We start from the raw sequence: 72,089 nt of genomic DNA, 5'->3' as shown, positions 1-72,089 counted from the left end.
CAATCCCTGCATGTTGATTTGTTCTCTAAAGAGTGCCAAACATGCAGGGCAGGACCAGAACTCCCGCCAAGCAACCCGGAAATATTCACCGAGTGCCGAGCATGTTAAGCACATCGATGCTAGGGCGAGTACCGAGTAGTGGCGAGCAGGCTCGTTCATCACTAATAATTACTACACCAAGTTTTCCTATTTATACATGAATTTAGAGTTTCTGTCCCTACCTCATGGTGCTGTCAAATTACATAGCAAAATCTTGCTGACAGATTCCTTTAAAATTCAGGAGTCAGATTTTGACAGCATTATCTAAATAGCTAACTACTTATCTGCGTCCATAGAGATGTAAACCGGCTATATAATATAGCAAGAATCAGTCATGTGTGGATATGCAACAGCTGCTAATCCCCCTCAACTCAAGCGGAACCCTTTCCAGTACATAATTCCCCATTGCATTGTGGGAAGAGGTAAAACATTTCCTTCATGATAGTCTACTACTAGCCACCCTGATGAGTAAACCATTTTGGGAACATTTATCTATCTTTCTGTTAATTTATGAATCTAGCTAGCCAACTAAAAACAGTAACTATATGGAGCTCACAGATGTACTAAATCTTAACATAACTAGTGATGTGTGCTATGCCAATACTGGAAAATGCCCACAATGCTTGTAACAAGTGGCCCAAAAGTCACTAGACCATTTTATAATATAATACATTTTTGCTATTAATTGTTTTCAAATTCTTTTCAGATAATTTGAATGTAATCCTTGGAACATAATTATGGAGAAATTCACGACATGGCAATGAATAAAAATAATTTTATCTATAAAATCAACGATCAATTGTGCTTGCATTCATCACTTTCAACATCAACCCGAAGGGAATTCCAGCAGCTGAACATATCCCATAGTTCACTGTAAAGGATTCAAAGGGTGCTGAATTTATTCCCGTATAAAATACAGGTAGTGCAGCATTTGAAGCCAACAGATCATTGGGTACAATTGGTGTATGTAACATCCCAGGCGGCGTGCTTGCATGGTGCACCACCTCCCACCATGCAAGACCGCAATCTTACCTGTCAGTCCATGCTGCCCTCTTTGCTCCAGTACCTGCTGTGTCCATATCTCTTGTCTGATTGCTTAGGGCGTCGGCGCAGCTTTCGGCTTCTTTCTTATAACTACTGTGTGCACAGTCCTAATGCGTCCCCAGCCTATTGCTATGAGTCACTGGATACTTAAACCCCCTCCACCCAGTAGGAGGTGCCTGAGTAACACTTTCACTCAGTTTGTCTTTTGCAACTAAGGTGCAGGTCCTGTCCTGACTCTAGTCTGTCCGCCACCCTGGGGGCTGAGTACCCAGGGCCTTTTCCTGTACCTGTGACTTCTAGTCTGTTTCCGCCACCCTGAGGACCGAGAACCCAGGGCTGCTACCTGTATCTCTGACTTCTAGTCTGTTTCCCCCACCCTGGGGGCTGAGTTCCCAGGCTCGTTTCTGTATCTTGTTCCCGGTTCAGTTCATGTCTGAACAGTGTCCTAGCCCGTTACTTGTTTCTATCTATGTCTGTATCTTCCCTTTGCCTGCAGTGTCTGAACCTGCACCTAACTCCAACTCATTGTCTCTGTACTTCTGTTTGTGAGTTTTGAGTCCGCTCGCTACTTCATTGTCAGTACCTTGTGTGTATCTGGTTCTGCTTGTCCCCTTTCCCTGCCTCCGTATCTACCTCCTGTGTTCTAACAATCTTCCTGTATTTTCCAGTCTGTTCCATGAGAACAGAGCACTGTCCTGTTTGTCTTCTCCTTCTGCTCTGTTCTGCTCTGCTTGTTCATCGCTCCGGCGGTTCCGCTCTGCTCTGCTTGTTTACTGCACCTGCGGTTCTGTTCTGCTCTGCTTGTTCACCGCTCCGGCGGTTTCGCTCTGCTTCACTTGTTTACCGCATCTGCGGTCCTGCTCCGCTCTGCTTATTCTCCGCATCTGCGGTTTTCCTCTGCTCTGCTTGTTCACCGCTCCTGTGGTTTTGCTCCGCTCTGCTTGTTCACCGCACCTGCGGCTTTGCTCCGCTCTGCTTGCTCACCGCATCTGCGATTTTGCTCCACTCTGCTTGCTCACCGCACCTGTGGTTTTGCTTCGCTCTGCTTTTTCTCCACACCTGCGGTTTTGCTCCGCTCTGCTTGTTCACCGCACCTGCAGTTTTGCTCCGCTCTGCTTGCTCACCGCACCTGCGGTTTTGCTCCGCTCTGCTTATTCACTGCTCCTGAGGTTTTCCTCTGCTAGTCCACCGCACCTGCGGCTCTGTTCCTGTATCCCAGTCTGTACTATCCAGCCTGCGTTCATGCCTGCCAGTATATGTCTGTCTGCATTCCAGCCGGGCCTGTCAGCACCCGCCTGTCTGCATACCAGCCGCGCCAGCGAGTACCCACCTGCCTACATACCAGCCGTGCCTGCTAAGTACCCACTTGTCATCATACCAGCCAGGCCTGCCAGTACCCACCTGTCTGCATACCAACTAACCTGTCTGTTCCTGCATTCCCCGGTGTGGGTCAACAGCTGTGACCGGAGTCTGACCTGGAGTAGCACCTGGTCCCTCTGCTCGGTTCCTCCCTGGTTCACGGAGTCGACTGAGCTGCCGTGCGACCTTGGTCGGACCGGGTTGATACTTAGTTACGCCCCTCCAGGCACTCCTCGGTTCATGGTACAGTGGGATCACTAATCACGCTCACGCCAGTCAGTCCGGGCGCGAGCGTAACAGTGTATACTGCCCAAATCCAAGATTTTGCAACACAAGAAGATAATGTCATTAATAGTGTTGAGCGAGCACTAAAATACTCGGGTGCTCGAAGCTAGGGCCGAGCTCGCCGTGATACTCGCGTGCTCGACCCAAGCAACGAGCCCAATGTTAGTCTATGGGAGACTCGAGCAATTTGGCGATGGCATCCCCGGCAGTCTTTTCAAAGCCTAAAAAGTGCCCAAAACGATAGTGACTGCTCAAATGACATGGGGACAACATGGGGATATCCCCAGGAAGCATTTATGACCCCCAGGTCACTGCTGTCAACAACGTGGTCAGAGGTATTAAGTCACTTTTACGGGCTCACAATAAAACGTTCAAAAACGAAAGTGAAACTTTTTTCCTGTAAAATATGTTAAGGAACATCCTTTCCACTGAAAAGAATTGTGTATAAGTTAAAATAAATGACCAAAAACAAAAATACTCCTCCACACCTTCGGCTATGTTCACAAGTAGCATTTTTTATGCGTTTTTGCACTTTTGTATTGCTTTCAACTATGACAAATGCATTCACCGGGAAATGTAATTTTAACATTTTACAACCTTATCTGGCCATGTGCTGTGTGACACATGCATAAAGTGCTGAAAAGACATGGGAACAGAATGGGGAAGACCCCTGGAAGCATCTCTGACTCCCAGGTAACTGTCTAAAAGTGTGCCAATCATAAGTGATCCTTGCCGCATCAGAAGATGCAGACTTGCAACTATCCCCATGCAAGTTCTAGTCCCAGGGCAGTGTTCAATTGTACCTTCCCCATTCCTTTCAATACAAGCGCAAGTATGCAGCCTGCCACCCACCCACCCCCAGGCTGCAATACCATGCTGCTTGCTTGCTTGAACTTGAAATTGGGCCTTTTAGGCATGTGGAGTAGAGATGAGCGGTGTTCGACTAGAACTGTTCGCCAATCTCAAATTCGAGCTGTTTTGGGCGGTGTTCGAGTTGTTCAACGAACCCGAACGATTTGCAAAAAATTCGGCTGTTCGAGGTTATGTTCGATAACTGTTCGTGCACCAAAAGCGTGTCCTGCATGTCTGGCGCTATTTAGAGCACCAATCATGCAGGGATTGTCTGCCACTCACTGTAATGCCACAGCCATGGTGGTTGTGGCATTACAGTGATTGCCCAAATCGATGGGAACAGTGCTCACAGTGAAACATGAAAAGCCGGCAATTCATCAGCGGCATACACCGGTACCCGACAATTTAGAACAGAAAGAATAGAGCTTCACACATAGATTAGATAGATAGAAACATGTCAGTCACATATATATGAAGTACAGTGACAGTGTTGCTTACTGTACTTGTCATTTAGTGTAAAGGATTTATCAAAAAAAATAATAGTGTTTTCATGCACCGTCTCTTTAAAAAAGCCGGCCGGCAATTCAGCTGCGGTACCCGACAATTTATAACAGACAGAATAGAGCTTCACACATAGATTAGATAGATAGAAACATGTCAGTCACATATATATGAAGTACAGTGACAGTGTTGATTACTGTACTTGTCATTTAGTGTAAAGGATTTATTAAAAAAAATAATAGTGTTTTCATGCACCGTCTCTTTAAAAAAGCCGGCCGGCAATTCAGCATCTGTACCCAACAATTTAGAATAGATGAAATAGATAATCACACATAGATTAGGTAGATAGAAACATGTCAGTCACATATATATGAAGTACAGTGACAGTGTTGCTTACTGTACTTGTCATTTAGTGTAAAGGATTTATTAAAAAAAAATAATAGTGTTTTCATGCACCGACTCTTTAAAAAAGCCGGCCGGCAATTCAGCATCTGTACCCGACAATTTAGAATAGAAGGAATAGAGAATCAGACATAGATTAGATAGATAGAAACAGGTCAGTCACATATATATGAAGTACAGTGACAGTGTTGCTTACTGTACTTGTCATTTAGTGTAAAGGATTTAATAAAAAAAAATAATAGTGTTTTCATGCACCGTCTCTTTAAAAAAGCCGGCCGGCAATTCAGCATCTGTACCCGACAATTTAGAATAGAAGGAATAGAGAATCACACATAGATTAGATAGATAGAAACATGTCAGTCACATATATATGAAGTACAGTGACAGTGTTGATTACTGTACTTGTCATTTAGTGTTAAAATAAAGGATTTATTTAAAAAAAAATTGGCGTGGGGTTCCCCTTAATTTTAGTCTCTAGCGGAGGTTAAGCAGACTGCTGGGGCAGATGTTTGAAGCCTGGGAAGGGGGTAATACCCACGGAGCTTCCCAGGCTACTAATATCAGCCCCCAGCGGAATACCTAGCCTTTACTAGCTATTAAAATGGGGGACCCCCCAAAAAAATGACGTGGGGTCCCCCTATTTTAATAGCTAGCAAAGGCTAGGCAGACAGCCGGGGGCTGATATTAATAGCCCAGGAAGGGTGCCATGAATATTGGCCCCCTCCCAGGCTAGAAACACCAGCCGTCAGCCGCCCCAGAAATGGCGCATCCTTAGAATGCACCAATTCTGGCACTTAGCCTCGCTCTTCCCACTGCCCTGTAGCGGTGGCAGTGGGGTAATAGGGTTGGGGTTGATGTCAGCTTATAATGCCAGCTGACATCAAGCCCAGGTTAGTAATGGAGAGGCGTCTATAAGACACCCCCATTACTAACCCCATAGTCAAAGTTAAAAGAAAACACAAACACCCAGAATAAAGTCCTTTAATTGAAATAAAGACACATTCCTTTATTGTTCTAAATTAAACCATACTTACCGTCACGCCCATTCCAGCTGAAGCCAACGATCTCCTGCAATAAAAGAAAAATAATAAAGCAACCTCATCCTTACCTTTCCATGGTTCCCACGACAGCTTCAGCTCTGCTACATCGAGATAACAGGCTGGACCGCAGCAGAACGCCGCCATCCAGCCTGTCATCCCGCAGACACTGAGAAGCGCAGGCATTCTTGCGCTCTGCAGTGTCTGGCTGTGACGGCATCCAGATGAGCCGAGGTCATGTCCAATGAACTCGGCGCACCTCATGCACGTCACTGACAGCGTGGGAGAATTCTCCTGCACTCAGCACTTCAGCGTGAGAATTCTCCCACGCTGTCAGTGACGTACATGAGGTCAGCTGAGTTCATTGGACATGAATGAGCTCACCTCATGCACGTCACTGACAGCGTGGGAAAATTCTCCTGCACTCAGCGCTTCAGCGTGAGAATTTTCCCACGCTGTCAGTGACGTGCATGAGGTGAGCTCATTCATGTCCAATGAACTCAGCTGACCTCATGTACGTCACTGACAGCGTGGGAGAATTCTCACGCTGAAGTGCTGAGTGCAGGAGAATTCTCCCACGCTGTCAGTGACGTGCATGAGGTGAGCCGAGTTCATTGGACATGAACTTGTCTCATCTTTATGCCGTTACAGCCAGACACTGCAGAGCGCAAGCAAGCCTGCGCTTCTCAGTGTCCGCGGGATGACAGGCTGGATGGCAGCTTTCTGCTGCGGTCCAGCCTGTCATCTCGATGTAGCAGAGCTGAAGCTGTCCTGGGAACCATGGAAAGGTAAGGATGATGTTGGTTTATTATTTTAATTTTATTGCAGAAGACATTGGCTTCAGCTGGAATGGGCGTGATGGTAAGTATGGTTTAATTTAGAACAATAAAGAATTGTGTGTTTATTTCAATTAAAGGACTTTATTCTGGGTGTTTGTGTTTTTTTAAATACTTTACTAGAAATTCATGGTGGTCATGTCTAATATTGGCGTGACCCCATCAATTTCGGGCTTAGGGCCAGCTGATAATGCCAAGCTGGCCTTAACCCCTTTATTACCCAGTGAGCCACCGCACCAGGGCCCTGGATGAGTTGGGTACAGCGCCAGAAGATGGCGCTTCTATGAACGCGCCATTTTCTGGGGCGGCTGCGGACTGCGATTTGCAGCGGGTGGGGCCCAGAAAGCTTGGGCCTCCCTGCGCTGCGGATTCCAGCTCCCAGCTGCCTAGTTGTACCTGGCTGGGCACAAAAATAGGGCGAAGCCCCACGCATTTTTTTTTTAAATTATTTCATGAAATTCATGGAATAATTAAGAAAAAAAGGGCTTCCCTATATTGTTGTGTCCAACCAGGTACAAATAGGCAGCTGGTGGTTGGGGGCAGCCCGTCCCTGCCTGCTGTACCTGGCTGGACACAAATATAGTGCGAAGCCCCACGTCAATTTTTTTTTAATTATTTCATGAAATAATTTTTTTAAAAAAGGGCTTCCCTATATTGTTGTGTCTGGCCAGGTACAAATGGGCAGCTGGTGGTTGGGGGCAGCCCGTTCCTGCCTGCTGTACCTGACTGGACACAAATATAGGGCGAAGCCAGACGTCAATTTTTTTTTAATTATTTCAGGAAATTCATGAAATAATGAAAAAAAAATTGATGTAGGGCTTCGCCCTATATTTGTGTCCAGTCAGGTACAGCAGGCAGGAACGGGCTGCTCCCAACCACCAGCTGCCTATTTGTACCTAGCCGGACACAACAATATAGGGAAGCCCTTTTTTTCTTAATTATTCCATGAATTTCATGAATCTAAAAAAAAAATGCGTGGAGCTACGCCCTATTTTTGTGTCCAGCCAGGTACAACTAGGCAGCTGGGGGCTGGAATCTGCAGCGCAGGGAGGCCCAAGCTTTCTGGGCCCCACCCGCTGCAAATTGCAGTCCGCAGCCGCCCCGGAAAATGGCGCGTTCATAGAAGCGCCATCTTCTGGCGCTGTACCCAACTCATCCAGGGCCCTGGTGTGGTGGCTCACTGGGTAATAAAGGGGTTAAGGCCAGCTTGGCATTATCAGCTGGCCCTAAGCCCGAAATTCATGGGGTCACGCCAATATTAGACATGACCACCATGAATTTCTAGTAAAGTATTTAAAAAAAACACAACACCCAGAAAAAAGACCTTTAATTGAAATAAACACACAATTCTTTATTGTTCTAAATTAAACCATACTTACCATCACGCCCATTCCAGCTGAAGCCAACGATCTCCTGCAATAAAAGAAAAATAATAAAGCAACATCATCCTTACCTTTCCATGGCTCCCACGACAGCTTCAGCTCTGCTACATCGAGATGACAGGCTGGACCGCAGCAGAACGCTGCCATCCAGCCTGTCATCCCGCAGACACTGAGAAGCGCAGGCTTGCTTGCGCTACTCAGTGTCTGGCTGTGACGGCATCCAGATGAGCCGAGGTCATGTCCAATGAACTCGGCGCACCTCATGCACGTCACTGACAGCGTGGGAAAATTCTCACGCTGAAGCGCTGAGTGCAGGAGAATTTTCCCACGCTGTCAGTGATGTACATGAGGTGAGCCGAGTTCATTGTCGGCTCATCTGGATGCCGTCACAGTCAGACACTGAGGAGCGCAAGCATGCCTGCGCTTCTCAGTGTCCGCGGGATGACAGGCTGGATGGCAGCGTTCTGCTGCGGTCCAGCCTGTCATCTCGATGTAGCAGAGCTGGAGCTGTCCTGGGAACCATGGAAAGGTAAGGATTAGGTTGCTTTATTATTTTTCTTTTATTGCAGGAGATCGTTGGCTTCACCTGGAATGGGCGTGATGGTAAGTATGGTTTAATTTAGAACAATAAAGAATTGTGTCTTTATTTCAATTAAAGGACTTTATTCTGGGTGTTTGTGTTTTTTTTTTAACTTTGACTATGGGGTTAGTAATGGGGGTGTCTTATAGACGCCTCTCCATTACTAACCTGGGCTTGATGTCAGCTGGCATTATAAGCTGACATCAACCCCAACCCTTTTACCCCCTGCCACCGCACCAGGGCAGCGTGGAAGAGCGAGGCTAAGTGCCAGAATTGGCGCATCCTATGGATGCGCCATTTCTGGGGCGGCTGACGGCTGGTGTTTCTAGCCTGGGAGGGGGCCAATATTCATGGCTCCCTTCCTGGGCTATTAATATCAGCCCCCAGCTGTCTGCCTAGCCTTTGCTAGCTATTAAATTAGGGGGGACCCCACGTCATTTTTTTGGGGGGGGTCCTCCATTTTAATAGCTAGTAAAGGCTAGGTATTCAGCTGGGGGCTGATATTAGTAGCCTGGGAAGCTCCGTGGGTATTACCCCCTTCCCAGGCTTCAAACATCTGCCCCAGCCGTCTGCTTAACCTCCGCTAGAGACTAAAATTACGGGGAATCCCACGCCAATTTTTTTTAATAATAAATCCTTTATTTTAATACTAAATGACAAGTACAGTAACCAACACTATCACTGTACTTATTATATATGTGACTGACATGTTTCTATCTATCTAATCTATGTGTGAAGCTCTATTCTGTCTGTTATAAATTGTCGGGTACAGATGCTGAATTGCCGGCCGGCTTTCTTAAAGAGACGGCGCATGAAAACACTATTATTTTTTTTGATAAATCCTTTACACTAAATGACAATTACAGTAAGCAACACTGTCACTGTACTTCATATATATGTGACTGACATGTTTCTATCTATCTAATCTATGTGTGAAGCTCTATTCCTTCTATTCTAAATTGTCCGGTACAGATGCTGAATTGCCGGCCGGCTTTTTTAAAGAGACGGTGCATGAAAACACTATTATTTTTTTTAATAAATCCTTTGCAGTAAATGACAAGTACAGTAAGCAACACTGTCACTGTACTTCATATATATGTGACTGACATGTTTCTATCTATCTAATCTATGTGTGAAGCTCTATTCTGTTTGTTATAAATTGTCGGGTACCGCTGCTGAATTGCCGGCCGGCTTTTTTAAAGAGACGGTGCACGAAAACACTATTATATTTTTTAATAAATCCTTTACACTAAATGACAAGTACAGTAAGCAACACTGTCACTGTACTTCATATATATGTGACTGACATGTTTCTATCTATCTAATCTATGTGTGATGCTCTATTCCTTCATGTCTAAATTGTCGGGTACCGGTGTATGCCGCTGCTGAATTGCCGGCCGGCTTTTTTAAAGAAAGCGTCTTCTGAGCAGTTTGTCAGCTTTTGGACACCTTTGAAGGTGTTTTCTATGTGTTCCTATGTGTTTTTGTTTGCCTGCCATTGGTTTTAACGGTGTTCGACGGTGTTCTAAGGTGTTCGACGAACAGTTCGACGAACAGTTCCTCGAACATCCCGGTGTTCGACGAACCGAACCGAACCCGAACACTACGGGGGTGGCTCAACACTAATGTGGAGGCGTAATCTGGCCACCACGTCATGGCTTTGTTGGCGGCCTGGAATCCATACTCAGTCCCCAGCCGCCCGGCGGCCGGGTGTCCTTACTCGGTCCCCAGCCGCGCCATGGCCGGGTGTCCACACACGGTCCCCAGCCGCCTGGGGGCAGCCGGGTGTCCATAAACGGTCCCCAGCTGCCCCTTTTTCTCCTTGCAACATCCCCCCACACACTTTTCTTAGCACGGCCTGCTTTAGGCAGCATTGGACGAGCCCACCGGAGAACCAGACTCCTCCGGTGGGCCCTGACTTCTCCATCAGTGGAGTTGAGAGTGCCAAGGTGAGGAGCATGATGATGATGACAGAAGTTAGCATCTGCTATGTTTTCTTTTAATGCAAGTGTAAGTGTGCAGCCTGCCACCCACCCACCCCCAGACTGCAATTCCATACTGCTAGCTTGCACTTGAAATCGGGTCTTTTAGTTTGGAGGAGGCCGAAGCTGGCCACTACCTCATGGCTGCTTCGGCAGCGAGGTATCCATACTCAGTCCCCAGCCGCCCCTATTTGTCCTGGTGTGCTTTATGCATAAGATTAAGCGTGTATACCAAAACATTACCTGTGCCCTCCCCAGTGCATTTAGTGGGAAGGAGAGCCGATTCCGCTGTAGTGTGTGCATGCCAAACCCCTTTTCATGGTACATGCGAAGATGCCTCCCACCTTGCACCTGTCATTGCAGACTTGCAACTATCCCCATTCAAGTCCTTGTCCCAGGGCAGTGTTCAATTGTACCTCTCCCATTCCTTGCAAAGCAAGCGCAAGTATTCAGCCTGCCACCCACCCACCCCCAGGCTGCAATACCATACTGCTTGCTTGCTTGCACTTTTAATTGGGCCTTTTAGGCATGTGGAGGCGGAATCTGGCCACCACGCCATGGCTGTGTCAGCTGCCTGGTATCCATACTCAGTCCCCTGCCGCCTGGTGGCCGGGTGTCCCCGCTTGCTACCCAGCCTCCAGGGGGTGGCCGGGTGTCCATACTCGGTCCCCAGCCACCCCTATTTGTCCCGGTAACCTTTCCCACACTTTTCTTAGCCTGGCCTGCTTTAGGGCAGCATTGGCCGAGCCCACCGGACTATCAGACTCCTCCGGTGGGCCCTGGCTTCTCCATCAGGGGAGTTGAGAGTGTCAAGGTGAGGAGCATGATGAGGATGATAGAAGTTAGCATCTGCTTTGTTTTGTTGTAATGCAAGCGCATGTATTTAGTAGCGGCAAGGCCTGAGGTGGTCAGCGTTTTGGCGCATATCCTACCTCCTCCGAGGATTGCTGGATGTTTTCCTGCTACTATCCAAGTTCTATGACTCCCGTTAAAACAAAGCTTCAGGTGATAAATGATGGATGAGGTAGTGGCAAAGGAGAAAGAGCAGGAGGAACAGGGACCATTCACATCAATATCAGGCCAGTCAACCAGATATGTCTTGTAGGATATGTTTCTGTAACAAAAGTGGTGGTTCGGCTACACAGTTATAGGGCATACAGTGAGTGCAATGCCTACCAAAAATTTCGAGGCACTCCAATGCCCCTTGGAAATGACATGGAGGTCAGAGGGCATTAACTAAACCTTTTTTTCCATTTAGAGCAACTGGGTCTCCTGTGCACTGTTGGCCTAAGCAGTGAATGGAAGGCTTTCCAAAAATTATGAGGAACTGCAATGCCCCTTACAATAGCCATATGTGGCACCCCAGTGGTCTGGTCACCACAGTAATAGAGATATTACGTCGGAGAGCGAGTGGGAGGTTTCCTGGTCAGGATCCCTTAAACATGCAACATCCTCCTGCCCCAGTCCTGGGAGGGGAGAATTCTGCCCTTATAAACTGGATCTGGGGCGGGGTTGAGTGAGTCAGAGAACAGAGAACATGTAAAGAGAGGAGAGAACAAGGCGCAATGGGTGACTCAGTATTGCAATTGTTAGAGGGGTGTGAGGATGGCTACTAACCTTATGAAGTTGTGCACCTCTGCACAACCCCAGTGTAAAGCTCCACAAGCTCCGCTCTGTTGGTGGCTGTCATCTATTTCCAGCGGCGTTCACAGATCCTGATCTCTCGGTGGTGGATCACGTGGTCAGGTTAGTTGCATGTAACGCCGAGATGGACGCCCAGCTTCACCAACACCCCCGGCAGCGTTCCAGAGGGGTTAGGGCAGCGCAGCTTTGAAAACCAGGGTAGTGATTCTAATTAAATTCCTCCCACAGGTGAAAGAACAATAAGTTAAAGGCAGCTCTACCGCACCCCAACAGGGGGAAAGGGACAATAAATGGATATGAATAGCGGTACCAGAGCGCCAATAACAGGGCAAAAATATTAAAAGGACTGATTTATTAATATACACACAACGCGTTTCGGTGGACACAGCCACCTTCATCAGGTGTGACAAGCAGCAAACAATTGATCCTTATATACATTTGACTAGGTATACAATTACTTAAAAGGGGCGGGGCCAGATACAGAGTAATACCTCTATATTAACCCCTTGAGTTCATATATGCTCAATAGAGTAAAAAGGATTGTTATAAAATAATGCCTAATGAAGCATATAGGGTTCTTATAAAAAGGATTCGCTGTAAAAAAACAACAACTTGTGAATCCTATAATCTTAATACTTCATAGGATATATTGTCATCTACCACCCTATATTTTAGATTATATAAAAAAATAATAATAATTTTTACATACAACATAAAACAATGCATAAATATAAAGTATAAAATTACAATCAGTTTCTATCATTATAATTAGGAAAAGTAGACGAAGAAAGGAAAGAGAAAAAAAAGAAAAAAAAAAAAAAAAAAAAAAATTCCAAAAAAAATCCCCCCCCCAAAAAAAAAAAAAAAAATTTAAAAAAAAAAATAAAAAATAAAAAATTTTTCTTTAAATTTTTTCTCCCTTCTCTCTCTCTCCTCCCTCCTCCCCTCCCTCTCTCCTTTCCCCTCTTCCCTCCTTCTCTCTCTCCTCCCCCCTCCTCCTCCATATAAAAGATATATATAATAAATTTGCTAAAATATGAAAACAATTATTTAAAAAGTTGTCTTCTCTATATTAAGGTTCAAACCTTCAGGAGACAAGGTTCCCATTTTGAAAATCCAATAATTTTCACGTGTAATGAGACGATTTAGTCTATCAGGGTGTGTAGCAACTATATGATCAATGATAGTTAGTTTTAGGTTATTAGGATTTTTTTGATGTTCTTTTAAGAAATGATTAGAAACACTATGTAGGGGAAAGCCGTTTCTAATATTTTGGCGATGTTTATTTAATCTGGAGTGCATTTCCTGGATAGTGCGGCCAATGTATTGCAGGCCGCAGGTGCACTGGAGCAGATAGATCACATATGAGGACTGACATGTAAGTCTAAAGCGAATGGGATATATCTCTCCAGTGACCGCAGAGACGAATGTTTTGGCTCCGTTATCAATGGATTGACAGCATAAGCATTTAGGGACATTACATTTATAACATCCATTATTGTTAATAGGAACTGAATGGTTCGGTCTTCTACCAATTGTTGTATTGCTAGGGGCTATATAGTTTCCTAGATTTTTACTCCTCCGATATATGACATGAGGAAATTCCGGTAAATGACCAGTTAATATTGGATCATTACTTAAAATGAACCAGTATTTTTTTAATAAACTGGATAACACTTGCGTAGGTTTACCATAGGTAGTAATCAGATTTAAACTGAAATCGCTGTATGGCTCTTGGCTGGTATTCTTGGATTTGTTGATACACAGGTTCTGTGATAGGGATCTAGTTTTGGAGAAAGCATCCTCTAATAATTTCCGGGGGTATCCCTTAGCTCTAAAACGTTTTTGTAAAACCTTAGATTCCAGAAAAAAATCCGAATCATGTGTACAATTTTTTCTGACACGCCAATATTGACCGTATGGAATATTTCTAATCCAGCTGGGTAGATGGCCACTGTCAAATTCAAGATAGCTATTTACATCCACTTCCTTAAAGTGGGTAGATGTGGATATTTTACCCGAATTGTCTATATTTATCTGAAGGTCAAGATATTGAATATTACTCTCAGATATGGTAGAGGTAAAGGAAAGACCCCAGTCGTTAGAGTTTAATTCATCAATAAATTTGGCAGCCTCCACAGTTTTTCCCCTCCATATAATAAACAGATCGTCTATAAAGCAGCGGTACATAACGATGGATTTATCGGCGCCGAGGGATTGCGCGATGTGGATAGACTCGAATGCCCCCATATATAGATTTGCATAACTGGGGGCAAACCTCGTCCCCATCGCGCAGCCCCTCAGCTGCCGATACATCACCCCCTCAAAAGAAAATACATTGTTCTCAAGAATGAAAGTTATACCCCTCAATAAAAAGTTTTTTTGAGGATCTTGTAAGTTAGGGTCCTCATCTAGGAATTTTTTAATTGCCTGTAAACCCAATACATGTGTGATATTGGAATAAAGAGAGCTTATATCGAGTGTAATAAGAAGACAGCCTGGAAGAGGGGGTAATTCTCTCAATAGTCTAATTAAATGTGTGGAATCCTTTAAATGAGAATCTAGGGATAAAACGTACTTCTGTAAAAAAAGATCAATATAGTGGGATAAGTTGGATGTGATAGAATTAATACCAGAAATAATAGGACGTCCAGGGGGATTAAATTTATCTTTATGAATTTTGGGTAAAAAATAAAAATAAGGGACTTTGAATTTTTTAATGTCTAAAAAGGATTTTTCTTTTTTATTGAGGAAGCCAGCTGTAGAGGCCCCTGCTACAAGTCCTTTGTACTCCAAAAAAATGGTTACAGATGGGTCTGCTTCTAATTTCACGTAGTAGTTTGAGTCGTCTAAGATTCTGAGGCCCTCCTTGATGTACCAGCCTCTGTTCATTATCACAGTCCCCCCTCCCTTATCTGCTCTCTTTATAATTATTTCTTTATTATCCTGAAGGGTTTTTAATGCACATTTCTCCTGGTAGCTCAAGTTATTCACTTTTTTAGAAATTGGGGGGAATGTCCTAAGGTCCCTCAAAATTAATTGTTGGAAAGTTTCAAGGTGTGAACCTTTGTGATGTAATGGATAAAAATTATTTTTCCCCTTCACATTTACATGAGTGAAAGTGTCCAGTAATGGGGGGCCTGGTATATTAGATTCTTGAATGGAGGGGGATACTGTTGAGCATGAACTAATAGGATGTGATTTTCTCTTATATTCCAATAGAAAATGTCTTTTTAGTGTCAATTTCCTTATAAATTCAGAGAACAGAGAACAGTCAGAGTCAGAGTGAGAGCAAGGGAAAGTAACAGCAAGGAGCTCTGTAGGAGCTAGGAGCTAAAGACCAGGGGCTGGAAGCTCAGCAGAGCTCACCCTGGCAGAAGACAATAGGAACCGAACACAGGAGTCCGAGGCTGTGAGGAATTATATATCCAGCAGCAGAAACCAGCCGGCAGGGGATTTCAGGTCCTCTGGCCATAGAAGCCCGGAGGCTCAGTCACAAGCAAGGGACCAGCACCGCCGTCGTGGAGGCTAACAGAAGGCCCCAAGTCACCAGCCATACGGGTGAGCACTACACGGTACACTCAGGGACGTGGGCTACTTCTACCCGCTTACAGCAAGGTAGCCAGGAAGAGTGCAGACAGACGGGGAGGACTACAACTCCACCTGGCCAGGAGAACTCCTACTTGCTCACAGACTGACCAGGCCTCTTATGCTAGCCAGTACTCCCAGGAGGGTCTACCTTATAATCATCAGTAAAGACCCTGAACTGCGCTGCAAAGACTCTGAGTCGTTCCTGCTGCGCTCGTGCACCATCACCCCCATCATCCACACTCACTGCCCTGAGGCTATACTCCTCCCGTGGGGAGTTAACCCATTCTCTGCTGCGCACACAACACCAGCCTCAGCGGTCTGCCTCGCAGCGGTGGCACTCCCTGACCGCAATCCACGGGTGGCACAGTCGGACAATTAACCTCAAAACCTAAGTAAGACTGCCACTGGTTTGACCAGCCTGAGCCACGGGACCGGGTCACCGCCACGGAGACTACAGACCCCAGAGACCCGGCACCGGGTATCCCACACACGTGTACACACGGCCCTGGGGGCGCGTCACATGCAGTACAGCATATTACAAACATAAGTCCCATTATTGAGAAGTGGGTCTCCATAGTATTTGCTTATGCCTTGCAAGCAAAAGCTGCCAAAAATTAGGACAGAGCAACTTGCAATGCCCCTTACTAGAGCCATGCAGTACAGCATATTACAAACATAAGTCCCATTATTGGGGAGTGGGTCTCCCATAGTATTTGATTATGCCTTGCAAGCAAAAGCAGCCAAAAATAAGGACGGAGCAACTTGCAATGCCCCTTACAAGAGCCATGCAGTACAGCATATTACAAACATAAGTCCCATTATTGGGGAGTGGGTCTCCCATAGTATTTGATTATGCCTTGCAAGCAAAAGCAGCCAAAAATAAGGACGGAGCAACTTGCAATGCCCCTTACAAGAGCCATGCAGTACAGCATATTACAAACATAAGTCCCATTATTGGGGAGTGGGTGTCCCATAGTATTTGCTTATGCCTTGCAAGCAAAAGCAGCCAAAAATTAGGACGGAGCAACTTGCAATGCCCCTTACAAGAGCCATGCAGTACAGCATATCACAAACATAAGTCCCATAATTGGGGTGTGGGTGTCCCATAGTATTTGCTTATGCCTTGCAAGCAAAAGCTGCCAAAAATTAGGACGGAGCAACTTGCAATGCCCCTTACAAGAGCCATGCAGTACAGCATATTACAAACATAAGTCCCATTATTGGGGAATGGGTGTCCCATAGTATTTGCTTATGCCTTACAAGCAAAAGCTGCCAAAAATTAGGATGGAGCAACTTGCAATGCCCCTTACAAGAGCCATGCAGTACAGCATATTACAAACATAAGTCCCATTATTGGGGAGTGGGTGTCCCATAGTATTTGCTTATGCCTTGCAAGCAAAAGCTGCCAAAAATTAGGATGGAGCAACTTGCAATGCCCCTTACAAGAGCCATGCAGTACAGCATATTACAAACATAAGTCCCATTATTGGGGAGTGGGTGTCCCATAGTATTTGCTTATGCCTTGCAAGCAAAAGCTGCCAAAAATTAGGATGGAGCAACTTGCAATGCCCCTTACAAGAGCCATGCAGTACAGCATATTACAAACATAAGTCCCATTATTGGGGAGTGGGTGTCCCATAGTATTTGCTTATGCTTGCCAAGCAAAAGCTGCCAAAAATTAGGATGGAGCAACTTGCAATGCCCCTTACAAGAGCCATGCAGTACAGCATATTACAAACATAAGTCCCATTATTGGGGAGTGGGTCTCCCATAGTATTTGCTTATGCTTGCCAAGCAAAAGCTGCCAAAAATTAGGACGGAGCAACTTGCAATACCCCTTACAAGACCCATGCAGTACAGCATAGCACAAACATAAGTCCCATAATTGGGGTGTGGGTGTCCCATAGTATTTGCTTATGCCTTGCAAGCAAAAGCTGCCAAAAATTAGGATGGAGCAACTTGCAATGCCCCTTACAAGAGCCATGCAGTACAGCATATTACAAACATAAGTCCCATTATTGGGGAGTGGGTCTCCCATAGTATTTGCTTATGCTTGCCAAGCAAAAGCTGCCAAAAATTAGGACGGAGCAACTTGCAATGCCCCTTACAAGAGCCATGCAGTACAGCATATTACAAACATAAGTCCCATTATTGGGGAGTGGGTGTCCCATAGTATTTGCTTATGCCTTGCAAGCAAAAGCTGCCAAAAATTAGGATGGAGCAACTTGCAATGCCCCTTACAAGAGCCATGCAGTACAGCATATTACAAACATAAGTCCCATTATTGGGGAGTGGGTCTCCCATAGTATTTGCTTATGCTTGCCAAGCAAAAGCTGCCAAAAATTAGGACGGAGCAACTTGCAATGCCCCTTACAAGAGCCATGCAGTACAGCATATTACAAACATAAGTCCCATTATTGGGGAGTGGGTGTCCCATAGTATTTGCTTATGCCTTGCAAGCAAAAGCTGCCAAAAAATTAGGACGGAGCAACTTGCAATGCCCCTTACAAGAGCCATGCAGTACAGCATATTACAAACATAAGTCCCATTATTGGGGAGTGGGTGTCCCATAGTATTTGCTTATGCCTTGTAAGCAAAAGCTGCCAAAAATTATGACGGAGCAACTTGCAATGCCCCTTACAAGACCCATGCAGTACAGCATATCACAAACATAAGTCCCATAATTGGGGTGTGGGTGTCCCATAGTATTTGCTTATGCCTTGCAAGCAAAAGGTGCCAAAAATTAGGATGGAGCAACTTGCAATGCCCCTTACAAGAGCCATGCAGTACAGCATATTACAAACATAAGTCCCATTATTGGGGAGTGGGTCTCCCATAGTATTTGCTTATGCTTTCCAAGCAAAAGTTGCCAAAAATTAGGACGGAGCAACTTGCAATGCCCCTTACAAGAGCCATGCAGTACAGCATATTACAAACATAAGTCCCATTATTGGGGAGTGGGTGTCCCATAGTATTTGCTCATGCCTTGCAGGCAAAAGCTGCCAAAAATAAGGACGGAGGAACTTGCAATGCTGGCACCCTGGTGGTATAGTGGTGGTGGAGGCTGAGGATAAGGAGAAGAAGATAAAACAGCCGAAACGAGGAAGCGTATACCCATGTGTGGGTGTAAAGCGGTGCATGTGAATACACCTCCCGAAATAGCACAGTGGATTTGACTTTTTCTTACTCTGCTGTCATTTGGTGGTGATGAGAAGTCTGGCCCAATCCAGCCCTTGTTCATTTTGATAAGGGTCAGCTTGTCAGCATTGTCAGTTGACAGTCGAGTGCGCTTATCAGTTATAATTCCCCCAGCGCCACTAAAAATACGCTCCGATAACACGCTAGCGGCAGGGCAGGCCAGGACCTCCAAGGCGTACAGAGCGAGTTCATTCCAAGTGTCCAGCTTGGATACCAAATAATTAAAAGGCACAGAGGAATCACGGAGGACGCTGGTACGGTTGGCAAGGTACTCCCTCACCATCTTTTGAAACTTTCCACTCCTTGTGAGAGTACCCCTCGCCTCAGGGCCTGTAAGCTGGGCGGGTGTCAGAAACCTGTCCCAGAATGTTGATAGTGTTCCCCTGTCTCTGCTGGATTGGAGTTGCATCTCTCTCGCCTGTACGCCTTGGTTGGGCAACGAACTGTGACCTCTGCCGCTAGCGTGTTCAGATGGGAATTTTTTTAAGAGTTCTGCAGCAAGGGCCTTCTGGTACTGCCCCATTTTTGTAGACCTCTCCAACTCAGGAATAAGAGAGTGAAAGTTGTCCTTGTAGCGGGGGTCTACAAGTGTCACCAACCAGTAATGACTGTCACCCAACATTTTGACAACGCGAGGGTCACGGTTAAGGCAGCGTAACATAAAGTCATCCATGCGTGCCAGACTGGTAACGGGCAAGATTTCCGTGTCCTCACCAAGATGACGACTGACCATGCTCTCCTCCTCCTCCTCTTCCTCCTCCCCCCTGTCCTCAGGCCACCCACGCTGATCCGACGGTATGACACTTGTACAGGTACTACCGTCTACAACGCATGATAGCAGCTCCTGTTCTTCATCCTCCTCCTCCTCCTCCTCTCCCTCATTGTCCCCCAATGCACGTTGGGATGAGATGAGGCTGGGCTGTGTGTAATCGCCCGCTACGGCTTCTTGATCCATCTCATCATACTCTGGCTGCAATGCCTCCTCTTTAATTCTCTGCAGAGAGCGTTGCAAAAGACAGACAAGTGTGATGCTGACACTAATGATGGCGTCATCGCCACTCACCATCTTGGTGGCCTCCTCAAAGTTTGTCAGGATTGTACATATGTCAGACATCCAGGTCCACTCCTGAGGTCTTATGTGTGGAGTCTGACCTGAATATCGACGGCCTTGTTGCAGCTGGTACTCCACAACTGCTCTCTTCTGCTCACAAATCCTTTGCAACATGTGGAGGGTAGAGTTCCAACGTGTGGGGACATCACACACCAGTCGGTGTGCCGGAAGCTGCAAACGCTGGTGCAACACAGCAAGGGCGGCGGAAGCTGTAGCCGACTTGCGAAAATGAGCGGACTGGCGGCGTACTTTCACGAGCAGATCTGGCAACTCGGGGTACGATTTAAGAAACCCCTGAACCATGAGGTTAAGCACATGAGCCAGGCATGGTACGTGTGTGATCTCACCTCGCCTCAGAGTCGCCACCAGGTTACAGCCATTGTCACACACGACCATGCCGGGATGTAGGTTCAGTGGTCTCAGCCACAGATCTGCCTGCTCTTTCACAGCAGTCCATAACTCACAAGCAGTGTAAGGTTTATCACCTAAGCTTATTAGTTTCAGCGCAGCCTGTTGCCGCTTGGCGGAGGCAGTACTGCAATGCTTCCAGCTTGTAACTGATGTGGTGATATCTGAGATGGAGGCTGAACATGAGGAGGAGGAGGAGGATGAACAGAAGCTGTACACTGTGGGGGCAACTCTGACAGACATAGGGCCCGCAATCCTCGGTGTGGGGAGGATGTGTTCCGTCCCAAGGTCCGACTGGGTCCTGGCTTCCACTATGTTTACCCAGTGTGCCGTCAGAGAGATGTACCGTCCCTGGCCACAAGCACTTGTCCACATCTCCGTTGTCAGGTGGACTCTCCCAGTAACTGGGTTGTTGAGGGCACGGCATATGCTTTGGGACACGTGCTTGTGTAGTGCGGGGATGGCACACCGGGCAAAATAGTGTCGGCTGGGGACCGAGTACCGAGGGACGGCCACCGCCATAAGATTGCGGAAGGAATCTGTCGCCGCCAGCCTAAAAGGCTGCATTTCCAACGCAAGCAGTCGTGAAATGTGCGAATTTAGGACTGTGGCCTGTGGGGCGTTAGCTGCGAATTTCCGCTTTCGTTCAAAGGTCTGGGATATGGACAATTGAACGTTGCGGTGGGACGTGGACGTGAATGTTGATGCTGTTTCTTGAGAAACTGCCATAAAAAGTGAAGACTGAGAGGAGGGGGCATCTTTACATGCAGTATGGACAGGGGATTGCCTTGCACACACAACAGGGGGTTATATTGCACGCACAAGAGTGGAAAAAGCAGTGGTGACACATGCTGACACTGGTCGTGGACCCTGGGTTTCGCCCCACATAGTCGGGTGCTTTGCTGCCATGTGACTGATCATGCTGGTGGTGGTCAGGCTGGTAGTTTTGTCACCCCTGCTGATGCTGGCATGGCAGGTGGAACATATGGCCTTTTTTGGGTTATCAGCAGAGTCTTTAAAAAAATTCCAGACTCTGGAAGACCTACCGCTTGTACTGGCAACGTCCCTCGTGTTGGTGTTACGGGGAACGGTTGCCTGCCTTCTGTCTGCAGCCACCACACTGATTCTTCCTGCCTGTTGTGGTACTCTGCCTCCCTCCCCCTGTGTGCTGCTGGCCTCACTCTGCATGTCCTCCTTCCACATTGGGTCAGTTACTAGATCATCCACCACCTCCTCCTCTTCCACTTGCGCACCACGATCCTCCTCCTCACTTCCTGGCAATTGTGTCTCGTCATCGTCCACCTCTTGTGACAGATTGCCAACGTCGACTTCCTGTGGCCGTGGCTGTTCAAATATTTGGGCATCACAACTTGGGATCTCCTCTTCCACCACTTAAAGCGTATCAGCCGAGGGGCCCAAATATGGAAATGGACCAGTGAACAGCTCTTCAGAGTGTCCAAGTGTGGGATCACTTGCTGTCTGACGACTAGAGATGAGCGGTGTTCGACTAGAACTGTTCGCCAATCTCAAATTCGAGCTGTTTTGGGCGGTGTTCGAGTTGTTCGACGAACCCGAACGATTTGCAAAAAATTCGGCTGTTCGAGGTTATGTTCGATAACTGTTCGTGCACCAAAAGCGTATCCTGCATGTCTTGCACTATTTAGAGCACCAATCATGCAGGGATTGTCTGCCACTCACTGTAATGCCACAGCCATGGTGGTTGTGGCATTACAGTGATTGCCCAAATCGATGGGAACAGTGCCAACAGTGAAACATGAAAAGCCGGCAATTCAGCAGCGGCATACACCTGTACCCGACAATTTAGAACTGAAAGAATAGAGCTTCACACATAGATTAGATAGATAGAAACATGTCAGTCACATATATATGAAGTACAGTGACAGTGTTGCTTACTGTACTTGTCATTTAGCGTAAAGGATTTATCAAAAAAAATAATAGTGTTTTCATGCACCGTCTCTTTAAAAAAGCCGGCCGGCAATTCAGCATCTGTACCCGACAATTTATAACAGAAAGAATAGAGCATCACACATAGATTAGATAGATAGAAACATGTCAGTCACATATATAAGAAGTACAGTGATAGTGTTGGTTACTGTACTTGTCATTTAGTATTAAAATAAAGGATTTATTATTAAAAAAATTGGCGTGGGGTTCCCCTTAATTTTAGTCTCTAGCGGAGGTTAAGCAGACGGCTGGGGCAGATGTTTGAAGCCTGGGAAGGGGGTAATACCCACGGAGCTTCCCAGGCTACTAATATCAGCCCCCAGCTGAATGCATAGCCTTTACTAGCTATTAAAATGGGGGACCCCCCCAAAAAAAATGACGTGGGGTCCCCCCTAATTTAATAGCTAGCAAAGGCTAGGCAGACAGCTGGGGGCTGATATTAATAGCCCAGGAAGGGAGCCATGAATATTGGCCCCCTCCCAGGCTAGAAACACCAGCCGTCAGCCGCCCCAGAAATGGCGCATTCATAGGATGCGCCAATTCTGGCACTTAGCCTCGCTCTTCCACGCTGCCCTGGTGCGGTGGCAGGGGGTAATAGGGTTGCGGTTGATGTCAGCTTATAATGCCAGCTGACATCAAGCCCAGGTTAGTAATGGAGAGGCGTCTATAAGACACCCCCATTACTAACCCCATAGTCAAAGTTAAAAAAAACACAAACACCCAGAATAAAGTCCTTTAATTGAAATAAAGACACAATCCTTTATTGTTCTAAATTAAACCATACTTACCGTCACGCCCATTCCAGCTGAAGCCAACGATCTCCTGCAATAAAAGAAAAATAATAAAGCAACCTCATCCTTACCTTTCCATGGTTCCCACGACAGCTTCAGCTCTGCTACATCGAGATGACAGGCTGGACCGCAGCAGAACGCTGCCATCCAGCCTGTCATCCCGCAGACACTGAGAAGCGCAGGCTTGCTTGCGCTGCTCAGCGTCTCTCTGTGACGACATCCAGATGAGCCGAGTTCATGTCCAATGAACTCGGCTCACCTCATGCACGTCACTGACAGCGTGGGAAAATTCTCATGCTGAAGCGGTGAGTGCAGGAGAATTCTCCCACGCTGTCAGTGACGTGCATAAGGTGAGCTCATGTCCAATGAACTCAGCTCACCTCCTGCACGTCACTGACAGCGTGGGAGAATTCTCCTGCACTCAGCGCTTCAGCGTGAGAATTCTCCCACGCTGAAGCGCTGAGTGCAGGAGAATTTTCCCACGCTGTCAGTGACGTGCATAAGGTGAGCTCATGTCCAATGAACTCAGCTCACCTCCTGCACGTCACTGACAGCGTGGGAGAATTCTCCTGCACTCAGCGCTTCAGTGTGAGAATTCTCCCACGCTGAAGCGCTGAGTGCAGGAGAATTTTCCCACGCTGTCAGTGACGTGCATGAGGTGAGCCGAGTTCATTGGACATTAACTCGGCTCATCTGGATGCCCTCACAGAGAGACACTGTGGAGCGCAAGCAAGCCTGCGCTTCTCAGTGTCTGCGGGATGACAGGCTGGATGGCAGCGTTCTGCTGCAGTCCAGCCTGTCATCTCGATGTAGCAGAGCTGAAGCTGTCATGGGAACCATGGAAAGGTAAGGATGATGTTGCTTTATTATTTTTCTTTTATTTCAGGAGATCGTTGGCTTCAGCTGGAATGGGCGTGATGGTAAGTATGGTTTAATTTAGAACAATAAAGAATTGTGTGTTTATTTCAATTAAAGGACTTTTTTCTGGGTGTTGTGTTTTTTTTAAATACTTTACTAGAAATTCATGGTGGTCATGTCTAATATTGGCGTGACCCCATGAATTTCGGGCTTAGGGCCAGCTGATAATGCCAAGCTGGCCCTAACCCCTTTATTACCCAGTGAGCCACCGCATCAGGGCCCTGGATGAGTTGGGTACAGCGCCAGAAGATGGCGCTTCTATGAACGCGCCATTTTCCGGGGTGGCTGCGGACTGCAATTTGCAGCGGAGGTGGCCCAGAAAGCTTGGGCCTCCCTGCGCTGCGGATTCCAGCACCCAGCTGCCTAGTTGTACCTGGCTGGACACAAAAACAGGGCAAAGGCCCACGTCAATTTTCTTTAAATTATTTCATGAAATAATTAAGAAAAAAAGGGCTTCCCTATATTGTTGTGTCCGGCTAGGTACAAATAGGCAGCTGGTGGTTGGGGGCAGCCCGTTCCTGCCTGCTGTACCTGGCTGGACACAAATATAGTGCGAAGCCCCACGTCAATGTTTTTTAAATTATTTCATGAATTTCCTGAAATAATTTAAAAAAATTGAAGTGGGGCTTCGCACTATATTTGTGTCCAGCCAGGTACAGCATGCAGGAACGGGCTGCCCCCATCCACCAGCTGCCTATTTGTACCTGGTCGGACACAACAATATAGGGAAGCCCTTTTTTTCTTAATTATTTCATGAATTTCATGAAATAATTAAAAAAAATTGAAGTGGGGCTTCGCACTATATTTGTGTCCAGCCAGGTACAGCAGGCAGGAACGGGCTGCCCCCAACCACCAGCTGCCTATTTGTACCTGGCCGGACACAACAATATAGGGAAGGCCTTTTTTTCTTAATTATTTCATGAATTTCATGAAATAATTAAAAAAAAAATATGTGGGGCTTCGCCCTATTTTTGTGTCCAGCCAGGTACAACTAGGCAGCTGGGGGCTGGAATCTGCAGCGCAGGGAGGCCCAAGCTTTCTGGGCCCCCCCCCGCTACAAATTGCAGTCCGCAGCCACCCCGGAAAATGGCGCCTTCATAGAAGCGCCATCTTCTGGCGCTGTACCCAACTCATCCAGGGCCCTGGTGCGGTGGCTCACTGGGTAATAAAGGGGTTAGGGCCAGCTTGGTATTATCAGCTGGCCCCAAGCCCAAAATTCATGGGGTCACGCCAGTATTAGATATGACCGCCATGAATTTCTAGTAAAGTATTTAAAAAAAACACAACACCCAGAATAAAGTCCTTTAATTGAAATAAAGACACAATTCTTTATTGTTCTAAATTAAACCATACTTACCATCACACCCATTCCAGCTGAAGCCAACGATCTCCTGCAATAAAAGAAAAATATTAAACCAACCTCATCCTTACCTTTCCATGGTTCCCACGACAGCTTCAGCTCTGCTACATCGAGATGACAGGCTGGACCGCAGCAGAACGCTGCCATCCAGTCTGTCATCCCGCAGACACTGAGAAGCGCAGGCATGCTTGCGCTCCTCACTGTCTCGCTGTGACGGCATCCAGATGAGCCGAGGTCATGTCCAATGAACTCGGCTCACCTCATGCACGTCACTGACAGCGTGGGAAAATTCTCACGCTGAAGTGCTGAGTGCAGGAGAATTCTCCCACGCTGTCAGTGATGTGCATGAGGTGAGCTCATGTCCAATGAACTCAGCTCACCTCCTGCACGTTACTGACAGCGTGGGAAAATTCTCCTGCAATCAGCGCTTCAGCGTGAGAATTTTCCCACGCTGTCAGTGACGTGCATGAGGTGAGCCGAGTTCATTGGACATGAACTCGGCTCATCTGGATGTCGTCACAGAGAGACGCTGAGCAGCGCAAGCATGCCTGCGCTTCTCAGTGTCTGCGGGATGACAGGCTGGATGGCAGCGTTCTGCTGCGGTCCAGCCTGTCATCTCGATGTAGCAGAGCTGAAGCTGTCGTGGGAACCATGGAAAGGTAAGGATGAGGTTGCTTTATTATTTTTCTTTTATTGCAGGAGATCGTTGGCTTCAGCTGGAATGGGCGTGATGGTAAGTATGGTTTAATTTAGAACAATAAAGGATTGTGTCTTTATTTCAATTAAAGGACTTTATTCTGGGTGTTTGTGTTTTTTTTAACTTTGACTATGGGGTTAGTAATGGGGGTGTCTTATAGACGCCTCTCCATTACTAACCTGGGCTTGATGTCAGCTGGCATTATAAGCTGACATCAACCCCAACCCTATTACCCCCTGCCACTGCACCAGGGCAGCGTGGAAGAGCGAAGCTAAGTGCCAGAATTGGCGCATCCTATGAATGCGCCATTTCTGGGGCGGCTGACGGCTGGTGTTTCTAGCCTGGGAGGGGGCCAATATTCATGGCTCCCTTCCTGGGCTATTAATATCAGCCCCCAGCTGTCTGCCTAGCCTTTGCTAGCTATTAAATTAGGGGGGACCCCACGTCATTTTTTTGGGGGGGTCCCCCATTTTAATAGCTAGTAAAGGCTATGTATTCAGCTGGGGGCTGATATTAGTAGCCTGGGAAGCTCCGTGGGTATTACCCCCTTCCCAGGCTTCAAACATCTGCCCCAGCCGTCTGCTTAACCTCCGCTAGAGCCTAAAATTAAGGGGAACCCTACGCCAATTTTTTTAATAATAAATCCTTTATTTTAATACTAAATGACAAGTACAGTAACCAACACTATCACTGTACTTCATATATATGTGAATGACATGTTTCTATCTATCTAATCTATGTGTGATGCTCTATCTTTCTGTTCTAAATTGTCGGGTACCGCTGCTGAATTGCCGGCCGGCTTTTTTAAAGAGACAGTGCATGAAAACACTATTATTTTTTTAAATAAATCCTTTACACTAAATGACAAGTACAGTAAGCAACACTATCACTGTACTTATTATATATGTGACTGACATGTTTCTATCTATCTAATCTATGTGTGAAGCTCTATTCTTTCTGTTCTAAATTGTCGGGTACAGATGCTGAATTGCCGGCCGGCTTTTTTAAAGAGACGGTGCATGAAAACACTAATATTTTTTTTAATAAATCCTTTACACTAAATGACAAGTGCAGTAACCAACAATGTCACTGTGCTTCTTATATGTGTGACTGACATGTTTCTATCTATCTAATCTATGTGTGATGCTCTATTCCTTCTTGTCTAAATTGTCGGGTACCGGTGTATGCCGCTGCTGAATTTGCCGGCCGGCTTTTTTAAAGAGAGTGTCTTCTGAGCAGTTTGTCAGCTTTTGGACACCTTTGCAGGTGTTTTCTATGTGTTTCTATGTGTTTTTGTTTGCCTGCCATTGGTTTTAACGGTGGTCGACGGTGTTCTAAGGTGTTCGACGAACAGTTCGACGAACAGTTCCTCGAACATCCCGGTGTTCGACGAACCGAACCGAACCCGAACACTACGGGGGTGGCTCAACACTACTGACGACACTCGGCATTGTGGGAGGAAGGAGCACCAGGTGAGGAGGAGTATGTGGTTGAGACTCACGGCTACTAAGAGTTGACCGTGTGGAAGACAGACCGGAGGTGGTGGTGCCCAGTTAACTGGAAGTATTATCTGCTATCCAATTAATAACCAGTTCACACTGATCAGTTCTCAATACTGGCGTTGTTCTTTGCTTCCCTAGTAATTCGGTCAAGAAGTGGGAGCGAGAAGATGTGGCTGTTGGTTGTGGCACATTTTCACCTTGGCCACGGCCCCGTCCTCTGCACGAACCATCACCAGAACGTCCACTTCCACGTCCCTTGCCACGCGCCTTGCCCATTGTAAATGAAGTAAAATAGCTTACACTTGCACTATCAATGGAAAAAGGGTAATAAAGAGTAGATTAGAACCAGGGAAGAGGAAAACCACAATTATTGTTTACTGGGGTATACCACACTTTTTTAAATAGAGATATTTGCGGCTGAACAGTGAGCGACACACTCAAACTGCTTTTTTTTAGATAACAAAGGCCCAAAACTGGATAGTACAGCGATTTGACCCGTGGAACTGCAAAACCACACTGGGATGTCGGGCCTACACAAGACTATTTTCAACAGATATATTTTTGTGTCACAACAGTCAGGAGACACTACTGTTTTTCTTTACGGAAAATATACCAAAACCTGAATAATAGAGATTTTTTACCGTGGGATGGCAAAACCACAGTTATTGTTTACTGGGGTATACCACACTTTTTTAAATAGAGATATTTGCGGCTGAACTGCGAGCGACACACTCAAACTTCTTTTTTTTCGATACCAAAGGCCCAAAACTGGATAGTACAGCGATTTGACCCATGGAACTGCGAAACCACACTGGGATGTCGGGCCTACACCAGACTATTTTCAACAGATATATTTTTGTGTCACAACAGTCTGGAGACACTACTGTTTTTCTTTACGGAAAAAACTACCAAAAGCTGAATAATAGAGTTTTTTTACCGTGGGATGGCAAAACCACAGTTATTGTTTACTGGGGTATACCACACTTTTTTAAATAGAGATATTTGCGGCTGAACAGTGAGCGACACACTCAAACTGCTTTTTCTTTAGATACCAAAGGCCCAAAACTGGATAGTACAGCGATTTGACCCATGGAACTGCGAAACCACACTGGGATGTCGGGCCTACACAAGACTAATTTCAACAGATAGATTTTTGTGTCACAACAGTCAGGAGACACTACTGTTTCTCTTTACGGAAAATATACCAAAAGCTGAATAATAGAGATTTTTTACCGTGGGATGGCAAAACCACAGTTATTGTTTACTGGGGTATACCACACTTTTTTAAATAGAGATATTTGCGACTGAACAGTGAGCGACACACTCAAACTGCTTTTTTTTAGATACCAAAGGCCAAAAACTGGATAGTACAACGGTTTGACCCATGGAACTGCGAAACCACACTGGGATGTCGGTCCTACACAAGACTATTTTCAACAGATATATTTTTGTGTCACAACAGTCAGGAGACACTACTGTTTTTCTTTACGGAAAATATACCAAAAGCTGAATAATAGAGATTTTTTACCGTGGGATGGCAAAACCACAGTTATTGTTTACTGGGGTATACCAGACTTTTTTAAATAGAGATATTTGCGGCTGAACAGTGAGCGACACACTCAAACTGCTTTTTTTTTAGATACCAAAGGCCCAAAACTGGATAGTACAGCTATTTGACCCGTGGAACTGCGAAACCACACTGGGATGTCGGGCCTACACAAGACTATTTTCAACAGATATATTTTTGTGTCACAACAGTCAGGAGATGCTACTGTTTTTCTTTAGGGAAAATATACCAAAACCTGAATAATAGAGATTTTTCACCATGGGATGGCAAAACCACAGTTATTGTTTACTGGGGTATACCACACTTTTTTAAATAGAGATATTTGCGGCTGAACAGTGAGCGACACACTCAAACTGCTTTTTTTTTAGATACCAAAGGCCCAAAACTGGATAGTACAGCGATTTGACCCATGGAACTGCGAAACCACACTGGGATGTTGGGCCTACACAAGACTATTTTCAACAGATATATTTTTGTGTCACAACAGTCAGGAGACACTACTGTTTTTCTTTATGGAAAATATACCAAAACCTGAATAATAGAGATTTTTTACCGTGGGATGGCAAAACCACAGTTATTGTTTACTGGGGTATACCAGACTTTTTTAAATATATAGATTTGCGGCTGAACAGTGAGCGACACACTCAAACTATTTTTTTAAGATACAAATGGCCCAAAATGGATAATATAGAGGTTTGAACCGTGGAAGTGCAAAACAACACTTCTGTTTCTCTAGCCTACACCAGACTATTTTCAACAGTTATATTTGTGTCTGAAAAATCAGAGACACGCTTTTTTTTGGGGGGGGGACACACCAAAAGGTTAATAAGATGGGTATTTGTACAATGTGAAGGAGGAAAAAAAAAGAAGGATTTAGATGAATAAAAAAGGATTTTTCCTGGCCCCCGACACCTGGTGCTAAGTCCAGCAGCAACAGGAGCACACAGGACTGTAATGCAGCGTTTGCTGGTATAACCACTGTGTCTCCTATACAGCCTGCCTGCCTGGTATCTGGGATGGATATTAGTCCTGAAAAGGACTGTTGGTTTGTTCTGGCAGCCTTTACAGACCCTACACTAACTATTTCGCAGTTTATATCTCTCCCTAAATCAGCAGCGCTGTCCCTACACTGTCTAATCCGGAGCGACTGTGTCGAAGATGGCGGCGCTCGGTTTTAAATACTCGAGGTGACACTGTGCGGCCAGCCAATCACTGTAATGCCCACAACCAACATGGCTGCAGCATTACAGTGACTGGCTGGCAATCCCTGCATGTTCATTGGCTCTGTAAAGAGCGCCAAACATGCAGGGCGGAGACCCGAGCTCCCGCCTGAGTAACCCGGAAATGCTCGGTGCTCGCCAAACATCCTGAGTAGTGTGATGCTCGGGCGAGTACCGAGCAGTGTCTAGCATGTTCGCTCAAGTCATTAACAATCTCCTTATGGGTGACGAGGCCCATTTTTTATCTAAATGGATTTCTCAATAAGCAAAATATCAGATTTTGGGGGAGAGAAATCCAAGAACACTTCATCAGCGTGAGCTGCAACCCATAAAGTAAATTTGTCTTTATTTCTTTGAGGATAAAGCACAAAACACTTGTAAGACAAATTTTTGGATGGCAGATACTTTTGTGAAACTCTGAATTCAATTTGCCTCCACGATCACCCGATAGATAATCTACAAAACTAATCAAAAACAATTTCCAAAAAGTATATTTATTGTTTATAAAATAATAAATGTGAATTTTTAATACGCAAAAAGAGTTATTCTATTTTTAAATGGTCATGTGACTTTTTGGGTCACCCTGTACATGTGTTGCTCATTTACTTTATATAATGAGCAGCTGCACTTTGAACATATTCTAGCTGCCGCAGTGCATGGTAGTGTACCATCTGTCAAGGTTGTGCTTACTATGTTTGTATTGAAAATATATTTACTCATTTTCCTAACCACTCAAAATTAGAATGGTCAATACAGTAAATCGAAACTATTTCATTTTCTAGGTGTATCTAAAACATGCAACAAGTTCAAGCAAAAAAAAATAAAATAAATTATGAAAATGACACTGTTTATTCCCAAACATTGCCTGGTCGATCCTATTGAATCTTATAAATAAATTGTCAGTGTGGGAATTATTTGTTTTGTTCTCAAAAGGAAAAAAGCATTAATAACAAAAAGCATTTCTCAAATTTAAAATGTCAACAATAAGATTTGCAAATTGTAATGACAATTTTTATAAGTTGATATAGTGTTTTCGGATAACTTTTAGTATTAGTGTAAATGTGTTTTACATTTTTGGTTGCCACAATAATGAAGATATTGAATTACATCAACAAATATCTTACTTATATTTTTTAGTGTATGATTTGTTTATTTCACTGTCATATACACTATAGCTCAATTCAGTAGACAGGAAAATTGCTTAATGCATACACTTCCTGGGAGTCAATGAAATGTAAAATAAACCACCTTCTTTTATTTTTTATTTTAACATAAATTGAAAAGTTCTACATGTATTGCTAACTGCATACACTTCATATAATTTACTGAATTATTAAATAAGCCACCCTATCATATTTTTTTAAAGTAAAAATATGTTGAAAAGTTCTGCTTACAATTAAAACTACAATCTCCCTCTTGAATAGCACTAATTTGATGGTAATAGGTTTATTAAATAGGTCGCAGCAGAAAGCTATCTTAAGTAGACTCTATAAATACGCTTCATTCATATTGCTGGTAGCTAAATCACTCATATATATTTAAAGGTCTTGGCCATTTTATTTTTATTTTAAAAAATGTGTTGAGGACATGATTTTATTTCACTTAGTAATATCTAAGTATTTTATTTTCTTCTCTTTCACTTGCTAGTCTAGCCTTCCTCATAGATTGCATAGTTCTCCTGTCCACAAAATAGCGCTTGTGGGAGAAACAAGTAACCAAACCTATCCATAGGCTTACTCCAAATGAAAAAAAGCTTTCCCACGTGAATTGTTTTTTAATTGGAGAAAGCTGATGGACAAGTCTGGACACATGCTCTTTCATCAGAAACCATTTTGTGGACAGGAAAGCTATGCTGGTTGCGAAGAAGTGATAACTGAAAAAGGGTATCCTATAGTTAGGTCCACATATATTTGGACAGAGACAACATTTTTCTAATTTTGGTTCCAGACATTACCACAATGAATTTTAAACAAAACAATTCAGATGCAGTTGAAGTTCAGACTTTCAGCTTTCATTTGAGGGTATCCACATTAAAATTGGATGAAGGGTTTAGGAGTTTCAGCTCCTTTACATGTGCCACCCTGTTTTTATAGGGACCAAAAGTAATCGGACAATTAACTCCAAGGCTATTTCATGTACAGGTGTGGGCAATCCCTTCGTTATGTCATTCTCAATTAAGCAGATAAAAGGCCTGGAGTTGATTTGAGGTGTGCTGCTTGCATTTGGAAGGTTTTGTTGTGAAGTAAACATGCGGTCAAAGGAGCTCTCCATGCAGGTGAAACAAGCCATCCTTAAGCTGCAAAAACAGAAAAAACCCATCCGAGAAATTGCTACAATCTTAGGAGTGGTAAAATCTACAGTTTGGTACATCCTGAGAAAGAAAGAAAGCACTGGTGAACTCATCAATGCAAAAAGACCTGGGCGCCCACGGAAGACAACAGTGGTGGATGATCGCAGAATAATCTCCATGGTGAAGAGAAACCCCTTCACAACAGCCAACCAAGTGAACAACACTCTCCAGGAGGTAGACGTATCAATATCCAAATCTACCATAAAGAGAAGACTGCATGAAAGTAAATACAGAGGGTTCACTGCACGGTGCAAGCCACTCACAAGCATAAAGAATAAAAAGGCTAGACTGGACTTTGCTAAAAAACATCTAAAAAAGCCAGCACAGTTCTGGAAGAACATTCTTTGGACAGATGAAACCAAGATCAACCTCTACCAGAATGATGGAAAGAGAAAAGTTTGGCGAAGGCGTGGTACAGCTCATGATCCAAAGCATACCACATCATCTGTATAACATGGCAGAGGCAGTGTGATGGCTTGGGCATTCATGGCACTGGGTCACTAGTGTTTATTGATGATGTGTCACAGGACAGAAGCAGCCGAATGAATTCTGATGTATTCAGAGCCATACTGTATGCTCAGATCCAGCCAAACGCAGCCAAACTGATTGGTCGTTGTTTCATACTACAGATGGACAATGACCCAAAACATAAAGCCAAAGCAACCCAGGAGATTATTAAAGCAAAGAAGTGGAATATTCTTGAATGGCCAAGTCAGTCACCCGATCTCAACCCAATTGAGCATGCATTTCATTTGTTAAAGACTAAACTTCAGACAGAAAGGCCCACAAGGAAACAGCAACTGAAAACCACCACAGTGAAGGCCTGGCAGAGCATCAAAAAGGAGGAAACAAAGCAACTGGTGATGTCCATGAGTTCAAGACTTCAGGCAGTCATTGCCAACAAAGGGTTTTCAACCAAGTACTAGAAATGAACATTTTATTTACAATTATTTAATCTGTCCAATTACTTTTGGTCCCTTTAAAAACAGGGTGGCACATGTTAAGGAGCTGAAACTCCTAAATAGTGTTGAGCCACCCCCATAGTGTTCGAGTTCGGTTCGGTTCGTCGAACACCCTTGTGTTCGCCGAACTGTTCGTCGAACTGTTCATCGAACACCTTCGAACACTGTTAAAACCAATGTCAGGCAAACAAAAACACATAGAAACACATAGAAAACACCTTCAAAGGTGTCCAAAAGCTGACAAACTGCTCAGAAGACATAACTAACACATGGAAAAGTGACAAGTACATATAGTCATGCGAAAAGATAAGAGGTAGAGGAGTAGAAGGAGGGGGAGACACAGATATAGGCATGTCATGCCCTTCTAAAATCCAAAAAGTGAGAAGCCGACACAGCCAGTCCGTTCCTGCCCGTGCCACCTCCGTGTCGCCGGGTTTGTGCCAGAGCCGCGGTGGACCCTGACGGCCAGCCCCCCTCTCCCAATACTGGTGCCTGTCCGCTGGTGGGTCGAGCCCCCCCACGGTGGAGGGGGGTAACATCTGCAGAAGAAAGACCATCTTCCAGCCAAACTAACATGTAGACTTCTTTTCGTGGACAATGTGATACGATCCCTTTGTTATGGACAGGCCCATCGCTACAAATTCCAGATGAGGCACAAAAACAGCAGGTGCTTCAGCGGATATCAAGTGCTCCTTCAAGTGGGCTCTCCTCCACCTCAATTTCAACATCACAAATACTCCAGTCCTCAGAGGTGTCACCCCAATCGCACTTGCTTCCTCACAGCTCCCAAGTCTCCACCTGCCCGTCTGAGTATGGGGTAACACAGATGGTTGAGTGTGCAGAGCTGTTTACTCATACTATAGCCTGGGAAATGGAGGTCTGCTCCAGAGCTTCTGTTAATCCAGATGAGTAAATGATCTGCACTGATGCCCAGAATCTTTATAAGTCGGATCCAGGACCAGATGAAGAAGGTTCTGAGCATAATGTAGACCCTCGTTCCCAAACTGTAACTCCTGTTGGTTCAGACAATGATGAAGACGATGATGAGACTCAAATACCTGATTGGAGCGACAACTTGACTTTTCGGTCAGGGCAGGAAGAGGTTGGCTTTGAGGACGACGGGTGTGATAACACACAGGGTGATGATGACAAGGTTGGAGATCCCACTTACAGTCAACCCACAGTCAGCCAGTCGATGAGGTCACCCGGGCCTTTGCCTGGCCTTGGGGATGTCGCGGTGGTCGGCTCCCTGGCCCGTACCCTGGGGTCACTCTTTAAAAGGGGGGATAATTGTTAATTTTATAAGAGTTTGTGACGCCACCTGTGGTATCTGGTGAGAAGCACCAGCGCTGCAGCAGTCCACTGAGGCCCGTGATAAGGCAGCTCGATGGTATAGCTCCCCACAGGTGGAGCTAGGTCTCAGGGCAGCGTATGCAGGGGGAATGCAGGACAGGCGAGACCCAGCTGGGTCAGAGCAAGAACAGGAACGGACACGGTAGTCATTCAGTACCTTTTACTGGAGGAAATTCAGGCACATCCCGGAGCACTGTAGGGTGAAGGGTGCATATCAGGATCCTCCCCAATGAGCGGGTGTAGGGCCTCCTGTTTCTTGCCTCTGCGTAGTAAGTTTCTGACCTGCCTGGAGCTAGTCCTAACTTTGTCTCTGTCCGGCGATGGCTGACCTTGTGGTAGGGCCTTCTCTTGGAGTTCACGATCCCAGTATGCGGGGCCTAAGCGTCTCCTGGCTCTGTTACGTATCAGCACCTTAGCGATCCTGGTACTTGTAGTTCTCCAGGGATTCTGGTTATGCCTTACTGGGTCATAGAGATCCCGGTAAGCTCGGATCCGATGTCCGGTAAATGCTTCGGTGTGAGCTGGTTAAGCTCCTCTGCCCCTTATGTACTAACTCGCCACTCGCCTTCGGCCTACTCGGGCGCTCACTAGGCTATAAACACTAACGGCAGCTTGCCGCGCTTCACCGATCTTATGGCGCCGGCACACCTTAAGCTCTATCTGGGCTCCCTGAATCTAGCTAGCAGGAGCCTTGTGCTCCACTGCTGAACTATTAACTGAGTTCTCTAGACTAGACTGAGCTCCACTGCAGACTGACCTCTCTTAGGCTTCTATACTGCAGGAACTCTTCAGAGGAACTGAACTGCCTAGCTCCACCTTCCCTATTTATATCCCTAACGGGCTCCCTCAGCTGGACTGAGGTGGAAGGTGGAGATGTGTGAATGTTTATGGGGGCCTCTTGTGGAGGATTCCATCAATACACTCTTCTAGGATCTGTTATACCAAGCGCAGCGGGGCGTCACAGATGCTATTGACGACGAGGTTAGGTTGCGCCTTCCTGGACATAGACGGAGTACTGGAAGCACGTCAACAACTGCATCCTCAACCACAACTCTGCCTCTGACCACAAGTCGTAGTGGCTCTTCAGGTCGCATGGGTTCTAAGCCTTGCATAGCCTGGGCATTTATTCAGATCGATAAGGATGACCCAACCCGTGTTATCTGTAATATTTGTAACCAAAAGCTAAGTAGAGGCAAAAAAATCCATAATTTGAGTACTTCATGCATGTACCGTCACATGGATATGAAGCATAAGTTGCAGTGGGAAGCTCACTGTGCTACAATGCGGCCTAGCAGGCTGGGCCAACCACCGTCTGCCCCATGTTTTTCATCCGCGGCCTCTTCATCCTCTGTGACTGAGGGGACAGCAGTCACACATGTTTTTGGACGCAGACCTGGCACCTCTTTACCTGCAACAGTCAGTGTGATTGGCAGGTCTTCAGTTCATTGGGAAGTGGAAACACCAGCTGGTGTTGAGCGCTCTCTGACATCGAGAGCACCACCTTTGGATCAAGGCAACCTTACATGTCCACCTGCATCTTTCTCACAGACCGGCAGTTTGCTGGGGACACCCTACTCAACCCCGTCAAAGCACAACAGTCAGCCCTCGGTCCCTCAGATGTGGAAAAGTAAAAGACCATTTCCTCCTAGCCATGAGAAAGCTAAGAGGTTGAATTTCACTATCTGCAAGCTGTTGGCTACAGAAATGCTACCTTTCCGCCTGGAGGACACAGTGGATTTGCGAGACCTCATGTCCGTCGCAGTGCCCCAGTACCAGATGCCCAGTCGGCACTACTTCTCAAAGAAAGGTGTGCCTGCGCTCCACCAGCATGTCGCACACAACATCACCGCTTCTTTGAGAAACTCTGTGTGTGACAGGGTGCATTTCACCACAGACACTTGGACGAGTAGGCACGGACAGGGGCATTACATGTCACTGACTCGGCACTGGGTAACTATGGTGACAGCAGGACAAGGGGCTGCCGTCCAAGTCTTACCGTCTCCACGAGTTTTGCGTCAATCCTCTTTATCTCGAAGTTCCTCCACTGCTTCGGCCTCCTCAACCTCCTCTCAGTCCTCCACCTGCACCCAAAGCCTGTCTGGTAATGCCACCTGCTTTCTAACTGCGCAGAGGGAATCCTGCACACCTCCTTACTATGTTTGCAGCAGGGCTCAACAGCATCAGTGTTTACTTTGAAATGTCTGGGAAATGTGAGTCACACAGCTGAGGACTTGTGGTCAGCTCTGGAGACCCAGTTTCCTGAATGGTTGTCACCACTGGACCTGCGACCAGGGAAGGCCGTGTGCGACAATGCTGCAAACCTGGGTGCGGCCCTTCGCCGGGGCAATGTCACTCACGTGCCTTGTTGGCTCACGTGTTGAACCTGGTGGTCCATAAATTTTTAGCCCACTATCCCGGACTATATGGCCTTCTGCAGAGGGCACGGTCGCTGTGTGCTCACTTCCGCCGTTCGCATCCTGCAGCTCAACGACTTACATCTCTACAGAAGTCTTTGGGCCTGCCAGTTCGCCGGCTGAAATGCGATGTGCCGACATGGTGGAATTCAACTCTGCACATGTTGCAGCGACTGTGGCAGCAACGACAAGCCCTGGTGCAATACGTTCTGACGTATAGCCTGGGCCAACGAGATCCAGTGGTGTGGAAAATCACGCTGCAGGAGTGGTCTCAGATCAGGGACCTAAGAAGTTTACGCACCCCCTGGGCCGTGGGGTACCCTGAGCCGGGCCGGTAGACGCTGCGGGTTGTAGTCACTGTGGCGGTGACCCGGTCCGTGACCCAGGGCGGTCAATCCAACGGTAATTTGTATATATGGATTTTATAATGTCCAACTTCGCCACCTGTGGAGTGCGGCCAAAGGGGCCGCCGCTGCGGAACAGTCCTCTGAAGCTGGTGGTTTTGCAGCAATGGTCTTAATACTCACCACAGGAAGAGTGTAGCTTCAGGGCAGTGTGGGTGGATGATGGTGGCTGTAGTGCAGGTAGTCAGTAATGAACACAGAGTCCGTGTGATGCAGTCCCAAGATCTTTACTCACAGTTGTTGCAGTCCAGATTACAGGTACCAGAGCAATCTCACCCGTCGTGCTATGCGTACTCAGTGAGGGGCTCAGTTCATCCCCAGATAGCTCCGGAGTACTTAGCAGGACTCCCTTCTGTGTGTCCTTTCTCTGGCCTTCTCCCTGCACCTCACCCCCAGTGACACTTCTATCCGGTATCCACGGGCCTTGGAGGGCGACTTGTGTTCCATCCCCTTGGTCCTATGTGGCTACCTTCTTAGTGAGACTGGTGTGGACTTTTGCCTGCAGTACATGAAATGCTGCAGCCTCCGTTTTCTTGTTGAGCCTTGCTGTTTCTCCTCTAGTTGAGGGACCACTTCCCCTTATCTGGCCTGACCCCTCTACCTCCTGGTAGCAGCAGGAGTACGGGTGGCCTTCTGCACGGCCCATAGCCCTAGGGTCCCTTCGGTTCCTGGAGCCTTCCTGCTCCCACTCCTCTCTTCTCTCCTTCAGTCCTGGGCCTTTCAGGCTAGGCCCACCTCCGGAGGAGAGCTCATGCCGAGCCTCTGCTCCTGTCACTTTTCCTCCTCTGACTGGCTTGCTCTTTCTAAGATGGCTTCCTATTTATACTCTCCCTGTCATGTGCTCCCCTAAGCTGCTCCCCTAAGCACCCACTACATAGGACCCTCCCACCAGCTAGGGACCTGGGACTGTGCTCTCCCTTAGGAGCAATCTCGCCCTACCCTCACTTCGGGTATGTGTTGGATGCAGGTGTTAGGGTCCCGAGCCATAACCCTTCCTTACCTGAGGGTGAGATACCAAACCTCTGGGTGAGATGCAGTAACTCTGTGGTCACTGAACCCTCAGGGGCGCCACACACCCTTCTGCACAGTTTTGAAATGGCGATGAAGATGTTTATATGCTGACGACGATACCATTATCAGCATGACTATTCCGGTGATTTACATGCTGGAGCACACATTAAACAGAATTCAGAGTCAGGTGGTGGGACAAGAGGAGGTGGAGGAAGTAGAGGAGGAGTCGTATGTGGAAGGGATAACATCTCCAAGGTCCAGACGGTTGGCAGCAACAAGGCGGCAGGCATGGGAGGGTGGGGGAGAGGGATTAACCAGGGCGCATGGTAGCAGCCAAACTGTTGAGGAAGGTGCAGGAGCCGAGGAAGAAGTGGAGGATGAACTGGCGACGGGCATGGAAGACTCATCAGATGAGGGAGACCTTGATCACATTTCTGTTGTGCGAGGTTGGGGGGAGAGGGCAGAGGAAGGAAGCATGATTCTTACCTCGCTACCAACACAACAAGGACTTGGTCCTCCTGGATGCGCAAGACACATGAGTGTCTTCTTGCTGCACTACCTGCAACATGACCCTCAGATTGCAGAATTCGAAGTAATCCCGACTACTGGGTTGCCACACTCTTAGATCCCCGGTACAAAAGTAAATTTGCCGAAATAATTCCTGCCATAAAAAGGGATTGACGCATGCAGGAGTATCTGCAGACGCTGTTGCAGAATCTTACATGTGCTTTTCCACCAAACACCAATGGTGCACCAAGTGAATCTCACAGTTCTAACTTGCCAACCGTGGGACTGTCGAGTCTTCATCACTCAAACTGTAACAGTAACACAGTATCTGCTGGTAACAGCAATTTTGTGGAATCGTTTCACCACTTTTTTAGACCATCCTTTGCAAGGCCACAGGAGACAAGAAGTCTGACACATAGTCAATGCCTAGAGAGGATGGTGCAGGAGTATCTCCAAGTGAACATCGAAGCCATGACTGTGTCACTGGACCCTTGCTCATTTTGGTATTCCAATCTGGAAAAATGGCCGGAGCTCGCCACTCACGCCTTGGAGATCTCGTCATGCCTTGCAGCCAGTGTTCTCTCTGAACGTGTGTTCAGCGCTGCTGCTGATGTGCTGACAGATAAGCGCACGCGGCTGTCCACTGAGAATGTAGACAGACTCACGTTCATAAAGATGAACAAATCATGGATTCGCAAGGACTTTTCTAACCCTGTGTTATCCTTGGGAGACTAAAAGCTTAAGGATTTGGTAATATCACCTCACCAACCTTTTTAAGCAACTGTGGGGCAATTGATGTCACTTAACCCTAGAACGCATGACCATAAAAATCTACACTTTCATATAACTGGGGCCTTTTAGGCCCGTGTGCAAATAGCATGGAATATCTCAAACTCAAATGACAAACAACTATATACATGAAGAATACCTAGAGTTTCAAAATTCTAACTAAAGTAATCTTGCAGAAAATAGAAAACAATTAACAGGGCGGAACTTTGAGGCCCCAGGTATGCATTCTAGGGTTAAGTGGTGTCTGTGCCACAATTTTGGGAACAAATGGAGACTCTTTTTGGAGTCCCCTTGCTGTGTCTTACGTGACGTTGGCATTGTCAATTACAGGTGGGTTGGGTCGCCCCCCCCCCCATTTTAACTGTAAGAAACTACATACACCAAGGCTTGGGGTAACACAGATGGTTGAGTCTGAAGAGCTGTTTACTTCGAGGTCTGCTCCAAATCTTCAGTGTCTGCTAGTCAGCGTAGAATTTTTAACTGCATCTAGCCTATGCAATACTTTGGGCGTAGTAGCCCAGCTGCAAAGCAAGCTGCACCGCCTGTGTATCTAATAAGAATTTTTAAATGCATGTAGCCTAGGCAGACTGTGGGGACCCCCAACCAAACCCAGACGCTCAGCCCCCCTACCGCCCCCCTTTCCTTGACAATACAATAATGTAACTCTTACAACTGGATTGGTGAGGATCGGTCACAGCTTTATTAACTCTTTATACTCATTCCATTAGAAAGGCATTTTATTTCTAAAATAATTCAGCTTGTTGCAGCATGCCCTGGGTCTCCACTCCGGCAACTTGGTCAACAAGTGTAACTCTCCAACATGTCCTTTCTATTTCCAGGCCACGGAGGATCCTGCGTACTCGTATGCAGGACTCTGACCCCCATTCATCACACTTAACGCTTATTCCACTCCGTCCTGGAGTCCTGACAGGAATATGTCCAGTCCAATATCCATTAAGTGAATACCGTCGGGCCGTATGAGGCCTGCTTTATCTCCTTCCAGTTGTCGGGGTCGTACCACTACTCTGCCTCTGTCTCTTCTAAATTTTGCCATCCGAATATTTATTTCCCGCATTGTCCGTTCGATGGCCGTGATGTCTCGCACACCTTGCCATACCGCTATCGGCACAATCTCTGACCATACTATAGCTAATTTTGTGAAAAATTCTCTGAAGCGCTCAGTGTCTAGTTTCATTATTGCCATTAGCTATGCGCTCTTGTGATGACCAAGGTTGATTCCCCCGGACTGTATAACTAAGATGACCGGACATCTTGCCTCTCTCCCTACCTTGATTACCTCCATTAGTACTTGTGGCCACAGCAGGCCTCTAATACCTCTCCATTTGAAATATGTGTTAAGAAACTCTAATTTCCTCCCGCCTGGGCGGACTTTCGCCCTTTTTTCTGCCCAATATATATACGAGTGGCCTATCACCCACACTGTTGGCTTAGCGTCACCTGTAAAAGAAACAAACCACGTTAGGATAACAAGTCCGGTCTTATGTATCTTGCCAAACACGTGGATCGCCATCTTCCTATCCTCTGAACTTCCGTTTCTGACAGTCCTCCTCTTGCTGCTTCCGTGGCCGTGCCTATGCGGAATGAGTGAGTCCCGTAATCTTTGGGGTGGTTCCCTGCCGATGTTATGCATTTATTAAATATAGCTTGGAACTGGTATCTTGATAATGGCGTTCCATCAATGTGTGATAGGAAGAAATTACTTTGTGATCTGATGGTTAGATATGTTTTTACTATTGTTACCCAACTCAGTGTACCGTTTGTGGGTTGTAGAAGTACCCAAGTGCCCCTGCCCGCTGGAACCGTTTTCGATTGGTGTATGCGTAGACGTATTGCATTATTGGCTATGACTACATCCTGGTGTAATAAGCCTCCACTGGTGGTAATTTTGGATTGAGGGATTAATTCGCTTATGCATAGCGCCCCGAAGAAGGCGATCACAAATGCAGTAGACAGTAGTGTTGCTTCAAATTGTGTGTGTCATAATAATGGTGTTAGGGATATGATGTGAGAAATCAGTTTTAGTGACACGGGACGGGACGTCTACACTCCTGACTTGGCTGACCCCTTTTCCACCCTTTTATGGATTGTCTGATGATGAACCTTTATCACATCTCCCCAATTCAGTAGTTGGAAGTGAAATATTACTCCGGTCAGACACCGCTGCGCTGACGCCCCTGATATTCCCCTCATCATTAGCTGGTGGAGAAATTCTATGGTGACTTGTGATCTGGCTTGTTCACATTGGTCAACCCGTCTGCCTGCTACTAGTCGTGTCCTCTCTTCTCATGCCTTACTGTATGCTTGCCACGTCGACGGGGCAACTGACGCTCTGATTAATAATGGCATCAACTATTCGCCACTAGATCCCATACGGAAGGTGGACAACTGTTGCCCGATGGATGGGCATTGTGGAAGAGCTCTGTGAAAATCTGCCAATTGAATTGTTATAAAGCGTTAGCAGCAGCTTTAGACCCCTCAGCATAGTGGCTAGCGCGGACCCATACATTGTATTTTAGGCACAGGAATGCTAGCCTGTGTAGTAGGCCTAGCACTGGGAGAGTAGATGATGCCATCTTATTAATGCAGTGCGCTAGGCTGGTGTTTTTTGTAATGAAGCGTATATTTTTGTAAGCCAGGAGCGAGCCCCATATTTCTATTGCTACCACTATTGGGAAGAAAAATTATTTTCAGGGCTAGATGTAGCTAAAAATTATTATTAATTTAAAAGCTGGTGGAGCTTGGTATAGATGGCCTAATACAATGAGTCCCACACACTGCTAGAAGGCCACATATTTTTTCAGAGATAGATGCAGAAAAAAATTATATTCAGTTTGCAACCTGATGCAAGTCAGTATAGATGGACTAATAGAGCAAGTCCCAAACACTGCTAGAAGGCCAAATATTTTTTTCAGAGCTAGATGCAGATAAAAATTATTTTTAATTTGCAACCTGATGGAGGTCAGTATAGATGGACTAATAGAAAAAGTCCCATACACAGCTAGAAGCCCAAATATTTTTTCAGAGGTAGATGCAGAAAAAAATTATATTCAGTTTGCAACCTGATGGAGGTCAGTATAGATGGACTAATAGAACAAGTCCCACACACTGCTAAAAGGCCAAATATTTTTTCAGAGCTAGATGCAGAAAAATATTATATTCAATTTGCAACCTGATGGAGGTCAGTATTAGAGATGAGCGGTGTTCGACTAGAACTGTTCGCCAATCTCAAATTCGAGCTGTTTTGGGCGGTGTTCGAGTTGTTCGAGGAACCCGAACGATTTGCAAAAAATTCGGCTGTTCGAGGTTATGTTCGATAACTGTTCGTGCACCAAAAGCGTGTCCTGCATGTCTGGCGCTATTTAGAGCACCAATCATGCAGGGATTGTCTGCCACTCACTGTAATGCCACAGCCATGTTGGTTGTGGCATTAAAGTGATTGCCCAAATCGATGGGAACAGTGCCAACAGTGAAACATGAAAAGCCGGCAATTCAGCAGCGGCATACACCGGTACCCAACAATTTAGAACCGAAGGAATAGAGCTTCACACATAGATTAGATAGATATAAACATGTCAGCCACATATATACGAAGTACAGTGAAAGTGCTGCTTACTGTACTTGTCATTTAGCGTAAAGGATTTATCAAAAAAAATAATAGTGTTTTCATGCACTGTCTCTTTAAAAAAGCCGGCCGGCAATTCAGCAGCGGTACCCGACAATTTAGAATAGAAGGAATAGAGAATCACACATAGATTAGATAGATAGAAACATGTCAGTCACATATATATGAAGTACAGTGACAGTGTTGATTACTGTACTTGTCATTTAGTGTAAAGGATTTATCAAAAAAAATAATAGTGTTTTCATGCACCGTCTCTTTAAGAAAGCCGGCCGGCAATTCAGCATCTGTACCCGACAATTTATAACAGACAGAATAGAGCTTCACACATAGATTAGATAGATAGAAACATGTCAGTCACATATATATGAAGTACAGTGATAGTGTTGGTTACTGTACTTGTCATTTAGTATTAAAATAAAGGATTTATTATTAAAAAAATTGCAGTGGGGTTCCCCTTAATTTTAGGCTCTAGCGGAGGTTAAGCAGACCGCTGGGGCAGATGTTTGAAGCCTTGGAAGGGGGTAATACCCACGGAGCTTCCCAGGCTACTAGTCCCACACACTGCTAGAAGGCCAAATATTTTTTCAGAGCTAGATGCAGATAAAAATTATTTTTAATTTGCAACCTGATGGAAGTCTGTATAGATGGACTAATAGAACAAGTCCCACACACTGCTAGAAGGCCAAATATTTTTTCAGAGCTAGATGCAGACAAAAAATTATTTTGAATTTGCAACCTGATGGAGGTCAGTATAGATGGACTATTAGAACAAGTCCCACACACTGCTAGAAGGCCAAATATTTTTTCAGAGCTAGATGCAGAAAAAAATTATATTCAATTTGCAACCTGATGGACGTCAGTATAGATGGACTAATAGAACAAGTCCCACACACAGCTAGAAGCCCAAATATTTTTTCAGAGGAAGATGCAGAAAAAAATTATATTCAGTTTGCAACCTGATGGAGGTCAGTATAGATGGACTAATAGAACATGTCCCACACACAGCTAGAAGGCCAAATATTTTTTCAGAGCTAGATGCAGAAAAAAAATATATTCAATTTGCAACCTTATGGAGGTCAGTATAGATGGACTAATAGAATGATGCTATGCCCAAAAGGTTTTACTTCACTAGGTGCAGTAAAAAAATTGATATTCTATACACAGCTGGTGTAGCTTGCAACACAGATAGGCTACTCCACTGACTAACACACTCTGCCATAGGCCAAAAAGGATTAGCTTTGCTAGATTTAGCCAAATGCTGTGAAAAAAAACTTGCACAGCACTTGCACAGACCTGCCTGGCAAAAACTGATAGGAATTGATGTAACTTAGTCCTGAAAAGGACTGCAATTATAATTAGTCTTTACTCCCACAATCTATCTATTTAAGAGCACAGACCTGCCTGATAAAAGTCGTAGGAACTGCTGTAACCTAGTCCTTAAAAGGACTGCAATCACAACTATTCCCTACTCCCAAGAAATCTGTAGATTTGTGCGAAAATTGTCTTGAAATTAACAAGGTATAACGCACACAGCAACAGCGGTGCCATCTAACATGCAGCTGCAGCAGTGAGAAAATGGTGGTGACGGGGAAAATGGCTGGGTCTTATAGGGCAAGGACATGTGACATACACTGCCAATGACACATGCACTTGCTTGTGTGAAAAAAAGCACTTCGCTCCGTGTGTGCGCTGCTGATAGGCTGACAGATTGCACCTCCCCACTGTAAATGCGGGAAAGAGAAAAAAAAAATGGAGATCTTCATTATTCCTGCAGATATCCATCCCCTGCCCCTCCCCCCGCCCCGCTGTACACTCAAACTGCATATTAACATTAATTTTCATCATTACTGAGAAAAAATCCAGTTATGATTTTGGTGCACGAACAGTTATCGAACATAACCTCGAACAGCCGAATTTTTTTCAAATTGTTCGTGTTCGCCGAACGGCTCGAACACCGCCCAAAACAGCTCGAATTTGAGATTGGCGAACAGTTCGAGTCGAACAACGCTCATCTCTACTCCTAAACCCTTCATCCAATTTTAATGTGGATACCCTCAAATGAAAGCTGAAAGTCTGAACTTCAACTGCATCTGAATTGTTTTGTTTAAAATTCATTGTGGTAATGTCTAGAACCAAAATTAGAAAAATGTTGTCTCTGTCCAAATATATATGGACCTAACCGTATAATACTTGCATTTTAATAAGTGACACAAAATCATATCGCCAACACATCTAATAAAATGAAGTGACCAATCCCTTCAAATATTTTTTTTATTTGCAATAAAACTATGTAGGGGAAAGAAACCAGCAACATTTTTTCCTTCCCATGAGTATGCTTTGTCATAAAAACATCCTTAATAGTGTTGAGCGAGCAATAAAATGCTCGGGTGCTCGAAGCTCGGGCCGAGCTCGCCGTGATACTCGGGTGCTCGACCCGAACAACGAGCCCAATGTTAGTCTATGGGAGACTCGAGCATTTTTGCGGCGGCTCCCCCGGCAGTCTTTTAAAAGCCTAACAAGTGCCCAAAACAATAGTGACAGTGCTCAAATGACATGGGGACAGCATGGGGATCGCCCCAGGAAGCATTTCTGACCCCCAGGTCACTGCTGTCAACAACGTGGACAGAGGTATTAATACACTTTTACAGGCTCAAAATAAAACGTTCAAAAACGAAAGTGAAAGTGCTTTCCTGTGAAATATGCTAAGGATAGTGTTGAGCGATACCTTCCGATATCAGGAAATATCGTATCGGATTGGATCGGACCGATACCCAGAAAGTATCGGATATCGCCAATTCTGATACAGGAAACCAATGCAAGTCAATGGGACCCAAATATCGGAATGAAAATAAACCCTTTCTTTCCTTGTAGGTTAATTCTACATGAAGTAAAACAACTAAGAATAATGTAGAATGTATTACGCGAAAAGCCGGCAATTCATCAGCGGCATACACCGGTACCCGACAATTTACAACAGAAAGAATAGAGCTTCACACATAGATTAGATAGATAGAAACATGTCAGTCACATATATATGAAGTACAGTGACAGTGTTGCTTACTGTACTTGTCATTTAGTGTAAAGGATTTATTTAAAAAAATAATTGTGTTTTCATGCACCGTCTCTTCAAAAAAGCCGGCCGGCAATTCAGCTGCGGTACCCGACAATTTATAACAGACAGAATAGAGCTTCACGCATAGATTAGATAGATAGAAACATGTCAGTCACATATATATGAAGTACAGTGACAGTGTTGCTTACTGTACTTGTCATTTAGTGTAAAGGATTTATTTAAAAATATAATAGTGTTTTCATGCACCGTCTCTTTAAAAAAGCCGGCCGGCAATTCAGCATCTGTACCCGACAATTTAGAATAGAAGGAATAGAGAATCACACATAGATTATATAGATAGAAACATGTCAGTCACATATATATGAAGTACAGTGACAGTGTTGATTACTGTACTTGTCATTTAGTGTTAAAATAAAGGATTTATTTAAAAAAAAAATTGCAGTGGGGTTCCCCTTAATTTTAGTCTCTAGCGGAGGTTAAGCAGATGGCTGGGGCCGATTTTTGAAGCCTGGGAAGGGGGTAATACCCACGAGCTTCCCAGGCTACTAATATCAGCCCCCAGCTGAATACCTAGCCTTTACTAGCTATTAAAATGGGGGACCCCCTCAAAAAAATGACGTGGGGTCCCCCCTAATTTAATAGCTAGCAAAGGCTAGGCAGACAGCTGGGGGCTGATATAATAGCCCAGGAAGGGAGCCATGAATATTGGCCCCCTCCCAGGCTAGAAACACCAGCCGTCAGCCGCCCCAGAAATGGCGCATCCATAGGATGCGCCAATTCTGGCACAAAGCCTCGCTCTTCCCACTGCCCTGTAGCGGTGGCAGTGGGGTCATAGGGTTGGGGTTGATGTCAGCTTATAATGCCAGCTGACATCAAGCACAGGTTAGTAATGGAGAGGCGTCTATAAGACACCCCCATTACTAACCCCATAGTCAAAGTTAAAAAACACAAACACCCAGAATAAAGTCCTTTAATTGAAATAAACACACAATTCTTTATTGTTCTAAATTAAACTATACTTACCATCACGCCCATTCCAGCTGAAGCCAACTATCTCCTGCAATAAAAGAAAAATAATAAAGCAACCTCATCCTTACCTTTCCATGGTTCCCAGGACAGCTCCAGCTCTGCTACATCGAGATGACACGCTGCCATCCAGCCTGTCATCCCGCAGACACTGAGAAGTGCAGGCTTGCTTGCGCTCCTCAGTGTCTCTCTGTGACGGCATCCAGATGAGCCGAGTTCATGTCCAATGAACTCGTCTCACCTCATGCACGTCACTGACAGCGTGGGAAAATTCTCCTGCACTCAGCGCTTCAGCGTGAGAATTTTCCCACGCTGTCAGTGACGTGCATGAGGTGAGCTGAGTTCATTGGACATGACCTCACCTCATTCACGTCACTGACAGCGTGGGAAAATTCTCACGCTGAAGCGCTGAGTGCAGGAGAATTTTCCCACGCTGTCAGTGACGTGCATGAGGTGAGCCGAGTTCATTGGACATGACCTCGGCTCATCTTTATGCCGTCACAGAGAGACACTGAGGAGCGCAAGCAAGCCTGCGCTTCTCAGTGTCTGCGGCATGACAGGCTGGATGGCAGCGTTCTGCTGCGTTCCAGCCTGTCATCTCGATGTAGCAGAGCTGAAGCTGTCGTGGGAACCATGGAAAGGTAAGGATGAGGTTGCTTTATTATTTTTCTTTTATTGCAGGAGATCGTTGGCTTCAGCTGGAATGGCGTGATGGTAAGTATAGTTTAATTTAGAACAATAAAGAATTGTGTGTTTATTTCAATTAAAGGACTTTTTTCTGGGTGTTGTGTTTTTTTTAAATACTTTACTAGAAATTCATGGTGGTCATGTCTAATATTGGCGTGACGCCATGAATTTCGGGCTTAGGGCCAGCTGATAATGCCAAGCTGGCCTTAACCCCTTTATTACCCAGTGAGCCACCGCACTAGGGCCCTGGATGAGTTGGGTACAGCGCCAGAAGATGGCGCTTCTATGAACGTGCCATTTTCCGGGGTGGCAGCGGACTGCAATTTGCAGCGGGTGGGGCCCAGAAAGCTTGGGCCTCCCTGCGCTGCGGATTCCAGCCTCCAGCTGCCTAGTTGTACCTGGCTGGACACAAAAATAGGGCGAAGCCCCACGTATTTTTTTTTATTATTATTTCATGAAATTCATGAAATAATTAAGAAAAAAAGGCCTTCCCTATATTGTTGTGTCCGGCCAGGTACAAATAGGCAGCTGGTGGTTGGGGGCAGCCCGTTCCTGCCTGCTGTACCTGGCTGGACACAAATATAGTGCGAAGCCCCACGTCAATTTTTTTTTAATTATTTCATGAAATAATTTTTTAAAAAAAGGGCTTCCCTATATTGTTGTGTCCGGCCAGGTACAAATAGGCAGCTGGTGGTTGGGCGCAGCCCGTTCCTGCCTGCTGTACCTGGCTGGACACAATTATAGGGCGAAGCCCCACAACAATTTTTTTTTAATTATTTCATGAATTTCCTGAAATAATTAAAAAAAACTTGACTTGACCTATTTGTACCTGGCCAGACACAACAATATAGGGAAGCCCTTTTTTTCTTTATTATTTCATGAATTTCATGAAATAATTTAAAAAAAAATACGTGGGGCTTCTCCCTATTTGTGTGTCCAGCCAGGTACAACTAGGCAGCTGGGGGATGGAATCTGCAGCGCAGGGAGGCCCAAGCTTTCTGCCCCCCCCCAGTGCAAATTGCAGTCCGCAGCCACCCCGGAAAATGGCGCGTTCATAGAAGCTGGATGCTGTACCTGGCTGGCATACAAAAATATAGCAAAGCCCACGTCAAAATTTTTGGGAAAAATTAATTAAAAAATAATTAATAATTTAGGGACTGCATCTTTTTTTAACTCCTCAAATGTCATTTAGTGTTAAAATAAAGGATTTATTTTAAAAAAGGTGGGGATCCCCCATAATTTTAGGCTCTAGCGGAGGTTAAGCAGACAGCTGGGGCAGATGTTTGAAGCCTGGGAAGGGGGTAATACCCACGGAGCTTCCCAGACTACTAATATCAGCCCCCAGCTGAATACCTAGCCTTTACTAGCTATTAAAATGGGGGACCCCCCCCAAAAAAAATGAAGTGGGGTACCCCCTATTTAATAGCTAGCAAAGGCTAGGCAGACAGCTGGGGGCTGATATTAATAGCCCAGGAAGGGAGCCATGAATATTGGCCCCCTCCCAGGCTAGAAACACCAGCCGTCAGCCGCCCCAGAAATGGCGCATCCATAGGATGCGCCAACTCTGGCACTTAGCCTCGCTCTTCCCAGCTGCCCTGGTGCAGTGGCAGGGGGTAATAGGGTCGGGGTTCATGTCAGCGCCAGCTGCTATGAAGCCCAGGTTAGTAATGATGGGCGTCTATAAGACACCCCCATTACTAACCTACAAAGTGTTAAAAAGAAAAAACACACGCTACACCCAGGAAAAAATAATTTATTTGAAATAAAACACACAATTTTATTTAATCCTTAGTTTACTAAAAAAAAATAGTTACCTGTCCACGTTCCTGCGCTGATCTCCCATGCACAGCTGTCACATCTGGAGATGGTGACAGCTGTGCATGGCTGCTGTAAGCTCACGCTGCCGGGAACACGTCCGATCCCGGCAGCAGGAGCCACTGACTGAGGTCACCGGAGTGCATTCAGGCAGCGCAGCTCCGGAGACCTCCTTTCCGGCACTGCTGTACCATGGGAATTTCTCACGATACAGCAGGGCCGTAAAGGAGCTAACCGGAGCAGCGCTGCCTGAACTCCGGCGAACCCTTACGGCCCCATCATTCTAGCGGCGGCAGCGGTTCAGAGCGGTCACATTCTATGTGGCTGCTCTAAACTGGAGATCATCGTGGGACACTCGTGGACTACTATGGAGGGGTAAGGATAAGGTTGTGGTTTAATATTTTATATTTTATTACAGGAGATCGATGGCTTCGGGGAATTAGGTGTCTAGGTGAGTATAAGTGTAGTTTTATATTTTTTACTTTATTTTAGGTGGCGATCGGCGGGGACAGGTAATGTATGAACTAATTTATTGCAGGTAACCACTGGCCACCAATGACATGTATTTAAAATTTATTGGGGACACAGTAGGGCAATTTATATAGCAGGATCAGGCTGATGGGAACTACTGCTCCCATCGAGCTGATCCTGCTGGCACGAGTGGACGGGGGAGAGACATAGGCCGATGGGAGTAGTAGTGTCACATCGGCCTATGTCTGCCTGCACGCACACACCCGCACACATCCCGCACACATCGCACAGACACCGCACACACTCGCAGACATCGCACAGACACCGCGCACACACCCGCACACATCCATCACACATCGCACAGACACCGCACACACTCGCAGACATCGCACAGACACCGCGCACACACCCGCACACATCCCGCACACATCGCACAGACACCACACAGACACCGCACACACTCGCAGACATCACACAGACACCGCACACACCCGCAGACATCGCACAGACACCGCACACACCCACAGACATCGCACAGACACCGCACACAATCGCAGACATCGCACAGACACTGCACACACTCGCAGACATCGCACAGACACCGCACACACCCGCAGACATCGCACAGACACCGCACACAGTCGCAGACATTGCACAGACACCGCGCACACCAGCACACACCCGCAGACACCGCACACACTCGCAGACATCGCACAGACACAGCACACACTCGCAGACATCGCACAGACACCGCACACACCCGCAGACATCGCACAGACACCGCACACACTCGCAGACATCGCACAGACACCGCGCACACCCGCACACACCCGCAGACATCGCACACACTCGCAGACACACGCACAGACACCCACACACACCAATCATGACGGGCTGATCGTCTGGGAGGAGACGCTGTGCGGCCAGCCAATCACTGTAATGCCCACAAACAACATGGCTGCGGCATTACAGTGACTGGCTGGCAATCCCTGCATGTTCATTGGCTCTGTAAAGAGCACCAAACATGCAGGGAGGAGACCCGAGCTCCCGCCCGAGTAACCCGGAAATGCTCGGTGCTCGCCGAACATCCCGAGTAGCGTGATGCTCGGGCGAGTACCGAGCAGTGTCGAGCACGTTCGCTCAACACTAATCCTTAACCTTCGTCAGGCTGCATAATTTTACAACCTTAACAGGCTGCAGAGGTACAATTGTACCTTCATATATACCTCCACTGTGGGAAGACTTTCTCCTTTACTTGGTTTCAGAAACTAAAGTTCATTCAGCTACAAATGTTATGCTGATATCTATTGGCCAGTGTTGTTACTGCTCACTTATGTTGCTGTCAATTAAGTTGATTCAAACTGGGAGTGGCTTCTACTTCTCTTCCTGCCTCCCTCCTCTCAGTAGCCATTTTGCTGTTCATCTCATTGCTGTGAGCACACACATTTCTAGGCTTGTGAAGTCTTCAATTTCTTGGATACGAAGGTAGGAAAGTCTCACAGCATCTAACAGCCAGTTATACCTTCATTCGCCTTATGTGGGGACAGAACAGTCAGAAATTGTCTTTGAGCCTGGACTTGGCTTACATATATTTTGTATGAAACTTATCACTATAGGTATGATTTTTATACGAAAAATGGATAATAATTAGTATCTACATATTGTTTTACGATGTTTTACTTATATTCAGCACAAAATAAAGATGGTGGCTCTGTTACAATTTTCCTATTGGTTGAAAAAACAGTCGAAGATGGAATGAAAATTCTGAAACCGTATACGGTTTACATAATATATAAATGACATTTATAAATGATTATCACTAGAAATAATTTACTTTTTTATCTGCACTTTAGAATCGAGTTTCATTCTACTTGTCACATGTTACTGAACTAAATTACGAAGCCAAAATTCATCTACCAAGTCATCATGAGTGATAGTGATGCTGGATCTAGTTTCCGCCATAATCCAAGAAAACGTGTTTGCAGGTTAGTATCATTTTGTGAAAAGCCAATAATGTAGTATTGTGTAGTATTTCGGAAAAATATTTATTTTTCATTTTTTCATATTTACAGATTTACGTCTGACGAAATAATGCGAATGCAAGAAGAATCTGATTCTGAGCATGAAGAAGAACCATATGTTGCATCTGATGATTAAAACTATGTACCACAAGTGGATGTTACTGAAGAAGATTCAGACATTGAACAAGAAATGGTCATAGAGCAGGAAAAAGAATACGACTCAGACGAAAGTGTTGAGGATGAGTCTGTGCCTCAAAGTGCAGGCAACATTTGGACTGCTAAGGATAAAACTCAATGGTGTATTGATCCACTGCCAAATGCACAAACAAAATCTCGTAATGTCCTACGACAAAGACGTGGCCCTGCAGCAATCAACAACCTGTATACAGCAAAAGAGCTATTCAAGTCAATCATGACTCCAGAGATGTGTGACATCATATTATGAGAAACGAATCGAAAGGCCAAGAGAGTTTGTGATGCTTACAACAACGAACTGGTACAACGTTTTCCTGATTCTTCTGAACGGCCACCACAAAAGACATTCAAGCAATTTACTGAAACTGAACTCCATGCATTTTTAGGCATACTGATTGCTGCTGGTGTGCACAGAGACAACAAAGAGAATCTGGAGGAAATGTGGAATGTTGCTGCTCTGCCTCTTATACGTGCAGCCATGTCTCGTGACCGCTTCAAGATGATACTCAGATTTATCAGATTTGAAAACGAAAATACACATGCAGAATGTGTGCAAACAGATAAAGCTGCACCAATACGGGACATCTGGACAATGCTGAACAGAAATCTGGAGAGAGCCTACAAGCCATATAATTGTATCACCATCGACGAGCAATTATTTCCATTTAGAGGCCATACTAAATTTACCCAGTATATACATTCAAAACCAGCTAAATATGGCATAAAGATTTTCTGGGCTTGTGACTCGTCAAACGCCTACCCATTGCAAGGTCAGCTCTACACTGGGAAACCAAGTGATGGTCCTCGACAAGTAAACATTGGTGAACGAACAGTATTGGACCTAGTGAGCTTGTATAAAGGCTCTGGAAGAAATGTCACCACCGATAACTTCTTTACAACCATGGAACTAGCTAAGGTATTGAACTCCTGGAACATGACACTAGGTGGTACAGTGAGAGAAAAACAAAAGGTTCCTACATAGCAACATGCAGTCTGCCAAAGAAAGGCCTGTAAACTCAACAAATTTGGCCTACAATCATGATGCAACAGTCTGTTCATATGTACCAAAGAAGAACAAATCAGTCGTGCTTCTATCATCTATGCACATGACGGGAGAAGTTGAAGAGACACTAGCAGTCAAGCCAGAGATAATAAAATACTACAACAAAACAAAAGGCGGAGTTGATGTTATGGATAAAATGTTGGGAGAGTAAACTGTGAAACGACGAACATTACGTTGGCCTCTGGCATTTTTCTACAATATGATTGACGTCACTGGGTTAGCATTAGAGATGAGCGTTGTTCGACTCGAACTGTTCGCCAATCTCAAATTCGAGCTGTTTTGGGCGGTGTTCGAGCCGTTCGGCGAACACGAACGATTTGAAAAAAATTCGGCTGTTCGAGGTTATGTTCGATAACTGTTCGTGCACCAAAATCATAACTGGATTTTTTCTCATTAATGATGAAAATTAATGTTAATACGCAGTTTGAGTGTACAGCGGGGCGGGGGGAGGGGCAGGGGATGGATCTCTGCAGGAATAATGAAGATCTCCATTTTTTTTTCTCTTTCCCGCATTTACAGTGGGGAGGTGCAATCTGTCAGCCTATCAGCAGCGCACACACGGAGCGAAGTGCTTTTTTTCACACAAGCAAGGGCATGTGTCATTGGCAGTGTATGTCACATGTCCTTGCCCTATAAGACCCAGCCATTTTCCCCGTCGCCACCATTTTCATACTGCTGCAGCTGCGTGTTAGACGGCACCGCTGTTGCTGCGTGCGCTATACCTTGTTAATTTCATGCCAATTTTCGCACAAATCTACAGATAGCTTGGGAGAAGGGAATAGTTGTGATCGCAGTCCTTTTAAGGACTAGGTTACAGCATTTACTACGACTTTTATCAGGCAGGTCTGTGCTCTTAAATAGATAGGTTGGGAGTAAAGACTAATTGTAATTGCAGTCCTTTTCAGGACTAAGTTACATCAGTTCCTATCAGTTTTTGCCAGGCAGGTCTGTGCCAGTGCTGTGCAAGTTTTTTTCACAGCATTTGGCTAAATCTAGCAAAGCTAATCATTTTTGGCCTATTGCAGAGTGTGTTAGTCAGTGGAGTAGCCTATCTGTGTTGCAAGCTACACGACCTGTGTATAGAATACCAATTTTTTTACTGCACCTGGTGAAGTAAAACCTTTTGGGCATAGCATCATTCTATTAGTCCATCTATACTGACCTCCATCAGGTTGCAAATTGAAAATATTTTTTTTCTGCATCTAGCTCTGAAAAAATATTTGGGCTTCTAGCAGTGTGTGGGACTTGTTCTATTAGTCCATCTATACTGACCTCCATCAGGTTGCAAATTGAAAATATTTTTTTTCTGCATCTAGCTCTGAAAAAATATTTGGGCTTCTAGCAGTGTGTGGGACTTGGTCTATTAGTCCATCTATACTGACCTCCATCAGGTTGCAAATTAAAAATAATTTTTTTCTGCATCTAGCTCTGAAAAAATATTTGGGCTTCTAGCAGTGTGTGCGACTTGTTCTATTAGTCCATATATACTGACCTCCATCAGGTTGCAAATTGAATATAATTTTTTTCTGCATCTAGCTCTGAAAAAATATTTGGGCTTCTAGCAGTGTGTGGGACTTGTTCTATTAGTCCATCTATACTGACCTCCATCAGGTTGCAAATTAAAAATAATTTTTTACTTCATCTAGCTCTGAAAAAATATTTCGGCTTCTAGCAGTGTGTGGGACTTGTTCTATTAGTCCAACTATACTGACCTCCATCAGGATGCAAATTGAATATAATTTTTTTCTGCATCTAGCTCTGAAAAAATATTTGGGCTTCTAGCAGTGTGTGGGACTTGGTCTATTAGTCCATCTATACTGACCTCCATCAGGTTGCAAATTAAAATAAAATTTTTTCTGCATCTAGCTCTGAAAAAATATTTGGGTTTCTAGCAGTGTGTGGGACTTGGTCTATTAGTCCATCTATACTGACCTCCATCAGGTTGCAAATTCAATAAAAAAATTTTCTGCATCTAGCTCTGAAAAAATATTTGGGCTTCTAGCAGTGTGTGGGACTTGGTCTATTAGTCCATCTATGCTGACCTCCATCAGGTTCCAAACTAAAAATATTTTTTTTCTTCATCTAGCTCTGAAAAAATATTTGGGCTTCTAGCAGTGTGTGGGACTTGTTCTATTAGTCCATCTATACTGACCTCCATCAGGTTGCAAATTGAATATAATTTTTTTCTGCATATAGCTCTGAAAAAATATTTGGGCTTCTAGCAGTGTGTGGGACTTGGTCTATTAGTCCATCTATACTGACCTCCATCAGGTTGCAAATTCAATATAATTTTTTTTTGCATCTAGCTCTGAAAAAATATTTGGGCTTCTAGCAGTGCGTGGGACTTGGTCTATTAGTCCATCAATACTGAACTCCATCAGGTTGCAAATTCAATATAATTTATTTCTGCATCTAGCTCTGAAAAAATATTTGGGCTTCTAGCAGTGCGTGGGACTTGGTCTATTAGTCTCTCTATACTGACATCCATCAGGATGCAAATTCAATATAATTTTTTTCTGCATCTAACACAGCCAATAGTTTTGGCCTAATACAACAGTTTGGCCACTCAGCTCTGCTCGGTTCCCATCCATTGTTTTTTCGAATTAGTTAACCACCAAAATGAGTGGAAAAAGGCCTGCTGCTGGTGGAAAGGGGAATAGGCGTGTTGGGAAGGGGAAAAAAGGTTGTGTCCGTGGGGTAGGTGTTAAAGCAACAGTAACATCTGCAGAAGAAAGACCATCTTCCAGCCAAACTAAAATGTCTACTTCTTTTAGCGGACAATGTGATAAGATCCCTTTCTTACGGCCACGCCAATCGCTACAAATTCCAGATGAGGCACAAAAACAGCAGGTGCTTCAACGGATATCAAGTGCTCCTTTAAGTGGGCTCTCCTCCACATCAACTTCAACATCACAAATACTCCAGTCCTCAAAGGTGTAACCCCAATCGCACTTGCTTCCTCACAGCTCCCAAATCTCCAACTGCTTGTCTGAGTATGAGGTAGAACAGATGGTTGAGTCTGCAGAGCTGTTTACTCATACTATAGCCTGGGAATCAGAGGTCGACTCCAGCGCTTCTGTGAATCCAGACGAGGAAATGATCTGCACTGATGCCCAGAATCTTTATGAGTCGGATCCAGGACCAGACGCAGAAGGTTCTGACCATAATGTAGACCCTCATTCCCAAACTGTAACTCCTGTTGGTGGAGACAATGAAGAAGACGATGATGAGACTCAAATACCTGGTTGGAGCGACAACTTTAGTTTTTTGTCAGGGCAGGAACAGGTTGGCTCTGAGGAAGACAGGTGTGATAACGCACAGGGTGATGATGATGAGGTTGGAGATCCCACTTACTCTCAACCCACAGTCAGCCAAGAGATGAGGTCAGAAGAGGAGGTGGAGGAGAATGCTAGTGACGACGAGGTCAGGTTGCGCCTTCCTGGACAGAGACGTAGTACTGGAAGCACGTCAACAACTGCATCCTCAAACACAACTCTGCCTCTCACCACAAGTCGTGGTGGCTCTTCAGGTCACATGGGTGCTAAGCCTTGCATAGCTTGGGCATTTTTTCAGATCGATAAAGATGACCTAACTCATGTTATCTGTAACATTTGTCAGCAAAAGCTAAGTAGAGGCCAAAAAATACATAGTTTGAGTACTTCATGCATGAACCGGCACATGGACATGAAGCATAAGTTGCAGTGGGAAGCTCACTGTGCTACAATGTGGCCTAGCCGGCCGGGCCAACCACCGTCTTCCATATCTTGTGCATCCGCGGCCTCTTCATCCTCCGTGACTGGGGGGACAGCAGTCACACCTGTTTTGGGATGCAGACCTGCCACCTCTTTACCCGCAACAGCCAGCGTGATTGGCAGGTCATCATTTTTGTTGGAGGTGGTAACACCAGCTGGTGTTGAGCGCTGTCCGACATCGATAGCACTACCTTTGGATCAAGGCAACCTAACATGTCCGCCTGCATCTTCCGCACAGACCGGCAGTTTGCTGTGGACACCCTTATCAACCCTGTCTAAGCACAACAGCCAGCCCTCGGTCCCTCAGATGTGGACAAGTAAAAGACCATTTCCTCCTAGCCATGAGAAAGCTAAGAGGTTGAATTTCACCATCTGCAAGCTCTTGGCTACAGAAATGCTGCCTTTCTGCCTGGTGGACACAGAGGATTTTCGAGACCTTATGTCCATCGCAGTGCCTCAGTACCAGATGCCCAGTCGGCACTACTTCTCAAAGAAAGGTGTGCCTGCGCTCCACCAGCATGTCGCACACAACATCACCGCTTCTTTGAGAAACTCTGTGTGTGACAGGGTGCATTTCACCACAGACACTTGGACGAGTAGGCATGGACAGGGGCGTTACATGTCGCTGACTGGGCACTGGGTAACTATGGTGACAGCAGGACAAGGGGCTGCTGTCCAAGTCTTGCCGTCCCCACGAGTTGTGCGTCAATCCTCTTTATCTCAAAGTTCCTCCACTGCTTCTGCCTCCTCATTCTCCTCTCGGTCCTCCACCTGCACCCAAAGCCTGTCTGGTCATGCCACAAGCTTTCTAACTACGCAGAAGGGATCCTGCACACCTCCTTACTATGCTGGCAGTAGGGCTCAACATCATCAGACGGTTTTTACTTTGAAATGTCTGGGAAATGTGAGTCACACAGCTGAGGAGTTGTGGTCAGCTCTGGAGAACCAATTTCATGAATGGTTGTCTCCACTGGACCTGAAACCAGGGAAGGCCGTGTGCGACAATGCTGCAAACCTGGGTGCGGCCCTTCGCCGGGGCAATGTCACACACGTGCCTTGTATGGCTCACGTGTTGAACCTGGTTGCCAAGCAATTTTTAGCCCACTATCCCGGACTAGATGGCCTTCTGCAGAGGGCACGGTCGCTGTGTGCTCACTTCCGCCGTTCGCATCCCTCAGCTCAGCGACTTACATCTCTACAGAAGTCGTTGGGCCAGCCACTTCACCGGCTAAAATGCGATGAGCCTACCCGGTGGAATTCAACTCTGCACATGTTGCCGCGACTGTGGCAGCACCGACAAGCCCTGGTGCAATACGTTCTGACGTATATCCTAGGCCAACGAGATCCAGAGGTGGGGCAAATCACGCTGAAGGAGTGGTCTCAGATCAGGGACCTATGCACCCTTCTGCACAGTTTTGAAATGGCGACGAAGATGTTTAGTGCTGACGATGCCATTATCAGCATGACTATTCTGGTGATTTTCATGCTGGAGCACATGTTAAACAGAATTCAGAGTCAGGTGGTGGCACAAGAGGAGGTGGAGGAAGTAGAGGAGGAGGAGTTTTATGCGGAAGGGCTAACATCTGCAAGGTCCAGACGGTCGAAGCACAAAGGCAGCAGGCATGTGAGGGTGGGGGAGATGGTTTTACCAGGGCGCATGGTAGCAGCCAAACTAGTGAGAAAGGTGCAGGAGCCCAGGAAGAAGTGGAGGAAGAACTGATGGAAGACTCATCAGATGAGGGAGACCTTGATCACATTTCTGTTGTGTGAGGTTGGGGGGAGAGGACAGAGGAAGGAAGCATGATTGTTACCTCGCCACCAACACAACAGGGACTTGGTGCTCCTGGATGCGCAAGACACATGAGTGCCTTCTTGCTGCACTACCTGCAACATGACCCTCGAATTGTAAGATTTAGAAATAATCCTGACTACTGGGTTGCCACACTGTTAGATCCCCGGTACAAAATTAAATTTGCAGAAATTATTCCTGCCATAGAAAGGGATGCACGCATGCAGGAGTATCAGCAGAGACTGTTGCAGAATCTTACATGTGCTTTTCCACAAAACACCAGTGGTGCACGTAGTGAATCTCACAGTTCCAACTTGCCAACCGTGGGACCGTCGAGTGTTCAGCACTCAAACCGTAACAGAAACACAGTATCTTCTGCTAACATCAATTTTGCGGAATCATTTCACCACTTTTTTAGCCCATCCTTTGCAAGGCCACAGGAGACAAGAAGTCTGACACATAGTCAACGCCTAGAGACGATGGTACAGGAGTATCTCAAAGTAAACATTGAAGCTATGACTGTGTCACTGGACCCTTGCTCTTTTTGGGCTTCCAATCTGGATAAATGGCTGGAGCTAGCCACTTACGCCTTGGAGATCTTGTCATGCCCCGCAGCCAGCGTTCTGTCTGAACATGTGTTCAGCGCTGCTGGTGGTGTGCTGACAGATAAGCGCTCTCGGCTCTCCACTGATAATGTAGATAGACTCACGTTCATAAAGATGAACAAATCATGGATCCGAAACGACTTTTCTACCCCTGTGTCATCCTGGGGAGAGTAAAAGCTTGACGATTGGTTAAAATCACCTCACCAACCGTTTTAAGCTTTCAAATTACTAATCATGTTTATCTGTATCTTGGCTGGAAAATAATTTGGGCTTTGTAGCAATGTGCAGCACTGATTCTAATAGGCCATCTATACTAAGCTCCACCAGATTTAAAATTACTAATCATGTTTATCTGTATCTTGGCTGGAAAATAATTTGGGCTTTGTAGCAGTGTGCAGTACTGATCTATTAGGCCATCTATACTAAGCTCCATCAGATTTAAAATGAATAATAATTTTTAGCTGCATCTAGCCCGGAAAATAATTTTGGGGCTCCGAGATGCGCAAGACACATAAGTGTCTTCTTGCTGCACTACCTGCAACATGACCCTCAGATTGTCAGAATTCAAAGTAATCCTGACTACTGGGTTGCCACACTCTTAGATCCCCCACACTCTTCGATCAACCATTTCATTTTAATAAAGCCCAAAAAAATTGTCATTTTTGAAATTATAAGCATTAGCAGGTTATTAGAAACTGAAATCAAACAGTTTTCAACTCTAAACTTTATTCTAGGTGATGTTACATTTGCACATAGGACCCCTTGTTCGAAAGGAGCTTCTGAACTCTCTCGTCCATTGAATTTGTCAGGTTTTGGATGGTTTCTGCTTCAATTGTTTTGCATGAGGACAGAATACCCTCCCAGAGCTGTTGCTTAGATGTGAACTGCCTCCCGCCATCATAGACACTCCTTTTGATGATGCTCCAGAGGTTCGGAATGGGGTAGAGGTCAGGGGAGCATGGGGGTCACACCATAAGTTTGCCCCCTTTTATGCCCATATCAGCCAGAGATACAGATGTGTTATGTGCAGCATGAGACGGTGCATTATCATGCATAAAAATGATCTTGCTGTGGAATACACGGTTCTTCTTCTTGAATCATGGCAGGAAGTGCTGTTTGAGAAACTCCACATACATTATGGAGTTCATCTTTACCCCTTCAGGGATCCTAAAGGGGCCGACAATCTCTCTTCCCATGATTCCAGCCCAAAACATTACTCCACCTCCTCCTTGTTGGCGCTGTAGCCGTGTTTGCGTGGGTTGTCCATCAACCAGCCATCCTCCACTCCATCCATCTGGACCATAGAGCGTTGCACGACACTCATCCGTGAACAAAACAGTTTTGAAATCAGTCTTCATGTAATGTTTGGCCCGCTGGAGCCGTTTCTGCTTGTGTGAAGTGGATAGAGGAGGTCGACAGGATGGCGTACGCACAGCTGCAAACCTCTGAAGGACCCTGCATCTTGTTGTTCGGGGGACGCTGGAGGCACCAGCAGCTTCAAAAACTTGTCTGCTGCTATGACAAGGCATTTTTGCCACAGCTCTTTTAACCTGACGTAATTGCCTGTAGGAAAGAGTCCTCAATTTGCCCTTATCAGCACGCACACATGTGTACTGTGAATCAGCTACATACTTCTTGATTGCCAAGACACTTCATCCTGATCATCGCACAATGTTAATTGTAGTCATGCCTTGACCAAAACACTCCACAATTTGTTGCTTCTCAGCAGCCGACACATCCTTTTTCTTTCCCATTTTGGCAGAAAATGTAGGCTGCTTAATAATGTGGGACAGCCTTCTTAAGTAGTCTTGCCTTTCATTGGACACACCTGCCAAACTAATTAGCACAGGTGTCTGCAATTGCTTACAGTGATATAAAGAGCCCTGACACACATCACCATCAATGAGTTTAACTGACAAACAAACAAATTCTTCCCTTATCACTCCTAAACACTTTTTGCATAATAATTTGGAACACAGTGTACATGTGCTTTTCCACAAAACACCAGTGGTTCACGTAGTGAATCTGACAGTTCTAACTTGCCAACCGTGGTCTGTATGGAGTTGTTCAATAAAGGGCCCAAAATTAAGATAACATAGATGGGAGAGGTCTCTATGAATAGGAATTCCTAAGTATTTGATACCCTGTGAGGGCCAGGCAAAGGGAAAGTTGGACTGGATGGAATCCTGTATGGATTTGGGGAGGGAGAAATCGAGGGCCTCAGACTTCGCTGCATTGATTTTAAAATTTGACCATGTAACAAAGTGATCTATTTCAGCCATAACAGCAGGGATGGATATATGTGATTGAGTGATATATACTAGGACATCATCAGCAAATAGATAGCACTTGTAATCGGTGCCTCCCACCTCAATCCACCAAATATTGGGGTTATGGCGAATTGATGAGAGCAGGTGCTCCATCATTAGGATGTATAAGAGAGGGGACAGAGGACATCCCTGCCTTGTCCCATTGGTGATTATGAAAGGTGATGAAAATGTTCTGACGCGCCCCCTGGGCCTTGGGACACCCGGAGCCGGACCCTTTTTGGTGGATGCTGGTGGTTGTAGTCTCCATGGCGGCGACCCGGTTCCGTGGCTCAGGGCGGTCAAACCAGTGGCGGAACTATTTATGTGGTTTTGCCTCGGGCCTCCTCTTGAAAAATTTGGCGCCAGTTTCCCTGACCCTATGTGGTGCCTTCCTAGCGGGTGTAGCGAGGTTCTGCGCCACATAAAATGTCACAGCCTCCGGTTTCTAGCTGAGGGTCGTTTCCCGCCTCCACTAGTTTCGGGGACCGGTCTCCCCCTTTGGCCTGATTCCTCCACGCAGGTGGTTTCGGGCGTGCGGTGGCGACTCATCCGTCCGCACCCCTGGGATCCCTTCGTTCCTCGTTCCTGGAGCTTTCTCCGCTCTTCTTCCTTCCTTCTCCCTCTTCCAGGTCTGGGCCTCTGTTACTAGGCCCGCCTCCGGAGCAGAGCTCATGCAGAGCCCCTGCTCCCTGTCACTTCTGCTCAGACTTCTCTGCTCTGAACTAAGATGGTGCCCACCTTTTATACTCCCTTCTCAATGCACCCAGGAACTGCTTCCTCCCTGCTCCTGCACTACAGGGTTCCCCTTCCTCAGTGTTCCCTCCCCCCACTCCAGCCAGGGACAGGGACTGTCATTCCCATCTCAGGGGCATATTGGTCGCCCTGCCCCACGGCAATGTGGTGTAATGCATGCAGGTGTCGGGTCCTGATCCACACTCCATCCTTACCTGAGAGTGAGATATCACACCTCTGGGTGAGGTGCAATACTTCTGTAGCAGCCGAGCCCTCAGGGTGCTACAGTTCCATTTATCTCCAGCCTAGGTGTCCTATTGTGATACAGGGCCGTGATTTTGGCTATAAAAGGGTCCCCTAGACCCCTACCCCAAGCATTTTACGAGAATAATATATGGCGTGCCAGGAGACTCTATGGAATGCTTTCTCAGCATCCAACGAGAGTATCTAATTACAAATTTTTAACTGCATCTAGCCCAGGAAATACTTTGTGCCTAGTAGCAGTGTCTGCTAGTCAGCGGATTATCCCGGCTGTTAAGCAATCTACACCACCTGTAGTTTGGACACTTAATTTTTTCAAAGGAAATGCTTCGGGACCACAGGATACTCAGTGAAGAGCATCAGGAGGCACCCCAAGGCATAGGGGCTGGGACTGGCGATAGGATGCCTTGTGGTGGACAGCCGAGCTTGATCCTTATAAAAGCTTTTTAACTGCAGCAGCTTTAGTGGACGTTACTGGAGCTGGAATTACGCGGCTGCTGGCATGAGACTTGCCCTCCAATAGATCCTTGTAAAAGGATTTAAAGTGTATTCATTCAAATTAGAGAGACAATTTAAATTAAAAAGCTTAGAGCTGCCTCCACCACAGGGGGGCTCGCTCGACCCACAAGCGGACAGGCACCAGTATTGGGAGAGGGGGGCTGGCTGTCAGGGTCCACCGCGGCTCTGGCACAAACCCGGCGACACGGAGGTGGCACGGGCAGGAACGGACTGGCTGTGTCGGCTTCGCACTTTTTGGATTTTAGAAGGGCATGACATGCCTATATCTGTGTCTCCCCCTCCTTTTACTCCTACACCTCTTTTCTTTTCGCATGACTATATGTACTTGTCACTTTTCCATGTGTTAGTTATGTCTTCTGAGCAGTTTGTCAGCTTTGGACACCTTTGAAGGTGTTTTCTATGTGTTTCTATGTGTTTTTGTTTGCCTGCCATTGGTTTTAATGGTGTTCGAAGGTGTTCGACGAACAGTTCGGCGAACACACGGGTGTTCGACGAACCGAACCGAACTCGAACACTACGGGGGTGGCTCAACACTAGTTAGCATCCTACATCATCTACAGAGAACACAATCTAAGCTTCAGGACAAAGGATCAACGAAGAAAGTTCCTGAAAGATCTCGCAAATCAGCTGTGTATGCCTGCAATTGAAGATCGTAGTACAAACCGAATGATGAAGAGAAACCATTTTCTTCAAGGTGCAGTAGAAATGGTGCTTGGACGATGCATTCTGGTAGCATCGCAAGCAGCAGCTGGCCCTCAAATACCTCATGGTTTTCGTGGACCCTCCCCTGTTGTTGGTACTTGCTATGTCTGCCGAGACCTGAGGCGAAAACAACGTAATACTAGAAAGTCTTGTGTGCTTTGTGTGGAACCCATTTGCGATGAACACTCGGTAGCAAAGACAACATGCATTACTTGCGAAGAAAATCAATAAAAAAAGTTTCTTACATTTTCTTTTATAATGTAAATGAACAGTTTTTTTTACTTGTTTATAATAATAAAATAGCATTATCTTCATTCAAAATATATGAGGGTACATTTGTACCTATGCAGCTTGCTATGGATGCAAAAATATCTCGACCCCTTATCTCGGAAGGGGGTGGAGATATTTTATTGAAATTTGGCCAATATATTCTGGACCAAAACTGCAGAGATGTCACGAAATTTCAGCCCTCTACGGCTTTTCGAAAAAAAGTTATTGCAATTTTAAAACGGAATAGTTACAATTGTACCTACTCAGCAGGACGAAGGTTAATGGATCCTATCTGGACCCCATATATGCTATGTTTACTGTGTGAGTATTTTGTCCATTTCATAATTTTTATGCATATTTTTCAACTCTAAGCTGTATAAGCTTTAATGCTTATTGGTTTGAATATAATGTGTACTTGGGTATTGAAGGAGGCTGTGGTCTAAGGATATCAACACCCTTTATCAAGGTGTGCAGAATTATTGGACTGCTTGTTTCATTAAGGCAAAATGAGCCAAAAAAGAGATTTCACTGAATGAAAAGTAAAAAATTGGTACTAGGCTTACAGAGGGATGCAGCACAGTTGAAATTGCTTACTTATTGGGGCAAAATCACATAGCCATCAAAAGTCTTGTTGTAAACAGTCAACAGGGTTGAAAAAAAAATGTTGAGAAAAATAAAATGCACATTAACTATCAAAGATTTGAGAAAAATCAAATGTAAAATGACCAGGAATCCATTGTTCTCCAGTGCTGTCATATTCCAGAACTGTAAACTTCTGAAGTGCCCAGACATACATGTTAATTAGTGCTCACAGACATGACCAAGGTAAGAAAGGCTGACCCTGGCTAGCACTGAACAAGGTACATACAGGTGCATCTCACTAAATTAGAATATCATCAAAAAGATAATTTATTTAAATTCTTCAATACAAAAAGTGAAATGTATATATTATATAAAGTCATTACAAACAGAGTGATCTATTTCAACTGTTTATTTATGTTATTGTTGATGATTATGGCTTACAGCCAATGAAAACACAAAAGTCATTATCTCAGTAAATTAAAATAATTAACAAAAAACACCTGCAAAGGCTTCATAAGCATTTAAAAAGATCCCTTAGTCTGTTTCAGTAGGCTCCACAATCATGGGGTAGACTGCTGACTGAACAGATGCCCTGAAGGCAGTCATTGACACACTCCACAATGTCCCAGAGTTCCAATTTTCATTTGGAAATCATGGTCTCAGAGTTTGGAGGAAGAGTGGAGAGGCACACAATCCAGCACACAATCCAAGCTGATTAAGATCTAATGTAAAGTTTCCACAATCAGTGATGGTTTGGGGAGCCATGTCATCTGCTGGTGTATGTCCACTATGTTTTATCAAGACCAAAGTTAGCACAGCCATCTACCAGGAAATTTTAGAGCACTTCATGCTTCCCGCTGCCGACAGGCTTTTTGGAGATGGAAATTTTAGGACTTGCCACCTGTCCACACTTCCAAAAGTACCAATACCTGGTTTGAAAACAACAGTATCACTGTGCTTGATTGGCAAGCAAACTCGCCTGACCTTAACCCCATATAGAATCTATGGGGTATTGTCAAGAGGAAGGTGAGAGACACCAGACCCAACAATGCAGACGAGCTGAAGGCTGCTATCAAAGCAACCTGGGCTTCCTTAACACCTCAGCTGTGCCACAGGCTGATCACCTCCATGCCACACCACATTGATGAAGTAATTGATGCAAAAGGAGCCCTGACCAAAAACTAATTGCATTTACTGAACATACATTTCAGTAGGCCAACATTATGGATTTTAAAAACATTTTTCAAGCTGTATTCTAATTTAGTGAGATAATGACTTTTGTGTTTTCATTGGCTGTAAGTCATAATCATCAACTTTAACAGAAATAAACACTTGAAATAGATCACTCTGTTTGTAATGACTCTATATAATATATGAGTTTCCCTTTTTGTATTGAAGAACTAAAATAAATTAACTTTTTGATGATATTCTAATTTAGTGAGATGCACCTGTAAGTTGAAACATCAAGACTGGGCAAAACAAATCTGAAGACAGATATTTCAAAGGTTTTATTACTGATAAAGTGAGAGTAACTCTTGATGAACCATATTTATGAGCCTATCGCTGGATCAATATTGGGCCCAGACCTTCACTTCGACTCAGACACTAGCAAAGTGGAGGTAGGGACTGAATAGGGAACTATTATTAAAGATGAGTTAGTTGGACCTTTCCAGGTTGAAGATGCACTCAAAATTAACTCACAAACCTACTGCCATTTTTGGAAGAAGAACTTTCCTCATGCAGTGGTACAGGAAAAAGTCTGCATCTTTCAAGAAAACCACGATTTTTATGCAGGATAAAGCTCCATCACATGCATCAAAGTACTACATTGCTTAACTGGCCAGTAAAGGCCTTACAATTGAAACAATAATTACATAGCACCTTACTACCAGAACTAATCCCTATTCAGAATTTGTAGACTCTTTTAAAACAGGAGATTTACAATGTAGGAAAATAAAACACCTCTCTGAACAGTGTCTGGGAGGCTTTAGCTGGTGCTGCCCAAAAAGATGATTGTTAACACAACAGATGGAAGGCTTTTAACTGTTCTTGAAATGAAGAGTGGCTATATTTTTCACATATATTTTTAGGAAATGTAGGAAAAGTATTTTTGAACACTTTGAGTTGTTTGGTTATTATTCTCACTTTTAAAGCTGAAAATAAACAATTGAGATGGGAAAAGTTTCATTTTTTATTTAGTTTCATATTAATCCTGCACACTGAGAGTTTCCCAATAATAATAATGCATATATAAATAATCCTGTAAGAAACATAAAAGCTCACTTACTTTTTTAAATATTCAAGTTTATTAAACTTTTTGGTTTGATGGACAGCACTGTAGTTGTTCAATCATATAGTTAACCATCATAAGACAAAATTGCTTAACAATTCTGTGCACAGTGTATACTGCATGCATGATCAATGAATATTTGACTCAGATTATGTTGTATTAATGGGAACATGTCAACACTTGCTATAGAACAGAAGAAGCTTAAAAATATGTAGACATCAGTACTTGTATTTTATTTCCCTTTACCAGTGAAGAGAGTGGCCATAATCAATGATGGACAGTCTTCCCCTTATTTGTGTGTGTTTATAGATATACCCTTTGATCAATGATTAACACCACCCCATCAACTGCAAAGCTCAGAAGAAACAAAAAACTAGAGGAAATCGAGTATACGGCGTAAGTAGAAAAAGCTTTATTAAATATTGAATGATCACATTAAAAAGTGTAAATTACGAATACATGTGAGTTGCGGAGCGTATCAAAAGTTGGAGAGTAGAAAAAGAGGCCAAAATCATGCTGCAGCGAGGGAGAACATACAGACTAGTAGAAAAAGGTAATCAAGGAAAAAATCCTAAAGTAGACCATCAGTAAAAATATTCTCCCAAGGTGCAGATATGATCAGGCTTACATGGATAATGGTACACTTAAATTGGGAGCAAGGAGTCCATAACTCCAAAGGTCAAAGAGAGTATGGATACAAAAATACATATACAATTTCGCTTAGAAACATGAAGCATTCAAAGAGCATCCAGCATATACAATTACTATATATAAAGATAACTCACCAATATAAATATAAGTACCAGGGGCAGGGAGGACAGGAGGGTAAACTAGCAAGGCAGGAGAGAACAGGTGTAGAGTCTGCAGGCTTGCAGGCTTGCAGGCTCTTCACCTGTTCTCTCCTGCCTTGCTAGTTTACCCTCCTGTCCTCCCTGCCCCTGGTACTTATATTTATATTGGTGAGTTATCTTTATATATAGTAATTGTATATGCTGGATGCTCTTTGAATGCTTCATGTTTCTAAGCAAAATTGTATATGTATTTTTGTATCCTGACTCTCTTTGACCTTTGGAGTTATGGACTCCTTGCTCCCAATTTAAGTGTACCATAATCCATGTAAGCCTGATCATCTTGCACCTTGGGAGAATATTTTTACTGATGGTCTACATTAGGATTTTTTCCTTGATTACCTTTTTCTACTAGTCTGTATGTTCTCCCTCGCTGCAGCATGATTTTGGCCGCTTTTTCTACTCTCCAACTTTTGATACGCTCCGCAACTCACATGTATTCATAATTTACACTTTTTAATGTGATGTTTCAATATTTAATAAAGCTTTTTCTATTTACGCCGTATACTCGATTTCCTCTAGTTTTTTGTATCTATTTTCGAGTGGGTTATTTATCATGGGTATGGAGGATAAGTTGCTTTTCTTCTATACCTGATACCCATAATTTTAATTATTTATGTTGGTCGATTTGTTTATAAAGCTCAGAAGAAGCAGGAAATGTAATCAATATAATATAAGTTGCACTGAAATTTTTCCCACAGACCTACAATATATATTTAAAGGGGTTGTCCCATGAACAAAGTTCATTTTAATACTTAGATTTTGGAAAAATAATAAATTACATGATTGGATGCGTTGAAAAAACTGTTCCTGTGCTGATATAATCTAATAAATGTGCCCCTGCTGTGTACTGTGTAATGGCTGTGTCTTACCATGCAGGAACATGGGCTGATAATACTATATTTCCTGAGAAGATTAGATGTCAAAAGAGCATACAGACATTACAACAGGGGATCACAGCTGAATATTTCTGTGAACTAAAACATGTTAAAAACAGCCAAGGAAATATTTTATCTCATAAAAAGAATCAGCTGTGCTCCCATGCTGTCCTGTCTGTGTTCTCTCTTTTGCTTTCTCCCCTGGATTGACAATGGGGTATGTTTAGACCACGGGCGGATCAGGAGGTCCCGATTCTCCTTCAGACACAGCATTTACACAGTACATAGCAGGAGCTTATTTATAAGATTAGCTCAGCACAGGGCCATTTTTTTAACACTTTCAATTGTGAGACCTATTTTTATTCCAAGATCTATTGATTTGTTCGTGAGAAAACCACTTTAAGGCTTTATTGACTTCTAGCTTTCATAATTAAATCCACTGCTATTTTCTACTGTGTCTGGTTAACCTGCTCAAATTGCTGTTATTGGAAAACTTCTGTTGGCCCTAAAACCTCATGTGACCTTGGTAAATAACATGTAGATGCTACAAACCACATACCATTTATATTCACTTATGTCTGACTAGTGGTTTCTTGCTTTCATTCATCCAAAGTAATGACAAGGGGAATAGTAAATAACACAAGGAATTCACATTGGACACCAGGAGCCAAAATAACTTATATTGCACACTGGGAAAACAATATAAAAAAAATAATAATATGAATAATAATGTGAATGATAAAATTAATCATTATCATAACATAAATACAACATTTCTGGCTCAAATATAATATTTAAAATATTTTGAAGATAAATATTATTATAAATCATGCAGAATTATAAACACATGTTTAATTTATGATTTTAGAAATCAAACTAATTGTGGTTAATTATGCCTCCTTACTTTGAAAAAATACATGACATTCCACAATTTAAGGAAAATTACCTTTACTTATTATGTTGTTTGTGATATTTTGCAAGATATTACCTGTTTTAGTAAATTATATAGACTGGTGTCTCAAAATAAACATTGCTTACCATGCTTCATTAAATTGTGTGCAACTTTTAACTGTTTCTGTCATAGAATATGAGGTGAATATCTAAATAGGATTTAAAATGTCATACTGGAATTTAGCCTTTTTGATATATTGAATCTGTGAGTGTAAAATGAGATCAAAAGTTCACTGAATATTCTATGGGGGAGACAAATTTTACAATGGGAATGTAGTGATTAAATATTATTAATTTACCATTATGTTCATTGTGTTAACATTAACCTTGATGTACCTAATTGATTTTAAGAGGTATAGCGTAATGTTAAAAGTATGATCTAATAACAAGGACATTTCAAGTTGAAACTGAATATTCTATATGGAAAGTAATGTTGTAAAATGTTTCATTTTGTTCATCGGGACAAAGCTCATCAGAATTAAACCGTCAGACCACTTTAATTAATGGAAACATTAAGTGTTACAATTTATAAGCCAAGAAGTACTTTCAAGTTTGACTATTATGATGCTTGGCAAAACATTAATAGTCAGAAAAATAGTGCAAAATAGAAATATGCAGAACAAACAACAAATATAGGAGACCCAAATTTTATAACATGCAATTGACTGAACAAAATTTTTTTTTAAATAATATAGTTAAAAAATTTGATGCATATTATATAGCATTTTAAAAATTTTGGCCCTGAGAAATTATGTCATTTGGATAGTTAATATTTATATAGGAGTATATGGCAACTTTGGTCACAACACGTTACGTGGCCAAAGTTCTAGATGTCATTGCTACATCTCAGCACAGCTCAGTTTGCTTTGTGAGTGTGACCCCGTGGGTACTGTGACCACGAGAAGCAAGTCACAAGAAGTCTAACAACTTTGGATTTTATGCAACTTGCTTGTTGCAATTGCAGTACCCTCTGGGTTTCAATGCTACCTCATTTACTTGCATTATGCAGTAATGTAGCAGTGATACCCAGCTAAATTTGGATGGTGTGGCCAAAGTTGCTGTGGAGCCCTAGTATTAATCTATTAGAGCATAATAACTTGATAGTAAATCAGCACTAGGGTCCGCAAATGTGGAGGGGGCTCAGAAGGTGAGTTCGCTCCACACATATTAGATATCGGCTATGTCACATGGCCGGCATCTGTCTCTAACTACAGTTAATATTGTTGAGCTTGAATCACTGCTGTTAATCATTTAGATACTGCTGTTAATCTCTGTCAGTGGCATTAAATAGTCTTTTTACAGTGGTGTGCATGCATTAGCTCTCATTGGATTCCATTGACATCATCAATGGGTAATGATTGATTACCAAATCAACAAGGGCCTGTTGAAGGTCCCGTTGCAGGGTTCGTGAAAGACTGTGCTTTATGAGAGACAGTGATTTACATTGTATACTACAATATAATGGTATTGTAGTATATCTTATAAGTGATCTAATGATTACAAACCCAAGTCCCCTCTTGGGAACTAAACAAGTAAAAATAGTTTT

The sequence above is a fragment of the Phyllobates terribilis genome, unplaced genomic scaffold (assembly GCF_046119375.1).
Source record: "Phyllobates terribilis strain yellow unplaced genomic scaffold, ASM4611937v1 Scaffold_4__5_contigs__length_816908805, whole genome shotgun sequence".
Classification (NCBI taxonomy): Eukaryota; Metazoa; Chordata; class Amphibia; order Anura; family Dendrobatidae; genus Phyllobates; species Phyllobates terribilis.
This window is presented reverse-complemented; position numbering follows the sequence as displayed.